This window comes from Panthera tigris, chromosome A3, assembly GCF_018350195.1.
Source record: "Panthera tigris isolate Pti1 chromosome A3, P.tigris_Pti1_mat1.1, whole genome shotgun sequence".
Classification (NCBI taxonomy): Eukaryota; Metazoa; Chordata; class Mammalia; order Carnivora; family Felidae; genus Panthera; species Panthera tigris.
In genome coordinates, this window is record NC_056662.1 from 138,755,541 (window position 1) to 138,827,033 (window position 71,493).

General features: G+C 50.5%; 3 long non-coding RNA genes across 3 annotated transcripts; 2 read left to right on the forward strand and 1 right to left on the reverse strand.

The window, feature by feature from the left end:
- Nucleotides 1-7,785: 7,785 nt before the first annotated feature.
- Nucleotides 7,786-11,118, forward strand: LOC122237101. The gene is made up of 3 exons (XR_006215316.1): nucleotides 7,786-8,437; nucleotides 9,104-9,234; nucleotides 10,525-11,118. It is a non-coding gene; the product is annotated as an uncharacterized LOC122237101 (long non-coding RNA).
- A 10,452-nt stretch (nucleotides 11,119-21,570) lies between these two features.
- Nucleotides 21,571-32,204, reverse strand: LOC122237460. Its single transcript, XR_006216073.1, has 4 exons — nucleotides 31,758-32,204; nucleotides 30,544-30,754; nucleotides 26,986-27,169; nucleotides 21,571-22,981 (listed from the first exon to the last, which is right to left on the reverse strand). It is a non-coding gene; the product is annotated as an uncharacterized LOC122237460 (long non-coding RNA).
- A 194-nt stretch (nucleotides 32,205-32,398) lies between these two features.
- On the forward strand, nucleotides 32,399-42,385 carry LOC122237461. Its single transcript, XR_006216074.1, has 3 exons — nucleotides 32,399-32,750; nucleotides 33,758-33,819; nucleotides 42,126-42,385. It is a non-coding gene; the product is annotated as an uncharacterized LOC122237461 (long non-coding RNA).
- The last annotated feature ends 29,108 nt before the right edge of the window (nucleotides 42,386-71,493 follow it).

Sequence of the window (71,493 nt, forward strand, 5' to 3'; positions counted from 1 at the left end):
CACTGACCCCCCCCCCAACAAGTGTCCACTTCTCCCCTGTTCTGCTTGACCAATGAGATCCACCACTACCAGCCCCTTATAGCCCATTCTTACCCTCGCCCCGTTCAGCCCTGCCCTGTCTTACCTGCCTGGAGAAACCACAACCCATTATGCCCAGCTGTCCCTGCATTCCTTACCTGTCCCCACACACCTGAGCCTGCAGGAAACCACAAAGACGTTCACAATGCTCTCCACCCTCCCCAGGCCCTGGATCCCCAGCCTTCCCTCCCCCTCCCCTGCCCTCCCTGCCCTGTTCTCTCCCTACCTTTCCCTCCCCCTCCCTGCCCCCCACCAGTCCCTCCCCTCACTGCTCCCTTCCTCCCTATCCCTCTCCTTCCCCTCTCCTGCCTCCCCTCTCTGCTCTCTCTTTACCTTTCCCTACCCCTCCCTTGCCCGTCCTCTCCCTTGCTCCTTCTCTCCCCTTCCCCCTCCCCTGCACTCCCCTCCCCATTCTCTCCCTACCTTCCCCTCTGCTCCCATTCCCTCTGCTGCTGCCATCTTGCTTCCTGACCCCACAGAGAGAAACCAGAAAAGAGCTGGAGCCCCCCCCCCCCACTCGCCCATCACCCTGCAATCACATTTACCCCCTTTCTGCTTTTCTGCAGACTCTCTGCTTCCACTTTCTCCGGAGGACTTCCTGATGTCCACTCAGAGGGGAGAGAAGCCCCGGTTGCACTATAGAAGCTGTCACTTTGCCTTTTCTTGCAATTATGTATTCTGTCTCCTTCTCTTGGTGCTCTGCTAGAATATTCTCACCCATTTGGAACGTGTCCTGCACTGAGAGGAGTAAACTGTTCCCTCTCCTGGCCCTTGGAGACTGGTACCCCTCGCTCGGCCCTCCTGCCCTCTGGCTTCTGCAGGGGCGACCACAGCCTTCCCTCCACCTCACTCCCAGTGCTCTGCCAGGGCCTTGCCCCGCCCACCCTCAGCCCTGTCCAGGCTCCGGTGATGACACCCCTATTCCCACACAGTCAGGTCACCGTGTATCAGGTGCACCTTCAGTGATTATCAACGTGAGTACTTGATTTATGAAAGAGGAGGAGGTCTTTTGTAATTACCTGGAGGCCCCGTTGCAAGTGGAGACTTGGAAAATTAAAACGTTGATCACCTTCCCTGGAAGATGTAAGAAACCACCCAATGGCCATTCAGGAGTAATCTAGGCAAAGCTAAAAATATATTTTCAGTTCTTTGGACCCTAAGCCATATCTGAACGGGATCTCCTTGTTCCTCTTTGAAGAGAAAAGCAGGGTCCTTGAGTCTTTGGAAAGCAGAGTCAAGAAAGGGAGACGTACAGAAGACAGTTTTGGAAGGCAGTGGTTCCCCACGTGAGGCGCTGGAGAGGTTAATCTGTAAGCTTTTTGACTCAGCCATGCTGTACCTAAGAATTTATCACAGTTCGTGATTAAAACACTCGTGGGCACACATCTATTAAGCTTCATTAATAAAAGAAGTTACCACCTTTGTGCATAAAGAGAGGTGAAATAAATGCAGCCCGTGCATACCGCTTATGCAGCTGTTACTCTGAGGTCGGTCTCCACTCATGTGCATTAGACAGGTCTGCAGTATGTTAAGAGAAGAAAATAAAGTCATAAGATGTGAACAGTGCATAATGCACTTTATGAAAAGCAGAAATTAAGACGATTTATGTAAAAATGTATGTGTCTAGGGGCGCCTGGGTGGCTCAGTCAGTTGAGCGTCCGACTTCAGCTCAGGTCATGATCTCACAGTCCGTGAGTTCGAGCCCCGCGTCGGGCTCTGTGCTGACAGCTTGGAGCCTGGATCCTGCTTCCGATTCTGCGTCTGCCTCTCTCTTCCCCTCCCATGCTCATGCTCTGTCTCTCTCTGTCTCTCAAAATGAATAAATGTTAAAAAAAAAGTTTTTAAGAGCAATTTTGGAGGCGCCTGGGTGGCTCAGTTGGTTAAGCGTCCGACTTTGGCTCAGGTCATGATCTCACGGTTCATGGATTCGAACCCCAGGTCAGGTTCTGTGCTGACAGCTCAGAGCCTGGAGCCTGCTTCCGATTCTGTGTCTGCCTCTCTCTTCCCCTCCCATGCTCATGCTCTGTCTCTCTCTGTCTCTCAAAATGAATAAATGTTAAAAAAAAATTTTTAAGAGCGATTTTGGAGGCGCCTGGGTGGCTCAGTTGGTTAAGCGTCCGACTTCGGCTCAGGTCATGATCTCACGGTTCATGGATTCGAACCCCAGGTCAGGCTCTGGGCTGACAGCTCAGAGCCTGGAGCCTGCTTCAGATTCTGTGTGTCTCCCTCTCTCTGCCCCTTCCCAGCTCATGCTGTCTCTCAAAAAACAAATAAAAAACATTAAAATTTTCAAAATAAATTTAAAAAATAAACATTTAAAAATTAAAAGAAAAACGACTTCGTGTTAGTGCAAACCGAAGGCACTCACACGCAGGCACACACCCACAAGCACACAGCTTTGCCTTCCCATCGGGACTTCAAACTTGGGGAACACAAGTGCTCTGTCCTGGGTGGTCCTGGTACTGGGGGGCCCTCACTCCTGAGCACTCCAGGGATGCTGAACTAGTCAGCTGGCACTGAGACCAGCCAGGCCATTGACAATCACTGAGCCATGCGAACCAACTTCTTTTCCAGGGTCTGCCAGGAGCCGGAAGCTCTGTGCTGCACCCTGAGACAGACTGGCCCTCCTACTGGCCCAAAGGACAGGTCCTCCCAAAGGACTGTTGGCCAAAGGACCCATCTTCCCGAAGGTCTATTAGGCCAGGGACAGTCCTCTGGAGGCTCTATCCAGCTGAGACTGGGTGGGTAAGCTGCAACTTCCCGGATGAGCCAAGAGTCAGTGGCAGCAAATGTCTCTGGAGGACCTGGTCTCGCTCCTGGTGAAGTTATAACACTGATCACCGATCACCGATCACGTTGGCATCCATTGGGGTTGTCTACATTACAGCCACTTTCTTCTTTGTAAATAATATATTGTGGGAAGATACTTTTAGGTGTGTAAAATTGTTATTTATCCAATTTAAACTCCATAATTTTAAGTTTCATGAAGACTGATGATAACATTGAAATGAATAATTTTGTGTAAATCTCTGCCTTAATTTTGAATTATTACATCAATATTTCTGAAAATGAATCTGGGTAAGAGCACTTTCAAGACTCTATGTGAAAATGAGGGGCGCCTCAGTCGGTTGAGCATCCAACTTCGGCTCAGGTCATGATCTCACGGTTCGTGGGTTCGAGCCCCACGTCGGGCTCTGTGCTGACAGCTCGAAGCCTGGAGCCTGCTTCGGATTCTGCGTCTCCCTCTCTCTCTGCCCCTCCCCCACTCACACTCTGTCTCTCTCAAAAATAAACATTAAAAAAAAATTTATGACTCTATGTGAAAATTAAATCACATTTCAGAAAGGTTTTCCTGGTGTTTTCAAGTTGTCTGAGTTGTCGTCAAGAGAACCAAGAGACACGCTGTCCCTTCGTGTGCATTTGCTGCAACTGTGTTTGCCCATATCACGGCCTCTCTGCGCCCCACTGCGTGCCCCCAGCTCCCCACTCCCGTCCAACACATGCTCCCTGATTCTGGGTAAGCTCCACTTGTGTGCTTGCCGGCTCAGCCCTAAGTACCGCCGATTTGGGGGCTTAAACAATAGAATATCCTCTCCCCATTCTGGGGCCGGAAGTCTGAGATCCAGGAGCCGGCCGGGCCGGGCCCTTAGATGTGAGGGAGACTGTCCCCCACCTCTGGCAGGTGGCGGGCAGTCCTTGCTGCCTCGGCCTGGAGAAGCACCCCCAGACTTCTGCCTAATTCCAGATGGCGCTATCCTGCTCGGTCTGCCGAGGATTGTACTGGATTAGGGCCCGTCCTAATGGCCTCAGGTTAACTTAACTAATTACATTTGCAACAACCCTCTGTCCAGATAAGGTCACATCTTGAGGGTTTGGGGCTAGAAGGTCACCATTTGGATTGTGAGGGACACAGCTGCACCTGTGACGTGTGACCGGCTCTTGCCAGCTGGACGGCACGATCGTGGAGGGAGCGAGTTTGGGAGGGGACGGCCCACATCTGGAGGTAGTTACACAGCAGGAGAAAAGGACACACTTTCTTCAGAGCCCTTTCTGCTCTGACTTCTGCCCGTTTAGTGACACCTCCAGGGAAAGTGTTGAAATGAACATAAACGTAGGAGGAGAGCATTTTCTTGGGAAATTCATGGCAGCTTGCTTCACCCTCAGCTGGGCTCTGTGTCCCCTGGGGTCAAGGCCCCAAACATGGAAAAAGCACTGTGGCTGCAGGTGTTGGGGAAGTGAGGGGGTGGAGGGGGACCTGGTGCCCCTGGGGCTCTGCAGGGAGGCTGGCAGGCCTTAGGGCAGCAGGTCGAAAGAAAGACTCACTCAGGGTCAGGGGCCTCTGAAGAAATGAAAGGCCCATGCTTGGTTGGTTTCATGAGGAAAGGCCGTGGGGTGGCCTTGCACAGTAGTGGGTTCAGGCTGGAGCCCCAGACGTGGCACGGTCTCAGGGATGCGAACTCGGCTGTCTCTCCCTGCTTCCTGTGCACGTCCCCAGTGGGGGGCCAGCCCCCATCGCTGGCGTGCACCTCAATACCCTCCTGGCCTACAGACCAGATCAATGTGATAAGGACAAGGGTTATGTCTTCCCTGCACCATCCAGATAGGACAGGAGAAAACTGCCCTGAACTTCCTTTATTTTTATTTCTTTTAATTGATTTATTTATTTTGAGAGAGACAGAGACAGAGCACGAGCTGGGGAGGGGCAGAGAGAGAGAGAGAGAGAGAGAGAGACACAGAATCTGAAGCAGGCTCCAGGCTCTGAGCTGTCAGCAGTCAGCACAGAGACTGGGCTCATGAAATCATGACCCGAGATTGGTTGCTTAACCAGCTGAGCCCTCAAGCGCCCCACTCCTTTTTTTTCATATGTGAATAGGGAAAACATAGTGGGAATGGCTTTCTTCCGTAGCAGCTTCGTGGAAGGAGCTAATTCTCCGTGATATAATTCACAGTCCCTCCACTGAGCCACTGCTGGCAAGGTCATGTCCCTGCGTGACAAGAGGGGCCTGGGCAGGGGTGTCCTTCCTTGAGCAGAGGTCACAAATGTAAGAAATGAAGAAGTGACCCCTGGAGACACGGTCTACACTAAAAATAAAAACTAGAAGCTGTCTATTAGAAATTTTCCTTGAGAATGAGCCCAGCATCAAATCTCTTTCAAGGTGTTTGCAGCTTAACTTTTTGTTTTCTTTAATGCTTATTTATTTTTTTTTTCTTTTTTTTTTTTTTTTTTTTTTTTTTTTTTTTAATTTTTTTTTCAACGTTTTTTATTTATTTTTGGGACAGAAAGAGACAGAGCATGAACGGGGGAGGGTCAGAGAGAGAGGGAGACACAGAATCGGAAACAGGCTCCAGGCTCCGAGCAATCAGCCCAGAGCCTGACGCGGGGCTCGAACTCACGGACCGCGAGATCGTGACCTGGCTGAAGTCGGACGCTTAACCGACTGCGCCACCCAGGCGCCCCAATGCTTATTTATTTTTGAGACAATGCAAGAGACAGAGTGCAAGCAGGGGAGGGGCAGAGAGAGGGAGACACAGAATCCGAAGCGGGCTCCAGGCTCTGAGCTGTCAGCACAGAGCCTGACATGGGGCTCAAACTCACGAACAGTGAGATCGCGACCTGAGCTGAGGTCAGATGCTTAACTGACTGAGCCGCACAGGCACCCCTGTAGTTTACCTTTTAAAGAAAGCAGAAAACATCCGAACTCTGGGAAGTCAAGGGTTGATTAAAAGGTACCTGATGTTACGGGTTACTTTCAGGGGTATCTGTTAATTTCCTGCCTCAGGCCGTCAGAACCCTGAGTGGCTTAAAACAACGAACCTTTATTGCCTCACAGCTCAGACCAGAAGGGTCTGACCAGAAACTCGCAGTGTTGGGGGGGCTCCCCCAGGGCCACGGGGGTACAGCCTTGTGGCTCGTGAGCTGACCAGCTGTGGTCTCCTGGGCTGTGGACACATCACCCCTCCCGGCCTCCGTATGAGGACCCAGGAGTGTTGGATTCGGGCTCTTATTACCCTGGGATGACCTCATCTCTACGTGTTTTATTTTCATCGACCCGATTTCCAAATAAGGTCACCTGCGTAGGCGCTAGGGGTCAGGACTTCCACGCGTCTTTTATGTTGAACACAACCCGTCACATGCCTCATGGTGGTGATTTCCGCAGCCCAAGTTAACACTGTATTAAGCATATTTGTGGTGAGGAATCCGTCTCGGAGAACCTCGTCCTGCGGCTTGTAGACACCGGCACACGTTGGCAGACACTGGTCCCACGCTGGTCCCCGCTTTTAACCTGTTCTTCCGTGACTCGTTGATCAGCAGTGAGCAGAGTCCTGGCCACCACCCATGTGGCAGAATACTCTGGAAGCCGCGGACAGCTGTACATACAGAAATGGCAAGATCAGCAAATGATGGTAACGAGCATGGACAAGTCTCATAAATTTGAGTATTTTTTAAAGGAGCACATGCCATAGACTTCGACTGATGCCTTCACGAGGTAACAAGCAGGAAGATGAGGGTGGTTCATCGTGAGTTAGAACAAGGTACTTACGTCGGCTCACGTAAAGAATGCTGGCTTAGCGTTGCAAACACAACCTCCAACAGAGTGATGTCGCACAGACAGGAGGGGCTGTGACCTCCGAGGACTCCTGTGCCTGCAGAGGTGACTGACCGCTCACTGGACAAATACACTTCCTTTGCTATGGGACAGGGGTCTCCGCACCCTCATTTTTCTGTAAGTTAATGTGTGTTAATATGTGGAAAGTCAGGGAACGGGCCCATCCCTGAAATACCAACCAGGTGACCCTGGGAGTCTGCCCGGCGACACCCAGCGTGACACTGGAGACAGACAGTAACCCTCTGACCTCCTGGTCGGCCTCGAGTGTTCCTCTTGCCACGCTGGGTACCCTCCCTAGACTGTGCGCGACCCCAGGGACCCTGGTTTCCTTGTGTCTGGGTGTGGTTTGTTTACACTGGTCCGCAAGAAACGTGAACGAGCTAGGATAAGCCCGAGAGCTCGTTCATCACCACCAGTAAGTCGCTACCCAGTGTTTGCGCCAGAGGCTAAACTTCTTTTGTTTGTGAGGGATGTAGGATTGTGTTTTCAACACCCTCCAGGATTTCAGAGACTGTTTTGCTGTTTTTCTTTGTCTATTATTCTAAGGGTAGGAAACCAAATTCAAGAAAACCATCTCTCTCAGTTTTGCCTGCTTCCTAGAAATTTAGGTGCGTCTCTCCCCGAGGTTGTTCAACCTGACAGAGTTCCTGATTTGCCTGGGAGACACATTCCTTACGCTCTTAGAGCCAGGACCCCAAACCACGGGATCACACAAGGTCAGCTCCTAGAAAGGCTTTGTAGGCACTGGTTCCACTGACAAAGGACATCCTTGCTTCTTAATGATGGACTTTCCAAACTTGGTCAAATGAGATTTAGTCTCCAAAACAATACTCCATTATGACGTGATTTGCACAACTGATTGGGGCAAAAAAAAAAAAAAAAGTGCATCATTTATTTTTGAACCCATGAAAGTGATTACTTTGCCATTGAAAGTAAAACTATTCCGTAAAAATATTTGCTTTTGAATATTTTATTTCCATGGTAAGCGCTTGGTTACTAAGTTAGACAGTAACCCTCTGTTCTGGGGAGGAACAAAGGAACAGAGAGAGAGCTTCAGGGACATCTATACAAACCTGTCTGGAAATAGAGAGGAAAGCTACACAGACCTTGTTCTACGACAAAACACATGGCCGTAATCAGTGAGACATAATTAATTCTCACTGTGCTGGCTCTCGGGTCACCTGTTTCATGGAGCCGTTTGTTACCAAACCAAAGGCAGTTCTGGGAACAGGGTACTACCCGGCAGTTGTCTGATCGGCCCTCCAGCCCGTCCTTGAGGGTCCGTGGTGGGTCAGAGCTCAGCATCACGCTCTCCCTTGGAGGACACAAGGCTGCCTTCTTAACAGAAACCTAATTTCTAGCTTTTGGGGAGAGCAGAGCAAACGCAAACCCAGCTGTTGATGATGATGGGACACGTAGTTAATATATTGCGATGACTCCCACACTGGGACAGAAGAAAGTCACACCCTCTTTTCCCATTAAACACACAGTCGTTTTATTAGATCTGGACGCTCGGTTCTCCCCTGAGGTGAGGACACCCTGCACGCGGCAAGGACACTGGAAATGGCCAGCGTCTTCCCCAACAGCTCATCTCTGAGACCTGCCTGCATCCACTTACCGGACAGAAGTCACCTGGTGGTCAGGCTTCTCCGGACAGATGCCTCTCCCCACAGGCTCACACCTGTGGTCCGCGAGCAGCGTGTGCGGTATCCCAGGGAAACAGGGCGGCCTTGCCGTCATCTCTTTGTAAGGTGAGGCTCATCTCAGAGGCACTTCCTTGGCCATGGGGGACATCGCAGAGGAAGTCTGAGCATAAAAGTCACCCTGAACATTTCTTCTGGTGTGTGTGTGTGTGGGGGGGTGAGATTGGGTTTGTAATGTTGAAAATCAAAAAAATAGTAAGAAATATGATGAAGATACAATCCTCGGTGTCTCTGGACAGTGAATGGCCTGTTAATCAGTGACGATACAGACTCAAACAGAACACAGAAGCCATGACATTTTGAAAACCATTTGCTCCCTCACAAGTGAGAAACCATTTCCAAATTTTTTAATAATGAAAGAAATGAGAGAGTGAACATACGGAACAGAACGTTATTGTGGCAAGAAACAGAATATCTGCCATCGGTGGATTGCACGGAAGGCAAGCCGCCACCTGTTACTACTTGCTATTAAAACAGGCTGAAAATTCTAAGGCTAGATTGTCATTCTTACAGAGGTAAAGTCAGTTTTGCATTAAGGTAGCAGTTGGCTGTAATGGATTCCCAAGATCCTTTTTAAAACTCTGATGAATAAATCCATCAAAACGGAGCCAAACTTGCCAAGATATTAACACATTGTGCTAATTCATTATTTGCAGACATAGAACCCAAAGCAAATAAAATGTCCATTCACAAGCTCTCTTCATTCACATACAGGATTAACCAGCAGCCTTCAGGAAAATGAGTCTCTTTTTTCCCTTCATTAAATGGACATTTCATCCGTATACCCATCACCATTGCTGCTGGGATGGTCTCAACCACCCATAACCATGGAAACTTCTAACCAGGTAAGTTAATTCCTACTTCACAGAGGAAAGCAAGAGATAGGAACTGAGAACCTCACCTTCCAGAAGCATTTTGCAGATGAGCAAAGCTACGTAATCTGACTCTTTTTGGGGAAGCACATTTTAAAATTCCTACATAATGTATAAAAGCGGATGCATTCATTAACATGACCCAAAGATATAGCCACTTTAAAAACAGGAGAAAGCTAAGTTCTATTCTTCCAAGGTCTTAGTTTAAAGATCTTAGCAACTATTTGTAAGGTTGCACACGATATGTAACTACTGTCACGGTGAAGAGGTTCCTCGGTCAGAACCACAACTACATTTAGTTGAAGGCATAATTATACATACTTTATAATCTTAAAGATGATATAAACACGTCGTTAGTTTATCCAAACAGTAAGTAGTAGAGGAAATTTAGGAAGTTGAAATTAACTAGACTTGTCATGACAAAACAGAGACCTTATAAAACTTAAATGAAAAACTGTATCAGACATTGAGTTTGTAAATCAGAATTATCCAACTAGATTGTTTTGTCAAAGGATTATCTGTGGTTTCTTTGAATTTGCTTTCTTTTTTTTTTTATTTTTAATTTTTTTTTTAACGTTTATTTATTTTTGAGACAGAGAGAGACAGAGCATGAACGGGGGAGGGGCAGAGAGAGAGGGAGACACAGAATCGGAAGCAGGCTTGCTTCTGAGCCATCAGCCCAGAGCCCGACGCGGGGCTCGAACTCGCAGACCGTGAGATCGTGATCTGAGCTGAAGTCGGACACTTAACCGACTGAGCCACCCAGGCGCCCCTGAATTTGCTTTCTTATGGGGAACAAAAATGTTTTTGTGCTAGCAGTTTCTCTAGAAAAGTTGTTCTTTCTTTATTTTTTTTCATAAAATTCTAGTGTACTTCCAATGTTAGGTGGTAGTTCTCTTCAGTTTTCTTGGAATTCAAGGAATATTAGTTTTATATAAACACCTATTAGACTACAAACCAGCCAGAGAAGAGTTCCTTGGTTACGAGGGCCCCATAATCTAATTTATTAGTACACTCCGGGGCAGGAAGATATTTACTGTGCCACAGTGACAGGTAAGGCGTTTTTCCAACTACTGTGCGCACAGACTCACAGAGAACTTGTAGCTTTAGTTGCTCAAGTGCAGACCAAAGCCACACAGAACCATGGCAAACAGGTCCTCATGCCAGAGGGCTGCTCCTTCCGAGCGGAGATGACACAGTCACGTGCAGTCAGACACAGGAAAAGATGAACTGACCCAGTTCTCTGTCCTCTCTGCTGGACAGGTGCCGTCGTGAGTCAAGTCCCCACTCTCTGCCGAGGACTTGGCCACACAGGACAGCAGCACTCCTGGCTGAAAGCCGGGAACGGGGCTGTGATGGTCAGCTTCAGGGTCCACTCGGCTGTCCAGGCGCACCCGGAGTGTCACCGTGCAGGTCTCTTGTAGGTGTGGTCGGCAGCCTCGGAGTACAGCGGCGTTCCCTCCACGGTGTGGGGGCCTCGCCCGATTAGCGGAGGACTCCAGAGCAAAACCAGGTTTCTCAAAGAAGAAATTCTGCCTGATGAGTGAGGTGCTGGCCTGCCCTGCAGATTCCAGCCTTGCAGCCCTAGGTCCGTCTCCCTCTGTCTCAGCGTGTGGAGGGACGATTGGGGATGCTATCACATTGTGCGTGGACACATACCCCATTGACTCGAGGTCTCCGGGGAACCTGGGCTAACACGGACCCCCTCGGGCCCGTGCAGAAGCTGTGATGTCTGTGCTCTCGACGGCTGTAATAGCTTCAGCTTTGTGTTTCCCTCATCTGTATAGTTACAAAGGTTACACTAAATTACAAGACGTGAACGTAAGGTGAGCAGATATTAATACACAAAAAACTCGGTGATATGGAGAAATCCCTGAACGATGCGTCTTTCTAAGCGGGGTAGGTGTGGAGCATGGATGTTCCAGAACTGCTAAGCCTGCCGAATCTTGGAAGTGAATGCTTCCCGCGAAGAGCATTCTAAACCCAAAGAAGTTTACCACTGAATCTTGCAAAAATTCAACCAGAAAATAGAAAAGGAGGGAACACTCCCCCACCCATTTTTTATCGGAAGACGGACCCCAGCCAGAAGCCGGAGGCAGTGGCAGCAGATTCTGGCAGGGTGGTGCAGAGCTCCGGTTTCCCGAGACGGACCAGGACGCTCGCGTCAGATTGGCTCTTATGCAGGAGCACCTCTGGCGAGGACTGGAGGACAGAGACATCCTAGCTGTGCCTGCTGCCAGCTCTGCACAGCCCTGCCTTTGGGAAGAGGCCGGTGTCCCTTCCAGTCGGTCAGCCTTCTGGGGCGGAAGGGCTCTCCGGGGAGGTCTCTGCGGCTGGAGGAAATCCGGAGGTGACATTTTATTCAGCTCTGTGTTGCCAAAGGCCGGTATGGAGTGGATGACCATGGCTTGGGCCGCGGGGCACCCGCACCCGTGCTGTGGACGAGGGCAGGTCGGGCCCTCCAGCCTCTTTCGTGCAGGAGAGCTGCTTCGGGCCCCCACGCAGACCTGTGCACAGGTCCACAGCCACACGTCCACGGGAGACCAAAGGTGGGAACAGCCGGCGTGTCCATACAATCACCTGTACGACGAAATATTGTCAGACACAAAAGGAGTGAGGCCCTCATACTTGCTACAATGTGGATGGACCTTGAAACCAGCCAGAAAAGGACAAAAATGGTGGGATTTCACTTATTTGAGGTGTCTAGAACAGGCAAACCCACCAGGGGCTCGTGTGTGAAGATACTAGCATCCTTGCAGGGGACGGAATCGTTGTAGGGTCACACTGTGGTCATTGTTCCGTAGCTGTGAATGTTCCAGAAACCCCACTCAACCATACACTGTAAATGGGCGAGTCTTACGGTAAGTGAATTATCTCGGCAAAGCCGGTAAACATATCAGCAACCATAATCAGTGATACATATCAAATACGGAGTATTATAGCCAAGCAAAGTTTATTTCAGGAACAAAGAGTTGGTTTAACATTAAAAAACTAGTCAATTAAATTTGCCACATTAACACATTAAAAGAAATAATCAAATGATCACCATATTCGATTAAAAAAAGCCTTGGATATAGTGAATGTCCATTCACGATAAAAATTCTCAGCAAACCAAGAATAGAAAGGTTCTACCTTAACTATAGGAAGGGATCCACCCAAACCTGCCTTACTGCAAACATTGACTTAATAGCAAAGGCGGGACGTGTTCTCTTTGAGTGTGGGGTGTGGCGTGAACGTGGCTGTGAGCCACGGCGCGGGCAAGGAATGGTGTGACGCCCCGAGAGTCGCAGGTCAGCCACATGTGCCCCATCCACGTGGCCGAGCTGTCCCCGGGCACGTCCATCGTCCACCCTCGAGGCCTGCGTGCCCAGAGCCTGCGACCTCCTGCTCTGCGCTGCCGGAAGCAAACCCCCAGGTATTAGGCCTGCCCGCCCCCCACCCCCCACCGCAGGCACAAGGCAGAAGAGCCACCTGCCAAGTCCCCGAGAAGGCCCTTCACCTCACGCGCAGCCGAACGGTCCTGCGACTCCACTGGAGAGAGATCCGGACGCAGCTGGTGGTGGAGCTGAGCCTCCCACCTCTTGATGACCACACCCCCTCAGGGCCCCTGCTTCATGCTCTGAGAACAGGTGGCAGCCTTCCCAGGGGTTCGTGAGGGGTGTTCTGTCCTTGTGCGTGTGTGCATGTGCGTGCACGCAGGAACGTGTGTGCACACATGTGCATGCATGTGCGAGGGCGTGTGCATCATGTGCACACGTGTGCACATGTGAGGGTGTGTGCACACGTGTGCATGCATGTGCGTGACATGCGTGCACACATGGGCACGTGTGCATTGCGTGCACAGGTGAGGGTGTGTGTGCACTTATGTGTACATATGAGCACGTGAGCATTGTGTGCACATGTGAGGGGTGTGTGCGCATGTGTGTAGGTATGCGTACACCCATACACGTGTGTGCAGGTATGTGCACGTGTGCGTGCACGTATGCACGTGTTCCAGATGCTTCACATTTAGTCCATCTCACCACAGATGAAGAAACGCGGGTGGAGAGTCAGGAGAGGGGTTCCAGGTGCTGGGACCCTCTGAACCAGATGCTCCCCACCCCCCTGTGCCCTGCAGCCACGTGCTGCCACAGCTGCTCCCTGGACTTCCAGAGGGCCATGACCGTGGGTCCCGCTGGGATGCGCAGGTGCCCGCCCCCACCCCTGCCTCTGAAGGACCCGCAGTCTTCAGGGAGGCAGCCGTGTAGGCGCTAGATCAGGGCTCAGCAGGGACCTGCGTGTGGCCTGAAGGATGTCGCCTGCCACGTGGGTCCTGCTTCCCCACAAGTAACATGAGGGCGGTTTTCTTTGCCTCCTAACGCCATTTTGACAATCAGTGAGATAACGTGAAAACTGCTTCATTCTCCCTGGGCTCAGAGCGAGTGCCCCATAAACATCAGCTGGGGTGTTGAATAGAGTCGTAGTCAGGTGCCGTGTATGGGGAGATGGGCGCGTACTCAGTTCAGTACCTCGAGGGAGCACGAGGAAGAGAAGTATTAAATTTGGTGGATGTAGTTCCCAAATACTAAATTTATGATCTTGTATCTTAAAGGGTGTCCAAAAATGTTAAACAGGACAACTTAATTGTCTTAAATTGTACAATCTATCAGGGAGAGAGATTAAAAATAATTTAGACACTAACGATGAAAATACAGTTTATTAATCTTTCCGCCTTTTATTTATTTAAAAAAATTTTTTTAACATTTATTTTTGAGAGAGAGAGAGAGAGAGAGAGATAGACCATGGGCAGGGGAGGGGCAGACAGAGAGGGAGACACAGAATCTGAAGCAGGCTCCAGGCTTCAAGCTGTCAGCACAGAACCCGACGCGGGGCTCGAACCCACAAACCGCGAGATCATGACCCGAGCTGAAGTCGGACTCTCGACCGATTGAGCCCCCCACGCGCCCCTTTCTTTCCCTCTTTTACTTTAAAATTATTTCATCCCCAGAAAATACTTTTATGTGGTCATGGAATTTCAACATCCTCAGTTTTGGGGGTTAAGGACTAGTTGGATGTGCGTTCACTATCAAAAATATTTTATTCCTATTTTGTAAACATTTATGAAAAAAGAATTTTGTAAGAAATTCCATTTCAAACCTAACGTGTTCTCAATAATCGATTGGCGGACACCGTGGCTTTCGGCCACAGTCCTGCCCCTAAGCCCTCTCATCCCGGCCCACCAGTGCATCGTGAAGACGCTGGGCTCACGCTCACTCCCTGGCTCACCAGCCCGCGTGACACATCCCACCCCCCAGGCGTGGGCTGCAGGTGCGTCCGGAGCAGGAGCCGCCATCTTTCCTCGGGAAAAGGTACGACGATAAATCTGTAGATCATAACCTGGAAGTCTGAAGGCAACATGTGCACAGGGCGGGCAGCGTGTGCAGACGGGGCGGAGGGCAGGGGCGCGCCCTCCGTGCACACGTGCCTGTAAATTCCGGGGTCTGCCCCCCACAGACCGACGTCTCCCTCTCTCCTGCTCCAGAACGCTCTGTCGTCGCTTGGCTACTCTCCAAGAATCGTCATAGTCCGCAGTAGTATTCCTGTGAACCCAGAATCCTCACTTTTGATCCTCAAACCTGGTTTCGTGATACTCATACCCTTTTACATGCACACTAGGTACACGTTTATTAAAATTCATATCTCTTGAAAAAACTTTGATAAGGTAAATGTCCAGTGTCACATTCTTAAGCCTCACTCTAGAGAATCTGATGGATTTGTTACTTTTTATTCCCCCAATTTTTGTGCCTCTTCTCGCCATGCATTTTTCGATGAAATTCTGATTTATTCACACAGAAATTCTTTGTCAATGAGATGGCCGGACACTGGTGCTCTCTTGCTGGGCAAGGGTCCTGGGAAGGAGGTCTAATTTCTTTTTGCCTGTTTTATCATTGGGTAGAAAAATCTTAACCATTTCTTGGTAGAGTTTGGTCTGGTTTCCGTCCGTGTGGCTCCCAGTCTCAGAGGCAGGGGCAGGGAGACAAGCCCCACTGACCCGGGAACGGGGCTCGATGCTTTGGACAGAGGAAGCCGGAGTTTAGGAGCAAACAAAAGAGCTCCTCTGACTTTGCAAGCGTCACCCTGTTTTGAGGATTGTCCTGACTTACTTCATCTCATGAAGCCCCTGCTGGTTAGAGGTGGACCCCAGGAAGTCCCTGGAGCACCCGCAGCCTGCTGGTGACGACGAGTCAGCCTCTCTCCGGCTGTGGACACCGTGTCGTCCTACCACATCCTCAAGAGGAGCATGGGGGACCGTCATGAACAAACATCCAGGTGACGCCTGGTGTTAGGGCTCCATGCCCAATTAGCTATCCCCTCACGGTGCCACAGACACCCATCTGCCGGTCACCAGAGCAGAAGCTAACCTTGGGAATAGGGGACCCGCAGGGCACAAGTGGGGGCGCTAGACCTGGTCTACTCTGCAGTGTCAACGACCTTCTTGATTAGAACACAGGTGGGCAGAATTTTCCATCGCTGGGACAGGTTTTCCAGTCTGATGGTTGGTTACAGTTTTCCAGATGATTGACTTTGGAGTCGAATATCCAGAACCGCCACAATATTCAGACTTTTTGGTAACAGTTGACCTTCCCAATTTGGGAATCGATTTCATTTATTTATCATTTATTTATTTATTTAGGAAAGGATTATTGAATGTTGATTTAGTTTATTTCATTTAGTAGCAATAGAAAAAGCTGAAATCCTATGCTTGTTTAACTGTTGTTCCTCAGATTAGCATTTTGGATGTGAGAAATAGGTTTTTTTGTCATTTGTAGGAAGTTTACATTATGTGTCCTTTGCTGACCATGGGCCAAGTTAAGGAAATGTCTCCATTTTACACGTAATATCTTCAAGTGTACTTCAGTGAGGCTAATTAATTCTACAGAGTAGGAAGTTTTCTTAACGCTTTGTTCATTTGCCTTATGTTCTAATGTTATTTTTTTTACTGATGTGAACATCAGCATTTTGACCTTTCTCGTTTAACAAGAATGGTCTTCATGTTTTAATTGTAATATTTCAACATCAGATATTTCATTTCTGCAGAATATTTTCTGAGTGGTATCAGTTGTTACAATGAGTTTCTTAAACTTCCCTTTTTATGGAAATAAGTAAACTGTTTCAAAGAGATTGGTTTGTTAGTATTTTGCTGTTATAGAACATAGAGTCAATTACGACATTACCAAGCGGAAAAGAGCCTTGCAAATTTTAGCCAACTGATGTGGAATTTACCTGGCTGTATTGAAATGTCAACCTAACTTCATGGACACAGAAGTTATGACTCTACTACAAATGCTTTATATGACTTTATTTGAAAATTATCAACACTTACACAGAGGGCTCAGTGTGAATTTTTCACTTTAAGGCAAATGTCAAAAAAATACAAACATCAAATCTGTACTTTGGGAAAACATCAAACTTATGAATACACACACACAAAACCATTTTGTATATATTATCTCATTACATATTTCCAGTAGCTTTCAGACATAGGTAGAAAGGCAAACAGAAAACAGAGAAAGTATGGTAACAACACGAGGCCTCAGGGGTGGGAGATCAGAGCAATTCACCAGCAAACACTGAGTTATAAATCTCTCATGTTTATTGAGGTGTCAGGTTTAACTCAGATAGGGCCTCCGATTCCCTATCTTCCTCTCCAGTGTTTTCCTGGGAGCAGGTGGCGGGGAAGGTGCCGGAGGGACAGGGCACCTGGATGTGGTGGCTGAGGGTTAATCCGCTGTTGTCCTGGGCAGTGGGGTAGGACCGTCACATGTGACAGGTGCGTGTCAGGTGGGAGAGATCAAGATGTCATCAGACATCCTCTCGGGCAGAGCCACACCTGTTATAACTCATCACAGAACTCTCCCTCAGGTCCCCGGGGCATGTGCAGAAAGCCAAGGATGCAGTTTCGGAGATCCGAGTGACAGCTTTTGGCTGTGCCGCGATAGCTCATTTATGCGTTGCTTTCCGCAGGAAACGACGCCTTTGGGATCTTGTGCCCCATAAATTCAACTCTCTGGACTTCTTAATTAGCACAGAAAAAAATCACGGTATTTGTTAAATAAGTAAACAGATGGGGTTTCTTTCTCTGTAGTACTATTATAAGGGAAGTTGTTACATCTTATTTATTTGTGAGAATTGAAATGAACGTCATACAATGTTTTTAAAAGTGCGGAACTAACAAAGACTTGTACTATTCCATCACCTACTCTCAAGTGATCACTGTGTGCTGGGAACTGTTTTAGGTGGTGTGGCTCCAGTGGAAGCAGGATTGATTTCACTTGCAGGATGTAGCCACGGTGCTGTTTTATTAGGGTGATTTATCTTTACCAGATGGAGTTGAGGGCAGCGTCACAGAAGTGAGCAATGGATTATTTGCAGTGTTTTGGTGCCTTGAAGAAAATTCTCTGCCCTTGCAAACTCACATTAGGGTATCTTTTCAAAACATTTGGATGCTCAGTAGGTGTTTGGAATGCGCTTCCTCCGACATAAGCCCTTAATACAGGAAGGCTTACTAGGGCTGCATATGGAGCTAAACACAGGAGAAGTGATGATGAAGGCAGTTTGGTAGAAAGGTTCCTCGGGACACAGTTAATCTCCTGTTGTCCCGGCTCTTTGCTCTTTCCAGCTTTGCTTAGAGGTCACCAGCAAGTTAGCACTCCTGGAAACGTCACCTGCCCTCTGTTGTCACCAACCCTGGGTGCCACGTGGATCGCTCTGAAAGCTGCCGGCCCCTGCCTCCACTAAGCAGAATTGATCACGGTTCAGGAGGGTCTTAATCAGTCACTTTCAGAAGACTGCTTTGAATTCACTTCTAACTTATTCTAGTCATTATAAAAAATCTTTCCATTATGGGCAATGATAAACTCACCCCTTACTTTCAGTTTATAAATAAGTCAAGGTATTGGAAAAAAAGAAAAAGAAAATCCAGATATTCAGAACTATAGAAAAATGTTAACCAAAATTCCATTACGGTGCTCTAACCATTGGTGCAAATCTTCTCACGTATTACCCCTCCTGCATGTGTGAAGATACCTTACCTTAAATGTAATATGTATTTTATCTTGCCAGTGTGCTATTGGGCATTGAAGCATGCTGTCTGTCACGCTTTCCCAGCTCAAATATATTTAAACATTGGTCTGTGTAATTATAAGGTTAAATCCCTTGCTACACAACATTTCCATTTTGGGATGTGTCATGAGATTTTACCTCGTTTTATGGTGTTGAACACTGTGATGGCTAATTTTATGTATTGACTTGATGGGGACCCCCATCACAATGCACACCGTGATGAGGTGCCCAGATATTTGGTCAAGCATTATCCTGGATATTTTTGAGCATGTTTTTGGATGAGATTAACATTTACAGCAGTTAACTGAGTGAAGCAGACCGTCCTCCCCAGTGTGGGTGGGCCTCATCCAACCACTTGAAGGTCTGAGTAGAACAAAAAGGCTGAAGCTCCCCCAGGTAAGAGGGAACTCGTTGTGCCTGAGTCATGCTGAGATGTGGGATTTTTCCTTCCTTCACGCCCAAAACGTTGGTTCTTCCTGGGGCTCCAGCCTGCAGAATTTGGGGTTTGTCAGTCTCTCAATCCCATGGTCACATTCCTTAGAGTAGAGCTTATGGATTGTATTTCTCATATCATGTCAATGTTATTGTGTTATAATGCTATGTTATATCATGTCCTATCATATTTTATTATAATATTATCCAGATATCTAAATCAGTATGTTTCTCTGGAGAACCCTAATACAGCTACTTTTGATGTTCCTGCCCCCTTAGCGATTTTAAAGAGTATTATACAAAGACCCCCCACTCCCGAGACACCCCTTTGAACATTTGCTTCTTCCTAGAAAATAGTTGTAGGTGAAATTCAGTTCATACTTCCAATTCCTTGTTTGGGGCATTGTATCCAGAAAGAGATTTTTTATCTGCCTTCTTTTTAGTGGATCCCACCTCCTCTGAATCTATTTATGCTTTTGTACCTGGTTTGATTGTTACTCATACACACACGACCTATTCTACACAGAACCTGAAGGAAAAACGTCTGTGTTTTCATTATCAGTAGCGTGAATACTCACGAAGAGCGCACAGTAGGTGCCCTGCGAGTATCTGCTGGGTGGATGCCTGAAGCAAACTCCGACGTTCTGGGAAGGTGACTTTGCTTACTCAAGTCCGGAGAAATCAGAAAGTGACTTATTTTTGGAGAGCTGTCTCTAGAGGTCTGACTACATTTTCAAGTGGATTTGCTTAAGTCACTTTGAACAAGTCCGCCCTCGACAGAACTGCAGTTTCTTTGCCACCACATCTTACGAAACTTGCGAGCCAAAAATACAGCTCCCAAGGGGTTTACACACCAACTATCAAATGTAGGCGCCAGGAGGAACTTTCAATAAGTCTTTTCTGGTGTGACTTCTCCATTGTGTGTAATAGAGCTAAAATCAGTTTTATTTATTGTGAAGAATTTCTTTCGTTTCCGTCTTGTTATGTTGTTTCCCCCCCAGAAAACAGCTGCTCTGACACTCGGAGTGCATCGGTTCCTCAGACCTGTGCCGTCTGTATCAGCACCTCCCCGTGGAGGCTGCCTTCCTCCCTGGGGCTCCCAGACTGAAGCCCCCGGGGGCTGCACAGCCCAGGGATTTTCAAAACAACCAGCCTGGCAGCCGGAACTGTGTGGACACCGCCAGGACGGAACACGCCGTGCTAGAGACCCTCGTGACAATTTCCTTCCCATGTGGCTCCAGGGAGATTCTCCCGAAGGGTCCTGAGGTCTTGGAGAAAAGTCATCTAACATGGGACATTTTGCTGCTGTTTCTTCTTGTTCCCATGTGTTACCTTCATGAGGTCACTTCTGAGTTTTAGTTTTCTTGGCCCCCAGTACTTTGCTGGCTTCAAGAAAGTTTCGACCGATAATCCCTTTGCTTATCGACCTCAGGGTTTACGCCTAAGTCTTGCTGCAGACCCAAGAGCCACAAAGTTGTTGTGGGAAGGTAACGAGGTTGTCACGGGCAGACGGGCAGAGGAAACAGGACATCTTTGGAGGTGGGAGGGTAGGGAAACGTTCTCCCAGAGTTTCTGAGTTCTCTGGGCAGATGCGGTGCAGGCACAGGACGTGGTCAACAATTCCGGTTTCCCCGCGAAGGGCTCGGGACAGGGCTGGGGACGCAGGGGAAGATCAGGGCGAGGTTGGAGACAAAACAGATGATGACGTGTTGGGGCACCGTTGTCCAGTCACATTGCATGCGGTTGGCTCTGTGTACTTGCACGCACACCACATGCGCATGCTCTCACACGTGCCTGCACACATGTGCACATACACACGTGCACACACACATACAGGACCACACACGCAAGTCTCACACATACCTGCACAGACACAGTCACACCCCTCCCTGTACATTCACACATACATACACACACGCATGCACACTCACATGTGCACATCACACACTCACATGGAGGACCACACTCACGGTCTCACACATATGTGAGTCACAGATGTGCAAACACACACAATTCACACAAATGCCTACACACTCACATATGCACACTCACATGAACACACCCACTCAGTCTCACACACGCTTGCACACACCATCACATGTGCACACACTCATATACACCCATTCACACATAGCCTCACACTTAACCTGCGTACACACCTTCACACACATGCCTACACATATGCACACTCACACATACACACACTCACATGCATGCACACATACACATGCACATGCACACACACACGTGACTACTTAGTCTCACACACGCCTGCACACACCATCACATGTGCAACACTCTCACACACTTACACATGTGCACATGCATGCACACATATTCACATTCTCTGATGTGAGTTGTAGACACAGCAATAAACAATAAAGGCACAATTCTTGCTCATGGTCGGTGTATTCAGCACAGAAAGGGACAGGGAAAAGTAAGGACACGTTTCACAACCATTAGAGGCTGTGGGAAGAACTTGTCACTCGGGCTTTGGGGACTGGGGGGGAAGTTTCCAGAAGGAAAATCTCAACGACTTGAAATTCAATCTTGAGTTGGCTGTCGAGGGCAAAGGCGTGCAGTGAACCAGCAACAGAAGTTCGGCAGGGGGCGCCTGAATGGCTCAGTTGGTTGGGCATCCGACTTCGGCTCAGGTCATGATCTCACGGTTCGCGGGTTCGAGCCCCGCATCGGACTCTGTTCTGACAGCTCAGAGCCTGCAGCCTGTTTCAGATTCTGTGTCTCCCTCTCTCTGCCCCTCCCCTGTTCACGCTCTGTCTCTCTGTCCCCAAAATAAATAAACATTAAAAAAAAAAAAAGTTCAGCAGGTGGAGAGCCTATGGGTCGGGACAAGGGAAGGTTGGCAGGGGGAGAGCCTCAGGTGACAAAGGAAAGGGAAAGTGAATGTCATCACAAAGTACCGGGATCATATGTCTTTTTTCCTTCAGCTTTGGCTTCACACACAGCTGTTGTGTATGTTAACACAGTCTGATGATATGGACAACACAACACAAAGAACAAAGCTTCTGACTTCCTGTCTTCTCTTCCTCTTCCTCATAACTGACATGGGGACACCAGGGCACGTTCACTACACTGCGTTTGCACACCCAGCATAGCCCATGAAGTCTGGGGTGTGCAAATAGTTTCTGTAAAATGCCCAATACTAATATTGTGGGCTTTATGGGCCACATATGAAGTATCTGTCACATTATCCTTTTCGATTGAATTAAAAATGTTTACCACCTTTGAAAGAGTAAGGAGGTGCATCCAGGAAACTATAAAGTGCCTGTGATGGTCCTGCCTCCCGTGTTGATGTCCTTGGAGGAACCCCATGGCCCATCGTGGGTGGGACTTGTGGCTTGCTTCCAACCTGGAGGATACGGCAGAGGTGACAAGCCATCGATCGCTCCAGTGAGCACTCCATGTTACAGGACACCTCCGCAGGGTCTCTCCCTCTTGCCTTGGCCATGAAGAAATACCCACGACATGACCTGCCTGTGGAGGTCTCGGCGTGTTCGGGACGCAGACAGCCAGAGACCGAGGGCCCGTGGTTCCCAGCAGCAAGACTGGATTCCACCTACACCTGCGTCACTTGGAGATGGTCCCCCCGGTGAGCCCGCGGATGAGGACGCAGCCCGGCCGGCCCCCTGGGAGAAGCCTGCGAGATCCCGAGCGCCTAATCCCGGACTCCAGCAGAAACTGTGGCCATAAATGTGGGTGTCTGTGTGTGGGGTCAGTGGTGAGGCGTCAGAAGGCGATGAGGATGAATCGTTCTCAACTTGAAGGCCGTGCAGACACGGCCACGGCTGGAACTGGCCGGGAGCTGTTGTTTGCAGACAACACGGTGCCGAGTCAGGACCTGACGCCAAGCATCCTAAATGTCATACAAGGTACATTCGCTCGTGTACATAAAGCACAGTGTGAACGGTTACTATAAAATCATACAAGCGTCTCAAGTAAGCTTACGGTAAACAACAAGAGACAGAGATATAAAGGGAACTAAAAAACATGGAAAGTTTGGAAGAAAACCTTTAGAACACCTCATGAAGACGGAGATGGAGAAGGCCTCCGCCGGAGAGGAGTTTCCGAGCCAGGTACAAAACGCGTCCCGCTTTAGGAAGCCGGCGCCCGAAGTTGCTGTTTCCTTAACGTGACCACGTGCACGTCCTCTGCCATGGTCCTCTGTCTAAACCGACAAAAGACAAATATGGTAGCAAGTCCTTTAAAGTAGATACATTATTTAATTAATCTGAAAAGGAGAAAATCTGTTTGAAAATCTCAGCGACAAGCGTTGCAAGTTTTGCAACGGCTCTGATTCCCACACCGAAACACTGGCGGTGTGTTACCCTCATTGGTGGCTTTCGTGCCACACACATCCTGAGACCCCATGTAGACAGTGCACATCGGTCAGGTTTCAGTGCTTGCCGAAGAGTCTTCTCTGCTGGCTATTAAAGTCAGTTGTGTAAGAGAAACCGGACGAAAGGCGTACGTTGTGGGGCGTTGCTAGGGCTCCCGCAGGGCACCGTGCCTGTGCATGGAGAAGGTGCCGGGGCTGTGTGGCCCCAGGGAACATCCCATGGAAGCCACAGAACTTTGCATGGAAGCTTTGGGGACCCGGAGCACGGGAGGGCAGTGCCGGAGGGACTGAGGCAGGGCTACAGAATCCAAAGGACAGCGGGATGTCAGGATCTGCAGGAGATGTGCAAAGTGGGGACCATGGCTGTGTCTCCATGTTGTGAATGGCGGGGGACCAGGCACCGTCCTGCCTCATCAGAGGGATCATGGACCTCTCGGTCCCTGAGAAGTCCCGACATGGGTCACTCGGTGGAGCCCTTGGGGGGAGGTAAGACTGGGTCACTGGGCGGCTGACACTGTGTCTGTAGGGGTGCATCTGACTCACATGTGGCTGTAGGTATTCTGGTCCTGGCTTCTCAGGGGACCTCTGAACACACGAGCGACTTTCATTTCCGTTTCTTCCTTTCTCTTAAGGAAAGCAGCACTTCACCGCGTAGACCTTGTCTGTCTTATCCTCGGTCGGCACTGCCTGCTCTCTGTCCCCAAGGGCCTGTGGGCCGTGAGGCAGGGCACAGGGGTGTCATCGTCCAGTGAGCGCTGGCTGGCACATGCCAGGTCATAACGATGGGTCTCTGATGCTGCAGGAGAGTGTAGGCGGGTACAAGAAATCTTTGTCTGGGTGATGGTGTTGAAGACACAGCCTTACCAAGTGGCAAACTTGAGGATGAAGGGAAGTCTGGGCGCTCCTGGGCCTTTGGGGGACAGGTGACATAAGCGGTGAGTCCGCACGTGGTCAGCCCACACAGATCTCCACCTGCAGGCACGTTTTCATCTACTGAGATGCAAACCAAGGTGCTTTTGGTCAGTCTCTCTGCCAGTAGCTTAATGAAGACATGGCGTCATCCTTGAAAACGACCTAAAGAACATTAACGTGTGTAGGATAGGAAACTAGTTTTCTCCTGCTTCTTTATAATGCAGTAGGAATGGAAACACATTCTCGGGTCTGCAAGCAGAATTGGAGGGAATGAGGCAGCCAGTCCGTGATTGAGCCAGTCCTCATTCATGGCTTCTTGATGTTTCCAACGGTTTCTGGTGACCGAGACTCGGGATCACAGTCTGAGAAGATAATCACAGGAGGTCTGGAGACAGCCCCCAAGCCAGCAGCAGCGTCAGAGGGGCGGTCCTAGCTCCGGCCCCCCAGCGTCCCAGGCGACGCTTATGGTCTTCCCCGGGGCGACCAGTCCCCTGGGAGCCAGGACGTACCCCACAGTCTGCTGCCGAACTTTCAGACTTCGGTTGTTAAAGCACCTGCTAGCGGCCACGGTTACTCCAGTGTTTCAAGAGTAACCCCTTCTAAGGATCAGAAATCCAAAACAGGTTTTCTGAGTGCACAGACTCCGTTCGTGGCACTGAAAGATTCTGACACGTTATGAAAGCCACCTTTCCTCCTAAAGTATAAAAATCATGGTGTGTTTCCTGCAGCCCTTCACACCAAGACGCTACGTGGGGGAAATTACCGGAGTTAAGTCAGGCTCTCTGGACCACGGACCTCCTCCTCCCACAGGTTAGATTAATACGCACGGGTGTGCAGACGTACATCCACTCCGAACTTGTAGGTGACGGCCAGATACTAGCTTTGTGGGTCCATTCGTTTTACTGAACGAGATTTGAGGATCTTGATTAAGATTCACTTAAATCAACTGACTAGAAGCAGAAGACACCGGTATGCTTACGACTTAAGAGCTTATCAGGCAAATCTTTTAACGGAAGCAATCTACTAAGCAGAACCCACACACAGATGGATGCTTACACACTCGAGAACACCGGACATTTTCACGTGGTAGGCACTGACCATCCTCCAAGAAGAGGCTCTAAAGAAACATTTAGAACATCAGAGACAAAGGGATGATGCAGTTGTGTTTGCTTTCTCAAAGAAAATAGCGCTGGACTCGCCCTGGCCGTAGAAGCTACAGAAGAAATACATCTTCAGACATAACACAACTGAAACACATCAAGACTTACTAAACATGATCTAAAAAGATTATTTGAGCCAAATATTTACAAACTTGCCACTTCCAAGCATTTATACCTCTGGGTCCTGATGAAACTTATTGAGGACCGTTGCCTGGCTCCTGGTCTGTTTTATCTCCGTTTTTACAGGCAGCTAGCTCTCAAAGCTCTGAATGTTGTCCCAAAGTACAAAGTTACTAAAATACATACAAGGTTATTGAATCAAATAATCACTGACTCTCTTTTACAAGAAGCCCTAAAAGTTGTAGGATTTCTTCCCTAACTTCTCTTCCAGCTGTCGGTTCAGCCAGGAATGTGAGCCTCCAGGTGTGTGGGACCCAACAGCCTCCTGCTCCTGGCGGGGACGGTTTTCCTTGCCCCATGACACCACTTGTAACTGCCATCTGTAAGCCCATCCCGCCTTGGGGAGCGGCCAGTCATCGACAAAAACCTAGTTCATCTGATCGCTTCACATTATTTCGAGACACACAGCATTTCCACCTCCCATGATAAAGTATTCATAACAAGGATGTGAAATATCAAAAATGCTATAATTTCTAGCTGATGCCTGAGATGGTTGCCCAATGCTCTGTGCTGAGTGCTCTTCAGAGTGTTTTTATCTGTGTCTCTATTTAGCTATTTTGCTGAAAGCTTCACTGATCAGTGTTGGGTGCCAGGATCTCCCGACTTTTCCATTTCCACATGTGAGTCGATGGAGGGGACCTGGTACTACCCATTTCTGGCTACGGTGTCACTTATTGTATTGATCCCAATTAAAATCCCATAAATCCTTTAGCTGAAATATGATCTAACCCACTCTTCCTCACTCTGTACGTGTGTGTTTCCAATGCAAATGTAGGTTTGACATTTCTGTTATTTCATTTCATCCGTTTTGCCCCCTTGATCTCATCTCTGCAGTGGTCATGAGCCAGGACTATCACTTGACATAGACTAGGCTTCTTGGCTTTGTGTTTCCCGAAAACTGGATAAACGTACTGTTCATGTCCTAACATAAAACTGTTCACAAAAGTGAGTGAACAGGATTAGCAAGACTCTCCAAGGAAAACCCTAATTCTGCACCGGGGCTTCCGGGGACAGCTGTCCGGGCTGCACCGGGGTCTCTGGGGACAGTCGTCCAAGCTGCATGGGGATCTCCGGGGACAGCTGTCCAAGCACATGAAAATCAGCCAAACTACATTACCATTTGGCCCAGGTGGAAAAAAAGTAGACCTGTCAGGAGGGAGTTGTATCAAAAAGGTACATCAACTCTTGGAGGTCTGTGATTTGGAGCGCTTTAACTACACCCATCTCTGGCTGTGAAAAACCAGGCGGGTTATACAGGGAAACACATGGCCCAGCAACACACAAGTGCATGTGTCACAACAGTAAACCCGGTGAGGTTTATGCTAACTCGGTCCAAGTCAAGAGTCTTCAAATAATATGAAAATGTCACGTGGAAGCACAGGAATTGAGACCAGCTGCATGTGTAACATCTGGAAGAACTACCTGGGGACCAGCTGAATGTCACACAGAGTGACCAACGACCCTGGAGGCAAACAGGAGGACTGGGGGTGTCCCTAGGAAAATGTGCCAGGCACAGGTGCACTGAAAAAAACTGTTCTTGTATCTTATATGCAGAAAGCTTGTAGGGTTCCCTATTTTTACCTTCATTTAGTTGAATGCTTCATTCCACAAATAAACTGAGTCCCGAGGCACTTCATTTCCAGAACCAAGGATCCACAGGAGAACCACATCGTTCTCTGAGGCTCCTTCACTGAGTCCAAAGGTTGGAGTCCCTACTGCCAGCGCCCGGGACCAGTTACCAGGGGAAGTGATGTCCACAGGTGATCTGTTGGAAAAGTGAGACACGGTAACTCTTGAATGCGGGGTTTATGTTAGGATGAGACTTCCCTCAACAACTATAATAACTATATAACCCAATGACTATATAATAATTATAATTATAATAACTACAAATACTCATTTACCAGAGTGTGATAAATATTGTAAACGTTACAGAAAATAAAAGAAAATAAAGGATGCGTTAAAGCTTGGGGTTTGAGCCTGGGGTTGGGAGAGGTCTCGAAGTGAAGCCAGGACCAGACCCACAGAGAGGAGGGGGAGGGCCGGTGGCACCCGGGAGCCTGAGCCAGTGCCCTGCTCCTCTGGGGCCGAGGGACCGAGGAACCGAGGGACCGAGGGGAAAGCGTGTGCAGTCAGACAACTTAGAATCTAGACGTCATTTTTCTTGACAGAAGGGAGGAACAGCTAAAGATTTGGGCTTTGTGCCTTGGATAGGAAGAGGACTGGAATCCCCTGGGTGGGGGATGGTGAGGCCACAGTGAGGACACCTCGTTTGTGGCCACGCCACACCCACACAGATGTTAAAGATCACAGATATACCTGAACGTGACCAATAACCTAACCTACAGGAGTATTTCTGAGAGACCCATACGTTTTCCACTTCTGAAAGTAGGGGGAAGTGCCGAGTTCATCCTCATCAAAATCCAGCCATCCTGGATTCGCAGAGGCACGTGTTCTAGGTGGCATGTGCGGGTGGCTCGGGCGAGTCTCCCTGCAGGAAGTGGCCCTTCTGCCCCGGCAGACCCAGGCCGGCCATCCGCTCCGAGCTGGGAGGCTGCGCCCGGGGAAACGTGCAGCGAGGGCAGCGTCTGGAGCCAGGCTCCGGTGGGCCCTGCCCTCGGCTCCGGGAGGCCTCTCTGTCCTGGCCGGGCCGGCCCTGGCCCCAGGCGTGCGGAGCTGGACCCGGTCCCTCCGGGGGGCGGTTGCCGGCTCGTCTCCGCAATGACGGCGGGTCCCTGCTCCTCCGCCTGCCTCCGGGGGGGCCCCCGGCATCCTCCCCAGAGGCCGGGCGGCCTCACGCCACCACCCCCCTTACGTCCTCCTAGGCCCCGACCCGGACGCAGCTTCCGTGAGGCCAGGCCTCTCCCGGCCCCTCTGCTGCGGGCGTGTGACGGGCACGCACTGACCGTTCTTGGGGACGTTCCGTGAAACTACCTCCTGCTCTTTCTGAAAGCCCACATGGGTCCCATCCAAGGCCTCCTTCCGTCAAATCTCAACACACGGCCGGCCCTTGTGACGTGCCGAGCGTCTCCCGGACTCTTGCGTGGAAGTCCTAACACCTGTTCCCCAGGCGTCGGGTCTGCAAGAGCTAATTAAGATCGTGGCGTCAGGAGGTGGGCCCTGCGTGACCTCCCATTTGCTCCATTCCGGGTAATTTGCAAAAGGAGCGCTTCTCTGCCACGTGACTGTGGGGTCAGGACCGCTCTCACTGCGGCCTGTTGCGGGTGTGCTCAGCCGGGACCAACGGAGGAGGAGGAGGAGGAGGGGGGGGGGGGGAAGAGGAGGGGGGGGAGGAAGGGGAGGGGGAGGGGGAGGAGGAGGCGGTCGAGGAAGGCTGTGTTCAGCGGAAGCAGCTCCTGGAGGCCCCGCCCTGCCACGTGCCCGCCCAGGTCTGGCTCCAGCCTCTTCGAAAGCACAAGCGGGAGTCCTGTTCCCAGTTTGCTGGCCCCGCGAACCCCAAGCAGCCTCAGTCCCCGTGCGAGAAGTGTCGCTGAGAGGTAGCGAAGAAGCGGGTTCCATGCCTGGTGTCGGGCCCTCGTGGACGTTTCGTCCGGGGGGTGCCCAAAGGCGACATGAATCTTGTGCTGGAAAAACAGCCAACGCCTCTCCGAGTGTGGACCGGCCTGGTTGCAGAGGCGCAGGGCCGACGGCTTCGTTTGCACTCGGCTGACCGTCTAGGGGGGATCAATGCCCCAGCACAGGCCCTGCTCGCGGTGTTGCGGGAGCACGTTATCCTTCTGAGTCCTCGTGGGGCTTTCTTCAAGGGCACTTATACAGGGAGCTCCTTAACTTCAGCCAGCACAGGAGGAGGGCGCGCTGATCCCATACACCGACTTCTGGCCCCAAACACCACACACTTGTCTGTGGGTCACCTGTGAAACCGAGGCTGCGTGTCTGAGCTGGACTCTGTAGCCGTCCAGGGCTGCGGAGGTGAAGTCGTAGGGGGTGAAAATGAGGCTTCGAGGCAGAGGAACAGATGTGCCTCTGCTGCTCCCTGTCCCCGGCGCCACCCACAGGGCAGACACGCCACCTGGACCGGATGTGGCACGGCCCAGAAGGGGGCCTGGGGTCTGATGCTGGAGTCCGGACTTGGAAAACAGAGAGCCCAGGGCCGACCGCGTTGGGCGTGCAAGGATGTGGTTGTGTCCTCAGATTCCTTTGCATGGATCTCCTGGCGAAGTGACGTCAGCTTTGAAAATCAGGGGTGCAGGGGGAGGAGGCAGGAGGGAGGGAAAAGGAAGAGGGGAAGGAGGAGGTGTAGGAGAAGCAAAGTTAGGAGGGAGGGAGCCCGAATCTGAGGGGACATGGGGGCTTCGAGGGTGTGGGGAGGAGGGGGGCGGGAGGGAGGAAGACCCTGCCGCTCCCCTAGTCCCAGAGCTTGCCCAGCAGGAGTAAGACTGGCAATGCGATTCCAAGTTGGGAGGCCTGGGCTTAAATCCCAGTCACTGTGCCCGTCAGTTGTGAGGCGACAAAAGACACAGAACTGGTTGAACTTCCCGCCAGGTGCCTGTACTAGTGTCTCAGTGTCCACGTCTGTCTGCATCCATCCAGCCATCTAATCATCCCTCGGTCATCTGTTATCTATCATCTATCTGTCATCTCTCACCTGTCAATCATCTGTCATCTGTCATCTCTCATCTATCTATCCTCTATCGATCATCTGTCATCTCTCAATCATCTGTCAGGGACTTCGGGTTGTACCTGTAGGAGGTACAATTTCTCCATGGTCAGTAAAAATGTCAGGGAAACATACATGACTCCACTTTGCAGGGCTGAGCAGAACCACTGCCTTTATTATATATCTTGTCCTGTAATACTTTGCGTGTGAACATTTTGTTTCCCCATAAGGACTGTGACTCTTGAGGTACGAATCGGGCTTTCTTTGCCTCATTTCTCTGACAGGCACCAGCGTGCATATGTGGCTTTTGGTTGAAGGGTCTTTTAAAATATATCTGAAGTTCGTTTGCAGGAAAAGGATCTGCAAGCACCAAGCCCCAGAAGATCCCTCACCCCCACAAAGACTAGTTTTGAATGTCAGAAGATATTTTCCTTCACAGATAACAAAACCATTGCCATGTATTTTCACTTTGCCTAAGTAACCTAAACACCCACATCCCCAATGCCAAGAAGGACACTTACCAGTCGTTGTTTCGATGAAAGCGGAACAAGTAGGTAACTACATATATGACGAGGACCTCGTGCTGCACTGCGCGACAAGAATGCAGGTTCCGGCTCCTGTCACGGTCCGTGATGACTCAGCTCTCTCCACAGTTCCAGTTAATGACCCGCTAATAAAATGGCTGCAGTCTTGCCTGAGAAATATGTTGCCAGCTGATTCATGTTTTTATACCTACAAAGATAAATGTCACACTGTACTAATGGAAAGAGAGATTACTCATATTTATGAGATTTTTTTTTCCAGGAAAAAAGAACTTTTCAAAATGCTTTCAAGAACCATATTGAATTCACTATATTTTTTCATAAGTAGAAATCATGGCCCAAAGTAGACATCCACTGATTGCATCGCATATTTTCCATGAAATACTGCTAGTTTCACAGGACAAAAGAAGGTCCAGAGCCTGTTTTGAAATATGCATCCTCCATAGTTAGAGATAAATTGAAAGGTTAATCATACTGGTTTTTCATGAAGAATTGTTACAATAACGTTCTGGGTGGTTTCAGGGAAAATAATTCCACGATTGTTGAAATCTATGCACTTCAGCATTGTGTGAGTATTTCTTAGAACAAGTTAAAACAAACTCTAAGCTCTAAGAGAAAAACTGAGGAATTTTATGCCCAAACTCCTGAAATCCATACTCATAGGGCACACTTCAGTGACAGTGAGGACTTCTGTTTTGTGAAAATACTAACAGAATAAATGTTCACCGTATTTTCATTGTAAGTTGTAAAAGACATTTTTACCAAATCATTATATTCCTTACAAAATTAAAAAAACCCCTCTCATCATTAGGTTTAAAAGAAAGCCACTTGGCAGTGTCTACTGAGTAATCCTTTATTTCTTTCACATTTTCCCTTGTGCAAAGATGCCGTGGAATCCTGTTACGGGACAACTTAGAAGGTATTTTCAGATGACCGAATATTTCATGTTTCTCCAGAGGAGGTAGAACAGTGTTATTACCCCCCGTCCAGACAACACTTTGGAAAGGCTTACTACCCCGCAAACAAGGACGACAGAAGAGGACGTCACCCAGCAGGGGTTTTCAGGAACACGGGACAGGCCATCGACACAGAGCAAGCCAGCGAGCTAATGGAGAAGGGGTGCAAGCAGATTAGAATTTCATCAAGAAATACGATCCTTGAGCTCCCTGCACGGCAGCTCGTGTGTTAGGTACCTGAGTGTGAATATACCCAAACCGTGCTGCACGCACGAGGGGTGAGGGGGCGGCAGAAGGCTTGTGGTCAGCCGGGTGGGTGGTGCTACAGCGTCGGGAAGATGACGTCAGCGGTCAGCGGGTGGGTGGCGCCGTGGCCTCAGGAAGGTGACGTCAGCGGTCAGCGGGTGGGTGGCGCCGTGGCCTCAGGAAGGTGACGTCAGCGGTCAGCGGGTGGGTGGCGCCGTGGCCTCAGGAAGGTGATGTCAGCGGTCAGCGGGTGGGTGGTGCCGTGGCCTCAGGATGGTGACCTCAGCGGTCAGCGGGTAGGCAGCGCTACAGGGTCGGGAAGGTGACTTCAGCTGTCAGCGGGTGGGCCTCGGGAAGGTAACGTCATTGGTCAGCGGTGGGTGGCGCCCTGGCCCCGGGAAGGTGACGTCGGCGGTCAGCGGGCAGGCGGTGCTACAGCGTCGGGAAGGTGACGTCAGCGGTCAGCCGGATGTGGGTGGGCGGTGCTACAGCATCCGGGAGGGGACGTCAGTGGTCAGCGAGTAGACGGCACTGCAGCGTCGGGAAGGTGACGTCTGCGGTCAGCGGGTGGGCGGTGCCACGGCATCAGGAAGTGACGTCAGCTGCTGTAAGGGCAAGCCCGCCCCGCGCGGTGGCCTCCGGCCGCGGAAGCCGCGTCGCCCTCTGTGCGCCGCATGGCTGGCCTGCTCGGTGGCCTGGCCACTCCGTGCACGGGGAGAGGTGACACGGATTTGCTGACTCGGTGGCCTCACCGCCGCCCACCAGAAGCGCACCGGTGTCCTTTTCTCCCTCCCCCACAAAGGGAAACCTGGTCTGCTCTTGTCTAAGGCAGACGCCCTCAGCCCAGCTGCGGCACCCCGCCCATCCCGGGGTCGTGCGCCACCACGTGCCACCCGGTCAGCGGCCCGGGATGAGGCCCCCTGCTCGCCGGCCTCTGACTCCAAAAGCAAGTTTCCGCCCCTTGGCAGGCAGAGGAAGGGCTGGGTAAGTGATAAAAACTCCCAGAACACAGAACAGGCACAGAGGTCCTTTGGGGCGGGGGCGGGGAGGCGCTGCCGGCACCGCGGACACGCACGTTCACACTGGGCCCCGACTGGGCCACGGAGACCTAAGCAGCGAGGAAGGACCCCCAACGCTTACCCTGCCCAGAGCCTCAGCGGATGACCATCAGACGCCGTCCGACGTCCTGGCAAGAAAGCATTTTTGGGGGGGCTGGGGAGGGGCGAGCCAGGCCAGTTCCACACTAAGTCTCGACAGCAGACCCAGAGCTCCTCTTCTGTTTTCACGTGAAATTCACCGGGAAGAAGAGTTCTGCCTCCGGTTGGCCACACTGGGTGCGAGAGGGCAGAGCTGCAGTGATTTCTGCGGTGAAACCCCCTCCCTTCTGCAGCCTCGCGGCCCCCGGGCTCCCGTCCTCGTGCAGGGTAGACACGGGTCAGCCACACACTGACTACACCGTCCGCGTCCATGAATGACAAGACTTCATTCTTGAGCCCGTGGTAGCGTCTGAGGGGGACGTCACCTTACCAAAACTCAACTTTGATGATTACTGTCTTCCTTTTTCCTAAAGTTTTCTTAATCCGACATTCTACCCCGAGGATTTGCTCCCACAGCCACCGCAGGGGCCCAGAGTGACATCATTCCTTCTCTCTGTCTGGGGCCAGCCCTCTGCTGCCTGACTTCTGGCACCCGAGGACACCGATTTCAAATATTCTGTCCCATTTTCTGGATGTTTATGTCCCAAGATGAAGCTTGGCTCGGTCACTCCATGTAGCTGGTAGCAGAGGTCTGTGTCTGCTACTTTTCAAATGAGAAAAAAAGCCCTGATGTTTTAGTTTCTTTTCATAAAGACGTTTTTAGACAAATCTTTTAAATAGAATGAATAAACCAACGAACAATCTGGTCTTTCCATTTATAAAAATACATACATTATAGATCCTAAGATTTTCATTTGTCACCTATTTTACTCTAAACACAGATGGTTCTTGCAGATAAAGCCACATGCCTGCCCGAATGGAATGCCCCATCCTGGCGTGTTCATCAGGGACGAAAGGTAGTAAGTTTTTCTCTATTTTTTTTGAGCAAGGGGAGGGAGAAACAATAATGCAGGTGATTTCTTATCTAAGTTTTAAGGAAACCTACAGCACAGCCTTGGCCTCAATAAAATCTGTGTGCACACGTGTGCATGTATGTACACACGTGTGTGCACAGGTGTGAGTGTACATACGTGTGCTTTGTGGGCACGTGTGTGCATGCGCATGCACGTGTATGTGTGCTGAATGCACGTATATACCTGCACGTGTGTGCACGTGTGTGTGCGTGTGTGTGCATGGGGTGTTGGGTGGGTTTTCATTTGTTTGCTGCGTTTTTCTCCACTATCAAAGTTTGTCGTTGAAACGTGTTACGGTCTGAATGTTCGCATTCCCCAAATCCGTGTGTTGAAATCCTAGTGCCCTGGGTGCTGGTGGTTGGAGGTGGGGCCATGGGATCAGGTCAGGAGGCTCCACCCTCCCGGGAGCCCTCTCACCGCCCCTCCCATGCAGACATGGTGAGGACTCTGGGGAAGGATCCTCACCCAGCAGGGGTGTTCCAACCCGGGCCCCCCAGCCTCCAGCACTGAGACGTGAATGCCTAGTCTGTATCTGACCGGGGGTGTGGTAGTTTGTCTTGCACCTGAGTAGGCTAAGACAAAACACAGTGTGTGGTTGCAGCCTTAAAACTCCAGATATTTCTACTAGGAGGATTGAAGTTTCTAAAAATGGCACATGTATAACAGGGGGCAGCTCCCTGTTGTGTTTTTCTCTCATCACATAAATTTCTCAGGCTGCCTTCCAGAACTCCCTGCAGCCAGTGGGTAACTCGTGTCACACAGCGTTGGGTGTGTACAGGTTGTCAGGGTTCCTCCGAGCCTTCAGTGTATATTGTCCTCACTGGATTCAGTGCAGCAACAGACTGCCCATCTGCTGTTTGTAATGACTTCTTTCACTGGCTCATGACCTTAAAGGTCAAGAAAAGAGGACGACACAGTTATTGATGTGTGTGTAATATATAGTTTATGCTCTAAATGAAGTGTGTAGGCTACATATGTGAATAGAGGTGTGGGAAAATAAATGTTCTATTTTGACTTGGATTTTCTTAAAAAAGAAAATTCAGTATTAAAAATATTTTTACAATGGATCCTAGAAATATTTGTTGCATAAGTAACAAATTTGTATCTAAATATGGTTTCATTGGAAAAACAATGTGAAATATTTTTGGCTTACATTTTCGCTCAAGGTTTTGATAAGAACACGTACTATCATTATCACTTCAAAAGTTTTATGTGAAGATTCTGAAGATGACAGGTGGATTTCAGAGGAAGGTATTTTTAGACAAGTGAACAAAGTTCAGCTGAAAATGTAATGCAGAAACAGAATTATTAGAGTCATTCTGCAGTTAATCCAAGTGTGTTTTAGAAGCACTTTGTCACATTAAACACAGCCTTTAGAGTCGTGTTTGAGTCTTTTGGAAGTTGTTCCTTCAGGTGTTCCAAGCGCCCATGTCACGGGCACCTTGAACGATGCGCTCTGTGCACTGGAGTCATTCCTACTGCTCTGTCACCAAAGCCAGCACTGCACACCTGCTTTAAGAAGCACACCGTTGCTTTCCCTGTTTCGCGTCTCACTGGAATTCTTGGGTCACCTCGCCCCAAACCTCCAGCCTCGGCTGACGAGTAGATGTTTTCCTGCTCATCCTGTCCAGCGTGTGGGACCCCGGGTTCCCAGTCCCGCGGTGGGCACTGAGGTTACGGGGTTAAGACATTATGGCCCGTGATCTCCAGGTGTGTGCTCACGTGCCACGATGGGACAGGTGTGTGAGGAGCTGAGTCCCGAGCACATCGGCCCGGGAGGGGGTGTGGTGAACACTCATGGGGGTGCTTCTTGGGCTCACTCATGGCTGGTCCTTCTCTCCTTGTGGGTGCGGGAAGGACAGCACCTCAGTCTGTCCGGGGAGTGACAGACTAGAATTTCTGAATATTTACCTTGGCCAGACGGTAAGTTTTACGTGGGTGGGAAAGTGCTTATTGTTCCCAACCGCTGTGTACCTGGCACCAGTCCCCGCGCCCACAGTGGGCACTGAAGGTGTTGTGGTGTTGGCTCTACCGATGGGCATTTGTGTGGACTCCAGTGTTTCTCCATCACAAACAGTATGGCGTCCTGCCTCAGTAGTGTCTGCGTGTGACGATCTCTGCGGGGATCACACACGTGGGTTCGTGGAGTCAGCGCCTCTGCAGGGTTCTTCCCGCACGTTGACCAAACCACGTTGACCGATTTGTGCATCTGCCTCGGCGTGCAAAAGTGCCCGTTTGTGCACATCTTTACACCTGTTCATGTGGGCAAATCCTAGGCCCGTGAAATAACATCACATGGTTCTTTTGAGTTCTGTTTTATGCAGAACGTTAGCGAGGCTGACCACCTTTCCAGAGGATTAACTGTGCGTTTCCTTATTACAAACTACCGTGTTCTGTGCGTTGTCCATGGTTCAATGAGTCGACTCTTTCTTGTTGCTATTATTATGAGCTGAACTTTGTCCCCGTGAAAATCACATGTAGAAGTGGGCCCCCCAGTACCTCAGAATGGAGACAGGGTCTTCAAAGAGGCAAGTGAGTTAAATCAGGCTGTTTGGGGGCCCAATCAACATGACTGGGGTCACTATAAGGAAAGGAGACCGGGGCACAGACAGACACGTCTCCATGTGAATGAAGACAGTCGTCCACAAGCCAAAGAAGGAGGCCTCAGAAGGAACCAGTCCTACCTGGATCTTGGAGTTTCAGCCTCCAAACTGTGAGAAAATAAATTCTGTTTTTTTATGCCCCTGGTCTGCTGCCCGGCCAACGAACATGCTGTGCAAGTGGGGTTTCAGCACAAGCTGGTGATACTTTGATGTATGTTGTAAGTATTCTCACTTAATGTCTACTTTGGTGGTATCTTCTTTTTTATGGAATTTATTTTTAAATAGCTCATTTTTTAAGGTATTTATTTTGAGAGAGGGGGAGGGACAGAGAGAGAGAGAGAGAGAGAGAGAGAGAGAGAGAGAGAATCCCAAGCAGGCTCTGTGCTGTCAGCACAGAGCCCAACATGTGGCTTGAACCCACGACTGTGAGATCATGACCTGAGCCGAAATCAAGAGTCCGACGCTTAACTGACTGAGCCGCCAGGCCCCCCCTAAATAGCTCATTTTATCCCCTTGTTCTGTGTGACAACTCTGTCATACGTCCATACACTATTGTTACATCTGTCTGGGTCATCTGTGTCCTTTTGCTGGCCACCTGTTCCTTTTCTTATCCATGACATATTGTGTAAGTTGATAGGCCACTTACAATTCCTGCTGTTTGTTGGGAATCTTCCGCTGACTCTTGGTCTCCCGAAGCTTTGGCCTCCAGCCACCATACCTCCATACAGATATTAAATTCAGTTGAAGCATTCTTTCAGCATCTTGTTGGAATTTTGATGGAAAACGCATCTTATCATTAGATTAATTTAGGGACCATTGATATATGGACTGTGTTATGTCTTCTCATCTATACCCATTGTGTACATCCCCATATATTCAGGGTTTTTGTCTTTGAGAACTTTAAACTCTTTTCTCTCTAAAGTTTTTGTACATCTTATATTAATATCATCATTTGATAACTGAGTATTTTATTCTAGTATAAGTGGAATCTTTTTTCCATGAATATTCTTTTTTTATTATTATTATTTTTTTAATGTTTGTTTATTTCTGAGACAGAGACAGAGTGTGAGTGGAGGAGGGGCAGAGAGAGGGAGACACAGAATCCAAAGCAGGCTCCAGGCTCCGAGCTGTCAGCACAGAGCCCGATGCGGGGCTTGAACTCATGGACTGCGAGATCATGACCTGAGCCGAAGTCGGACGCTCAACCGACTGAGCCACCCAGGCGCCCCTCCATGAATATTCTAATTGTTACCGTTGAAAATAAATACAATAGCTTTTTTTAAAGTTTATCTAGTTTGAAAGAGACCGAGACCGCATAAGTGGGGGAGGGGCACAGGGAGAGGAAGGGAGAGAAAATCCCAAGCAGGCTCCTCCCTCTCAGCACAGAGCCCTACACGGGGCTCAAACTCATGCCCATGAGATTATCACTTGAGCTGAAATCAAGAGTCTGATGCTTCCACTACTGAGCCACCCAGGTACCCCCTTCCTAACGAATGGGTAAGTATCCAGTACGTACTCTCTAACGAATGTTTATGTATACAGTAAGTACTCACTAATGACTGCTTAGGTATCCAGTGGGTAGTCACTGCAGGCACACCATCGCACAGCACACCTCTAGAACTTACGAATCTTGCAGAACTGAAGGTTCACGCCCTCTGAACCACATCTCCCCCGCCCTCCCCACTTCCTGGCGCCCACCATTCCGCTCCCTGCTTCTGCAGGTCTGAGGACTCCAGGGACCCGTGTAAGTGTAATCACGCAAGATGTGTCCTTCTCGGCCCATTTCACCAGCGTGACGCCCTCCAGCTTCATCCGTGCTGTTGCCCATGGCAGGGTTGCCTTCACTGTACAGGAGAAGTTACACCCGTGTGCACACACACCACGTGCTCTTTATCCATCCCCCCTTGGTGGACATTATGTGGCTTCCGTGGTTTCAGTTCTTGTGGACAGGCATTGTCCAGGCGTGGCCTTTTTAGGCTAAAGTAGCCTTGTATTGTCTTATGAATAGCTGCTCATATGCTATTTGTTATAAACCTCCTTTCATTTTAAAATCTGTCTTTAAAAACTGGTTATAATGATGATAAAAGTGATATCATTTGAAGGGTTTTAGTCTAACGGTACTTTCAGTCTTCAATATTGATTTTGCTTTCGGCTGTATGCCTCCTGCTCATCACTTGTTTTTACCCATTTTACTTCTGCAATTCCACTGTTGTCTCTTCAAGCCAGCCTTCTCCGTTGCTGTCTAATCCATGGTATTTGTCATTTTGTATTTTATCTGTCCTCCGAAATATCGCCTTGTATTTAATGTTGTTGAGAATGCAGAAAGCACTGTTGGCTGGAATTCATTACTATCTCTACAGTACAAATCCGGGGATTTGTAAAATGATAAGTTGTAGCTCCCTGAAAGTCAAGCCATGTGAGTTTTTCCAAATTTAAATCCTGATAATGGTGTTTCATTCTGTGTGGTTGGGAGTTGGATAAATGCTATATGAATTTACTCGCAGCCACAAACAGTTCTTCCCTGACCTTCCTTCCTGTGTCACATTCTTCTTTTTTTTAATATGAAATTTATTGTCAAATTGGTTTCCATACAACACCCAGTGCTCATCCCAACAGGTGCCCTCTTCAGTACCCACTGCTAAATTACTTTTGTTTTCCTTTATTCCCTGTAATTGTGGCTAACATTTTTGAGTGATCGCTTTGTGCTAGACAAGACTCTGAGCGTTTTGTAGCTTGATGAGGAGATGTGAGAGCAAACCCAGAAAGACCAGGTGCTTTGCCCAAACCAACTCAGAAACTTCAAGAGGTGGGATTGAACCCAGGCATTTAGAGCAAAGCCCACAAGTTAGCCAACACATCTTAAGATTCCTTTGCTTATAAGATGTGGCTAGAATATTAAAAATAAAGAGAACGCGAGGATAACTAATCATGGCAAAAATGGAAATAAAAACCAGTGATAATAACATTATCACTCAGAAGTATTTTTGGAAGTGCTGCTTTGATTTGGTAGAGAAGTGGAATCTCGATATTCAATGTGTAATGAGAACTCACTATTCAACCCACACGGATGTACAACCGTCTCATTAATCTGCAGGCCTGTATGGCGTTAGAATTCTTTCAAATGAAAATGAAGTATTAACTGAGAATGAAAAGAAATCAGTGTCTTTCTCTGAAAGCAGGGACTGCTCAAACCTTTAAAAAATACGGTTTTGTACGTTTTCTGATACAAACTGCCATTTTCAGGAACTCGGTGCCGATGCGACATTTGACCAAACAATCTCACAAATGACTATTCAGAGCTCACCGTGCGCTAAGCCTTTTATGTGGACTTTACATCTGTTTTCAATGAAAAAGTCAAGGCTCAGAAAGTTCAAATCTAAATGCCAAGGTCACGCAGCCAGTGGATGATGATTCTCAAACCCAGCCTGAATCTCATGCTCACATCCTTGCACACCACACAGCTTTTCACGGATTGTAAGTTCCAGAATTCGCTCCTGCTCTACTTTCTAGAGCTGTCTGTGATGTGGCTGCTTTGGTGACCTGAGATGATTCCTATGGGTTCCTGAGGCTGACCACAGACCCTGAATCGGGGCTCCTGGGCCCATCCAGCGTCTCCTGAAGGGATGGTGATGCTCATGTGCTACCAGCATTGAGGGGGTGGAGGTGCTCACACGCCCTGGGCATCGGTGGACACAGCACTTCCCGAGAGCGAGGCAGGAAGGACCAAGTGTCAGCCACTCTTCACTGTGGTGGGAAGCACACTGGCCGCAGAGTCGGAGAAGGGCCGGATCCAAAGCAGCCGCTGCCAGCAAAGCGGGCTCAGTGTGAGAGCCCCCGTCGTACGTGTACCCAGAGCACGGTTGCACCCACTGTGCTGAGCGTGCCGTGTGGGGACCCACCTGGGCTGAGCCTCCGGGTCATGGGAACAGGAGTTTCTGTTTCTGTGTGTAACGGCTAGGGGTCAGCTGGGGCTGCAAGCTAGCCTCAAGGGAGATGTCATATGTTTTCAGTAAAAGGTGTGTGTGTGGGGGGGTGGGTGGGTGGGTGTGGGGGTGTGTGTGTAATAAACTCTTGGAAGCTGAGAACCACATTATGCTCTCGTATTCAGTACTTTGCCTTGTTGTTTTGTTGATTGTTTCCTTCTCTGTGCGGAAGATTTTTCTTTGGATGACATCCCAATAGTTTAATTTTGCTTTTGTTTCCCTTGCCTCAGGGGCCAGATCCAAAACACCCTATGATGTCACTCATAGGTGGAATTTAAGAAACAAAAGCAAATGAACAACAAAAAGAGAAACCAAAAAATAGATTCTTCACTATAGAGAACAAAGTGATGGTTACCAGTGGGGAGGGGTTTGGGAGGTGGGGGGAATAAGGATGATGAGCCCCGAGTCACGTGTAGAACTGTTGGGTCAGCGTATTGTGCGTCCAAAACCAATTCGACACTGCACGTTAGCTATGCTGGGATTAAAATTTTTTTAAAATGGTTATTCATGTTTTGAGAGAGAGAGAGAGAGAGACAAAGCATGAGCAGGGGAGGGGCAGAGAGAGAGGGAGACACAGAATCCAATGCAGGCTCCAGGGTCTGAGCTGTCAGCACAGAGCCCGACACGAGGCTTGAACTCATGAACTGTGAGATCATGATCTGAACCGAAGTCAGATGCTTAACCAACTGAACCCCCAGGTGACTATACTGGAATTTTTAAAAACTTGAAGGAAAAAGAGTCACATCACGAAAGCAGAACAGTTCTCATCTGAAAAATTCAGCATGAAGGCAGCTTCTAAAATCAAAGGAAAACTGCAGCTGTGGGGTTCCCGTAGGACCAGGCAGCGTGGTCCCATATCTTCCACTTTCTAATTAGCTGCAGAACACCCAAGTTCATCCATAGAAATAGTCTCCTAAAGTAGAGATATTTTTCTAATAAGTTGAGACACAAGATGTTAAAGCCACATTAAAATCTATAATTAATAAAGGTACCGTGAGCTGAATTTCAATAAAGGCGTTGACTCCACTTCTGAGTTATAAATTAGGAGGTCAAAAGTTTTTCATGAATTAAACTCCAAGAGGGGAAAGTGACATTGGGAGTACATATTTCAGAATCGTTTATGTCGCCTAAACATTGCCCATTTCTATTTGCTACAGAAAAATTAGTGTGTCAGGTATGATTACTGAGGAAGCAGAAGCCAATGTCATTTCCTCCCGGCCAGCGGGGGCCGAGCGTCCCGCAAGCCGGGGGCCTGTTTCAGTCACGAAGTCTCTAATATACATCTCCTCAAACATTGCTTGTCCTTTAAACAGCGGGCTTGTTCTTTGAACTGAAATAATTAGCATATAAAGGGCAAGTCTTCTGTTTAAAGGAACTTAACGCATTTCGGATGACGTCCCCTAGAAATGACCTTGGTTCCACGATGCCTTCAAATCAGGGTGTCTCTGCCAGGATGCGCTTTGCTCTTGAGATAAAGGCAAGGTGTTGCTCAGATGTGGAGGAAACCTTCGCGGTGATCCCGGCCTAAAGACTCACGAGTGTGTTTTTAATCAAGATCACAAGGAACGCTGTTACTGTTTTATTGTACTGATCTGCAGAACTCTAATAATCACCTAAATTAATTTTGCTAAACTTTTGATTCTCAGTTTTCCATTCATTTCAGTGTTTCAGAATGCTCTTTTGCCTTTCTGCACAAGGGGAGAGCACAGCCTTGACGGCCGTCGGGGCCTGTGGCTCTCCTCATCAGCATCAGTCCGTGTCGGCCCAGGCCCCGCGCACCTGCCTGTGACCTTGGGCACCTGGCTTCCTGCCCCCAGCCTTCAGCATCAAGCAGATGTAAAATTCATGTCCACAAAGACGATGATGTTTTTGAGGTTTAAATGAGTGAATGATTGCTACAAATAAAGAGAACTAATAAAAATAATAACAGGCAGATTCTAATCCTTTCCTGTGCCTTTGTCATCAGGTCTTGGAGCCTAGGATATCAGGCAAGCTGTGTTCATCTTCCGTGAACTCCACAGATTGGCCCCTGCACACAAGCTTGGCTTTCCAGATGCGGGTCGTGGGCCCGTGATGCTGGGGGGACCGGGCGCCGGGATGTAGTGGTGTTTGTTCTCTGCACTTCCCGTGTCTCGTCGGGTGGTTTGGTGTCTTACTTCAGAGACTCATTTTGCCCCATTCTCTCCTCCTGCTCCAACCGCACGCGTGTCCCTGGGTGTCTGGGCCTCTGTCCTCTTCATTCTTCTGCATCTGGAAAGTTCCTATTGACCTCCCATCGGGCTCCCCGATTCTTTCCTGGGATGTGTCAAGTCAGCTCCTGAGGGCACCGAAGGTACTTCTTTTGTGTCACCGTGTTTTGAGCCCTGGTGTCCCTCCCTCTCCCCCCCGCCCCCGTGTGTATACACATGGCACTCATCTGCCTGATGACGACCCCCTTGGCATCGCAGTCTGTCCCTTTTTCCCACTAGAGACCCTCACGCGTGCGTCACGCTTGCACCCCGTGCCTCGTACGGTCACTCCGACTGTGTCCTCTGGCTCTGGTTCTCATGATCGCTGTGTGTCTTCGGAGTGTGGCTTCTCCTGCCCTTCGGCTCACCTGATTCGTTCTTGTTGGACGTCACACGCGTGGAGCAGGGCCGTGGGCTCAGGGCGTTGTGCTGTGTGGCTGGAGCTCTGTCATCTCAGCCCCGGGGCCTGTGCTTTGCTCCCCACACTCTGCGTCCTGCCACCTCCGATTGACCCTCTGTCCCCACGCTGAGGGGCTGGTCTGTAACCTTCTGACTGACCCTGCCTTCCCGCGGGCTGCGTGTTGGGGGGTGTTTCTGTGCCCCTCCAGGAGACCCCAGCCCCCATTCCTCCACCAGCCACAGCGTCCCCCTTCTATTGCCGTCCCCCATGGACATTTTACCCCCTTTGCCTCTCCCCAGGGAGGAAGAGGTTTCTGTGTCTCCTCGGGTAAGCTCTGTCCCCTGGGATGCTGTAGACACGGTCTGGGGGGCCGCTCCGTGTCCTGTCCCCCTGTCCCAACCCTTTTGGAGCCACAAGGCCACGAGAGCTTGGCCCAGTGCGGTGGCCCATCCGCATCACTGGTACTGTTCCTACCCCTCGTGGTTTCTGCGGCCGGTGAGTAGCCCTCAGCTGCTGTCCCCCTCTGATCTCGGGGTGTGCTTGCCCCGTGGCCCTGGTTCTCTGACGGTTGACACTTGTCCCCCAGAACCGGGATGTGGGGGCTGCACTGATGGACTAGATGTGCAGAGTCCCCATTTTCACGGAGCCTGACAGCGGAGAGCTAAGAGGGAAGAAAAGTCAGCGAGTGGCTCACGATGAGTTAAGGCTGTGATAGGACGTGCTACCCGTGGGAAACGGTGGAAATTGCAGATCCCCAGGCAGCGTCTGCTGTAGGCAGTTTCTGGGGGAGGCTAAGCTGAGCCGTGAGGGACAGACAGACCTGGTGCAGTGAGGGGGCTGCAGGGGGAGAGAGGGAGCTGTTCTGCTGCACAGCCGCTGGCGGCTGGAGGCGGATTCTCGTGTAAAGTCCTCGCGCAGGGACTCGTCTGATGACCCTGTTATGGGCCGAATGGTGTCCTCTAACTTCGGTTTCTGAAGTCCCCAGCACCTCAGAATATGGCTGCGTTTGGAGATGGGGCCTTTAAAGAGGTGACTGAGGTTAAGCGAGGTCATCAGGCTGGACCCTGGTCCCATCTGACTGGTGTCCTCAGGGGAGACGTCTGGACACAGGCAAGGGGTCGGTCGCCAGGCAAGGGTGAGGGCGGTTGCCCACAAGCCAAGTGGAGAGGCTTCAGGGGAGACCAGACCCGCGGCCTCCAGAACCGGGAGAGCTGCTGGATGAGCCACTGGACGTGGGCACGGTGGACGTGGCGCTTGGGAAGTCCCGTCGTCCGGCCAGGACTCCCGAGCCGGCTGGAGTGTGGCCTCTGGCATTGCCTGAGCCTCTGGTGCTGACCCTGGCTGGTTCAGGAGCCCGACGGGGGCACGGTCAACTGTGCAGAGACCCTTGCGCCCAGGTGTGTGGGGTGTGGACGGCAGGGAGTGGGGGAGGCAGAGGCCCGAGCCCAGGAAGCCTCCCCCCCGGCCGCTGAGATTGGTCGGGAGGTGTGGATGGTCCTGCCCGCGCTCCTGCTGGCCCCTGAGTGTCGGGTTTGTGGGTCTTCATTTTACTGTGAAATGTGACTGTGTTTGGTAAAATGTACACTTTATGCTGCTCTCAGAGTTATTTACTTCCAGGAAGAGGCAGCAAGGTCCTGCAGCAGGACTGTATTGAAGGGGTCTGATAGGAGGCCTGGGAAGGTCACGTCCTTCCGTCAGCCCGGTGGGCTTCCCTGGGGCCAGGTGAGCCCTAGGTGGGAGGGGTGCGGCGGGGGCACTCCGGGGGGCGTCGGCGCGAAATCTTTTCAGACCGGCGGGTGTGACAACCACTCCTCAGTAGGAGAGTCCTATGTCCCCTCACCCTGGGTGAGGAGTGCGCCGGTCTCAGGGGAATCCAAAATTCAGCAGAGATGAGTCCTTCCGACAGAAACCAGGCGTGAGGGCACTGCGCTCACAGGGGTGAGGAGTGACATGAGCTGCACTCGCAGGGGTGAGGGGTGATGGGCACTGCACTCAGAGGGGTGAAGGGCACCACACTCACAGGGGAGGAGTGGCGGACACTGCACTCACAGGGGTGAGGCGTGACATGCGCTGCGCTTGCAGGGGTGAGGGATGAAGGGCGCTGCACTCGCAGGGGTGAGGCCTGACAGGCTCTCTGCTCACAGGGGTGAGGAGTGACGGGCGCCGCACTCGCAGGGGTGAGGGGTGAAGGGCCCTGCTCCCAGGGGTGAGGGTGAAGGGTGCTGCACTTGTAGGGGTGAGGAATGACAGGCTCTGTGCTTGCAGGGGTGAGGGGCAAAGCGCTCCCCACTTGCAGGGGTGAGGGGTGAGGGGCTCTGTGCTTGCAGGGGTGAGGGGAGAAGGGGTCCCCACTTGCAGGGTGAGGAGTGACAGGCACCACACTCACAGGGGTGAGGAGTGAAGGGTTGGGGTGACGGGTGCCCTGGAGTCCCTCCGGCTCCTGCCGTGGGACCCAGAACGCTGCCTCTTGGAGGCGCCGGGCCACGCAGGGCTCCTTAGGACCGGGGCTCCCGCCTGCAGGCACCGTGGGGGGTGCTGAGTGCTCGGTTCCTCTGTCCCTCCCAAAAGTGTACGAACTGTAACAGCTGGCACAGAATGTGGCTCGTGAACCCAAAACCATCACTGGGCTGGACGTGAAAACGTGTGAAGTTCCCACAGTGCCCCGGGCACCCCTGCAAGCCTCCCCCTGCGCCCTCTTGCTGCGTGGTCTCCAGAAGGCGGAGGGCGTACAGGTCTGGGTCGCCGTGAGGGAACACCGCGTGCTTCCTGTGGGATGACCGTGGGGTTACACAAGGCAGCGTGTGCGCCCTCCGGACTCCGCGTGCCTGCTGACGTTTCCTTCTCCACGCGTTTCAATCTCGCCCAAGCGTCTACACTCTGCTGCACGCGGTCTGTCCTGGCACCTGCTCCCGCAGATTTTCCTCTGCCTTGGAAGGCTGATCCCAGCCTCACCTGCCTTACGAGGAGGAGTCGCAGTGTTTGCTGTCCCGCCCGGTGCGACTCAGCGCCTGAGCTACAGGACAGCGTTACCGCTGGGGACTCAGCTAGTGAAATCTCCCATTTTGCAGATGAGGAGCCTGAGGCCGGGGAAGGACAGGGACACCCAAGGTCACAGGGCTATAACACCTTGTGTGCACACGTGGGCTCGGCGGCCCTCTGTGCCTCGCCCCTGCACCAGGGCTGAGCCCAGGGGGACACTGCTCGCCGGGTCAGCCTGAAATCTGCACAGCACGGGTTCCCCGGAGGTGTCGGGCTGGAGTCCCTGGGGAGACACATACCCCCACCTACGTCTGGGAGCTCGTGTCCTCAAGGGGCAATTCGCAGGGTGGAGTCTGATCCACACACAGAGGAAATTCAAGTCAGTAAACACGGCCCGAAACCTTCTCACTGGATGGAGCTCCTCCAGAGGCATCTCAGAGACTAGCCGGTGACACCCGCCTTGGGACAGTCAGGCAGCCGTCACAGAGAGGCCGGTGACACCCGCCGTGGGGTGACACCTGCCTGGGGTGGTCTCTGGGTGGGGCTGGGGTGGGGCCCTGGGGGGTCCCTGGGGTGGTCCCTGGGTGGGGGACCTGGGGTGGGGGGCCAGCTTCACGGCCCTTCAGCTGTGCTGGGAGGGAGATGCCAGCATCCCAGCCTGAGTCAGCCGCCACTTTCCAAGGGCTGACCTGAAGGTGGCCGTATGTCAGTCGTTGGCATGTTTCTGTCTCCGTGAGAAGCGGCCCGCCCCTCTGCCCAGGGTTGGGGGCAGGGGTGGGGCGTCTTTGCCAGTTTCAGGGCACAGTGTGTGCATCGGCCCCAGGTCAGGGAGGAGGGCGGGACTGGGCCAGGCTGGGCCATGACCACTAGATGCTCGGTGGAAGTTGAAAAAAGCCACTCACTGTTGCTTGAGCTCCTACTGTATCCCAGGCCACGTATACAGTGGCCAGCAGCACAGATGCCTGTCTTGGGGGAGCTGCGTGGTGAATGAAGGGCGGTTAAATAAAACCAGCTGTTAATAAAGAGACTAGACCAGGAAGGGTCTCCCAGGTGTGGCCTCTGCCATCGGAGGCCATGGGTCGGCTGTTCAGGGACGAGGAGAGGGGACCCGGGCCAATGCGTGGGTCCTGAGTGCCCCCTGATGGCAGCAAACTCAGTTTGCAACCAAGGAGTGACCCCAGGACCCAGCACAACCCAGCGGTCAGGCAGGCTCTCCTGATGGACACGCTCCGGGTACGAACCTGTGCCCAGGTTTAGAAGTTCATGTGCACAGAATGGAGACTCCCCAGTATCTCTGTCGTCATCAGGGGAAGTAACACTTAGAAGGCTCATGACAATGAAAATTTGTACCTGTTGGTGTTGAAATCATCATGAGGTACAAGCTGAAACATTAATGGAAAATCAACACCAAAATTAAGTCCTTCAAACCCCAATGCATAGGGGCATCTCATTACACAGAAATCTGTGTCTGAAAAGCATACAGAATCCTGGGGCACGTGAGCTTAGAAATCGGGACCATATTTGTAGATGAGAAATAGAAACCATGATTTCTTTAAAAATTACTAAAATTTAAAATATCAACATGGAGAGAGATTTTATCTAAGAAATTTTCAGACATTTAAGCTGTTTGTGGTTTTTGTATGAGTAAAGAATTCTTTTGACTAATTCTCAGTGCTCATATTTCCAGTAATATGCTTACACATTTTGCTAATGAAAGTCAAACTGCATTTATGAATATGAATTATTAACATTGATACATAGTAGCTAATTTTCAAGATACTGTGGGAAAACACCATAAAGTTGTATTAAATATTCATATAATCGTTGTGATAATTAATCCATAAAGCAATTATAATTAAAATGGAAGTATCTTGTCTTATAAATAACCAAATAAAATATAACTTTATTTTTTTTAACATTTTTATTTATTTTTGAGAGACAGAAAGAGACAGAGTGTGAGCAGGGGAGAGGCAGAGAGGGAGACACAGAATCCGAAACAGTCAGCACAGAGCCCGACGCGAGGCTTGAACTCACGGACCTCAAGATCGTGACCTGAGCTGAAGTCAGACGCTCAACCGACTGAGCCCCCCAGGTGCCCCTAAGTACAACTTTAAAAGGCAGAAGGCATCACTTGGGTATTCGAGCTACGAAGGCAAAGTCTCAGTCACCCCCACGGGCCAAGATACCAAGAGTAAAAGAACCGTCTCCCGCATGCAGAGTTTCCTGCTCGGGAACGACACAGGGAGTGGCTGTTTCTGCAGGGGGATGACTGTACTGGCAGCCAGTGCTGGACGTGGTCACACCCTGCGCCCTGCTCCGTTTTGGAGCCTGGTCGTACTTGTCACCGTCCGAGTGAGGAAGCCAGGCGGTCAGGGTCGGCTCAGCACAGCACCCACAGGACTCGGCGCGAGCAGAGACGCTCTGAGGGCCGTTGCCGGCTGTTCAGACGGGCCCAGGCTTGAGGAAGCCCCGGGGGGCTCTGCCCTCGGCCTGGCAGGTCCTTCTCTGGAAAGTAGGAGGAGTTGACGGGGAGCGAAGGGCAGAGGGTAAACTGAGGGTGCGCGTGAGTCGGAGATGCCCCCCGCGTCGGTCCAGGCGGCCGCGCAAAGGCACCTGCCCACCTTCCAGAGCTGCATCCGGTGCAGCCTGCAGGGGGCGAGGACAGGGCACAGAAGACCGCGGACTGTGCTCTCTGCCCGCCTGCTCGTCCCCCGGATCCGCCGACACCGAGAGCACGGCCACCGGAGCACAGACAAGCTGGTTGTTTGTTGTGGCCTTTCCCCCTCCTCCTCTTTCCCGTTCAGAATTCCCAGGGATCTGGGATTAAAACGCTGGGATTGGGATTCTGGTGAAGGAGGAAAGCCGTTACGACATTGGCGCAGGGAACCGTGTTTTGCGGCTAAGTGAACATGTTGTCCTACTTCGCGGATGAGCTCAGCCTCACAGAGACCGATGGCCACGCGGGTGGTGTGGCCGCCTTAGTGCTTCCTGTCACCCAGCAGAACGGTGGGAGTGTGTCAGTGACAGGCAGAGTGTGGAAACAGAAGCAGCCGGTATCCGCGGGCAACAGAAGCCACTCCGGTCACTTTAAACGGAAGGGCCGTGCTTCCAAGGATGAGGTGGTTTCCCCGATGGCCGCGTCGGAGGCGGCGGCTGGAGCGGATGAGCCTCGCGCCCCCGGCTCAGCCCCAGGATGCTCGGGGTGGTCCGGAGCTCGCGGCTGCCCACACGTCCCCCCGCAGCACCCGGAGGCACGTGCACAGTGCCGGCTCGGTAAGTGGGAGCGGGGCCGACGGGGCCAAGGGGCAGCTCGTGATGGTGAGTGAGGCCTGGCTTGCGCCCGGCATCGCTCAGTCCTCGTGGTTTTCAGAAGACGGTCGTGTGTTATGATCAATACAGACTCGGAAAACTTCAGACATGGTCCTCGGCAGAATCCGACCGGCTGGGCATTAACTAGCTCGTTTGGGCCATTTTCAGAACAAACTGATTTCTAGACATTCCACATTTGAACTTGGGTTTTTCATGTACCCTTTTCTCTTTTCCCCAGCGAATTAGTTCTCACCGTGGCCGCCCCCCAGGCTCCCAGCCGAGCTCTGTCCCTGAGCGCCTGTGAGCAAGGAGCTGTCGGTTCATCCGGGAAAGCAGATTGCCACGAACAGATAAAGCACTTAGCGGGGGGTGCTGACCCCAGGATGTTGAGCTGGCTTCCTTCTAACACGGAGAACCGAAAGAAGGTTCTAGCTAATTAGCACCAGTGACCACCGAGGCTCCTTCTGGAACTATGGGGGCTTCTCCACAATTAAGCAGCTGGAAACGGTCCCCGTCCGGCAGCCTGGACTTGTGTTTCTGTCGACCTCTACACGTGTGTGACTGTGAATCCGAGGTGAAGCAGAGACTGTGAAGAAATACCTGAAACGTTTAATCTGGTGAGTAAATAGATCATAGGAGACATGTGCTCAGGTTAAATTATATGTACCTTCTCTTTGATTGTGAGGGTACCGGGGCCCTTAGTCAGGATTAGCTTGGGAGCCACTTTACACAAGAATACTTTGTGCTTGAAAAAAAAAATTCTACCTCTTAGAATGCAATTGGGAAAAATCAGTTTACGTGCCCACATAAAGAAGGACGTTTGTGAGCCATTTACCTGGTCATGGAGTGGTTTTCTTAAAAGCTGGTTTACAGCCATATTTGTAACTATTTTTTCTTTGATGAAATGTTTTTCTGTAATGTCATTTGGGAGTGTCCGTGAAGGCTGGCCGTATTGATGAAAGACCCCGCACACAAACAAGGAAATCCGTGTGCTTGTAACTCTGGCACAGATGGAAAGAAATACCCTTCCTTCCTCCACTGCTGGAACTGAAATGCCTTTGTGAGAAGTCTCCAAGGTCCAAGGGTGACGTAGTTAACCTTTAACGGAGGCAGCATCTGGAACGGATGCTCTCGGTGTTCAGGTATGTTCCTGCAGACGAAGAGCGTCCCAGGTGGGACTTGACTGAGTTGAAGGAGGGCGTTTTAAGGATGAGGGAGGTTCTGTATGGGTGCATCGGGGGACGGATGAGGAAGCTGCTAAGGGCTTGAGGCCCAGGGATAAGGGCCAGCGATCCCACCCCACTGCCCCTCCCCTGGCCGCTTCCCGCCTGGGTCTGGCAGGCCTGGAATGATCCCCACATCAGTAACCACGGTATCAGGGCCCCTCTCCGTGCCTCCAGCCTGGCCCCATCCTTCTTCTCATTCTGCAGTTAGTACTGCCCCCTCCGGACACCTTCCCGACTTCCCGACTCCTTCTCCCCCGTCCCTGTGCCACCTGTAAGACGGGGCACCTGGCTGCCACAGTACTCACCAGCTCAGGCCGTGAGGATCTTCCGGGGTCAGGCACGTAGGTCCTGGGCACCTGAGGGTGAGAACCTGAGATTGCGTCGAGATCGGAGACACTCAGCCAAATGGTTAGTGGGTAACAGGCCTGTAACGCATGTGAGCAAAGTCAGGGATGTTTCTGGAAGGACAGAGAACAGTGCAGATGTGGGTCATCTACTCCAAATCGCCACAGTAAAGTCTCCTTGCCTCTAACAGTGTGTTTTTCAAGTTCTTTCACCAGAATCACTCGTACATTTTATTGACATGTCTGTTTGCTGAGCATTGAAACATGAAATAAAAAACGTTGGGGGCGCCTGGGTGGCTCAGTCGGTTAAGCGGCCGACTTCGGCTCGGGTCATGATCTCGCGGTCTGTGAGTTCGAGCCCCGCATCGGGCTCTGTGCTGACAGCTCAGAGCCTGGAGCCTGTTTCCAATTCTGTGTCTCCCTCTCTCTCTGACCCTCCCCTGTTCATGCTCTGTCTCCCCCTGTCTCAAAAATAAATAAACGTTAAAAAAAAACTTAAAAAAAAAAAAAACGTTGTAGGTGATTGGATAGAAACACAGGCTATTGACGTCCTTGTACGTTCGGGGTCGGCAGGGTCCCCAGACCCTGTCATGGGCAACTTCTCACAGCAAGTTTGGTGTCATAACACATCCTGCGGGCATCTGGCAAGGTCAGGTGTCTGGGTGGTCATCCAGCAAAGTCAGGTGTCTGGTGGGTGATACACCGAGTTGTTAGTATGGAAACAGGTCTAACTGGTGATGAGATTCATATGCATTTGTGGGGCCTGTTTTCACCTCAGCACCATAACTGCTCTGAGTTTTGTCAATCTCGTTTATTGGCACTTCTTCCATAGTGTCTTTTTCCTGTTTTGATGAGCAAGAGGTTGGTTGCTGTTAAAATGGAGTCAAAAGCATCTTTCCTAAGGTTTTCATTAAACTCGCAACATACGGTATGAAGTGTCTACAAGTTAAAATTACACAAAACCAGTTTCCTTCGGTGCTGATTTTACTTTGAGAAGAGGGCTCACCCCCATTTTACTTTCGGGGGGGTGACCCCTCGTGGGGTTGTGAGCGAGGTACCCCAGTAACCAGCTGTGAGGAGCATAGAGCGGTTAGCCCTCCGCCCACGCGGCCTCTCAAATCAAATGCTAGTCACGGTACATAAAATACCTTGGAGCCAAACTCTGCCTCTAAATAAAAACGGAAATTTCACAGGTGTGGCAAAATTTTGGCAACGTATGTTCTTGTAGGTTAGGAACCGATCGATTTTACTTGATTAAAATGGTGACGTCTCCAAAATGTATCTGGGGGCCCTGGGCCAGACCCCGCAGCGGGAGCCTGGACAGAGGCATCGCCGGCAGCACGTACACGCGTGACAGGGGGTCGGGTGTCCCCTTAGCCCTCGCTCCCTGTGGGGAAAACAAAATAGCAACTCAAGTCTCCTGGGCCCCCGGGAGACTTGAGTGTGGTGAGGGCCGTGCCCACCCCGCAGTCAGCGCACATCAGGTGCTCGAGCAGTGAGGGGACGGCTCCCTCGTCCGGGCTCCCCCTCCCATGTTCGGCAGCCACCAGGGGCTCTCTGCCTCTGTGCCTCCGTCTTTATCACTCTGTCTCCATGTCTCTCTCTGTCTCTCCCCGTCTCTGTCTCTCTTCCCTCCTACCATCGTCTCTCCCACAAGAAGGTGCCCAGCAGCCCGTCAGGTAATAAAGTCTCTGTCCCTGGCGTTGAACGTCTGAACCCCCTCCTCTGGATCAGAATCAAAAGTGCTGCCCTCTGGGACAGGCGGACAGAGCAGGCGGTAATACGGGGGGCGCAGCTGACCCCTGGACTCCTGCGTGGGTTGTAGGAACAGGGACAGCCCACACCCCACAAGCGTTCCACGGAAGAGGCCAGATTTTCTCTTTTTTTTTCCAAGATGAGTAAAACGTATATATTTTTACGACAGTTCCATCGGGGAAGGGGAGACCTGGGTGTAGGGGGACCCGGGTGGAGGTGCCGGGAGACCCGGGTGCGGGCAGCCTCCCTGCCGTGGGCCTCCAGCCGGCACCTGGGCTCTGAGGACCTCAGAAACGGAGAGTCAGGTGCGGTTAGAACCAAACACCCACCGTCCTTTGGTTTCCCTGTGTTGTTTTTCCCGGCCGGTTCCAAAGCCCGAGCTCACACCGGGGGCTGCGGTCAGGCTCGTGTCAGGGCCAGAGCTCCCGCGGTCACTGCTGTCCCAGACCCGCCACACGGTCGTTCCTGAGCCTCGCGCCGCCCCGCCCTCCAGCGTGCACCTGCGCTGTCCGCTTGCCCCACTCCAGGCCCTGGCAGGTGGACGGAAGGAGGGGCCCCGCTGTCCCCACGGCCGCCGAGAGACTCCAGTCCCGCCGCCTGGGCCCCACGGAGGACACTTAGAGGGAATCACGTATGTGTCCGTCAGGTGTCCCTTCAGGTGTGCCTCAGCCTGTGGACTTTGTGGCTCCATCGGGCGTTCACCTGAGTTTTCCTGGATGTTCGTCTTTTTCTTGACAAAGCCGGGATTGTGCAGTGATGCCTCTTTCAGCTTTTCTTTACTTCGATTCTTAAATTCCCTGAAATTCCCTGAAGGTCTGTGTTGCTCTGGGGCGGCGGGGGCGGGGGGGGGGGTCACTAACGCTGGCCCTGATTCTCCTCCCACTGGCCCAGCTTCAATCAGAGCTTCTCTGATTTTATCAGTTTTATTCATGAGGCCGCTGAGTAAGAATTCGTTACAAATTAATGAAGCTTTGCTGAAGACAGTTAATCAAAACTTAGAAATCATCAACGAAGGTAAGAGAGCTGCCTGGCAGGGGTGTATGTGACCTGCATCGTCTCTGGGGTTCTGGCAGCGGCTGGGAGAGGAGAGCAGCAGCAGGGGTCTGACCCAAGGACACCTGCCAGAGAAGGTGTGACGCCACCGTGACCGGCCAGGGAAGGAGCAGGTGCCCCTGCAGTTCCCGCCTGTGTGACCCAGAAGCACGAGGCTGTGGGCTGAGGTCCAGCGGAGGAGACCGGGGGCGGGAGAGGGTCTGCAGGGGCTGTGACTTTCTCTCGTGTGTGCACGTTAACGGCCGCTCGTGAAACCTTGCGATACGTCTCTTGGCCGAGCGAACACATCCTGTGCTTGTGTTGATCCCGTGACTGAACAGAGACCCGAGGACGTAAGCCCGGCACACATGGGCACGTGTGTAATGTAAGACGATGATGTGAGGGTCTGGAATTAGTTGGGGGAGGATTTGAGTCTCGAATGCATTTTACATCACCCCATATAACCAGCTACGACTGTTAACCTGAGCTTACGAAAGGGTTTGCAATCACTGAACGTTATCACTCCTGATTAAAGCGATTAAACTGTGTAGCTGATGTGAGTCTTGGAATCACAGGGTCACATCATTGTTCCCCTTCTGTGGGATTTAATTAAAGAGGGGGTCCTCACAACTAGTAAGATTGGTGTATCTCCTGGATGGGAGAAACACGGACGTTCGGCAGTGGAAACCGCTAGCCGTGGGTGTGGCGCTGTGTCCCAGGCGGGCCAGCTCACAAGACCGTCCTGTCCTGGGAGACCTGCGGCGGGTTGGCGGGCAGGGGTGACGCTGTCACAGTGTGTGGGGGGGAGACGCCTGGGGGTCCATCCCCGGGCCGAGCAGAGCCGTCAGGCCGCCTGGAGAATCCGGGACACGTCAGCGCGGCCGGAAGGTACGACGTGAGGCCAGGGGCTCGGTGTCAGGGGGGCCCGGCCGCGGCTCCCCCGTCGTGGGGAAACCACTGACTTCTGTTGTGTTCTCAGCGAGAGTCGGCTTGAGTGCGCTTGCCCCAGCGCGAGACCCGGGACGTGGCTGTGGTCCGGGTTTACTGCAGATGAGCAAGCTCGTGAGGAAGTGTGAGCGGGGCCGACGCGGCCAAGTCCCTCCACCCCTGGGCGGCCGTGCGCTTACGAAGCCGAAGCCACACACACGGAGAAGCTAGAGGCTGACACTCAGGACTGGATGGAGGGGAGAACCAGGCCCCAGGACGAGCGAAGCAGCCGTCAGAGTGCCGTCTGGGCTCCAGCGGTGCGGACGGTGCGGGTCCCCGGCAGGAGCGTCTGTAAGAATGAAGTGCCCCCAGTAAGGACGCTGTGGATTCACAGAGAAGGGCTTTCGTTTGGTTACAGTTTCTCCAAAGAGGACCAGACTTGTGTGCATTTTTCACGAGATGTGAGCATCGCCCCGGGGCGTTGCCAGAAATGAAGGAGTAGGTCTCTTGGAAGGATTCTTGCAGGTTCCAATTTGGGGAGAACTATACTTCGCACGTAAGATACCTGTATTCAGAAGGCTATTGTGATGAGGCACTTTCAGAAAACGTGTTCTTGGCGTTATTTTGAGAGTCAGAGTGTTATGGTCTGAACTGTGTCCCCTCACGATGTACACTCCAAGTCCTGACCCCAGGAAGCATTGGGGGCCTTTACAGAGACGATTCTGTTAGAACGGGGCTGCTGGGGTGGCCTCTTCTCCAGTAGGACCATGTCCTTATGAGGCCACACGCACACAGGGACGTGGTTTGTCACTTGTCAAGGTTGTTGACCAAACTCACCAGAGCAGACTCCTGACACTCCTTCTAAACCGAGGGAGCTGCTGGAGGCAGAAGCTTCTAGAAAGCAGAAGCATCCTGTGCAATGGGCACCTGCAGGTGTAAACACAGGGGCACCCCAGTATGTTCTACTTAGGCTTTCTGGAAAATTCCTTCTCTTTGTTGACCTATTAGCTTGCTCCTATGAGACAGAAATTATTTTAAATCATGAAATCTAATAAATGTTGACCCAGTGATAAAATAAAAGAGCAAGGATCACGGAAAATCGTAACCCCCACCATCTGACGAGTCCACGGCAGGGCTGAGAGATGGGGGTGGAGGGCGCGTCGCGGAGGGAAAGAACGGGCCAGTTCCACAAAGATTTGATGGTTATCTGCTGTGAAGATTGGAAGCTATGGGTCCGTTATAAAATGTATATACTTGACTCAGAAAAAAAGCAACAGCTTTATTGTGTAACACTTAGCTAGTAATTTAAATTGCTTAAATGCATTGCTCGTGCGTTAGTGATAAAGTTAGGCTAAATTACAATCTTCAATTTTTTGCTGATGTTTTCATTGCTTGATGAGATATGGAAAATTACAGATCTACCAAAGTTTTAATTCATCTTTGTTTTTTCTTGTCAGCCTCTGGAGACAGGAAAGAACGGTAAAATGAAATTCAACCAGTACATTAAAAAGACAGACTTTCAGAAAGCTTACCACTAATTCAGTTGCAATTTTGTAGAAAAAAACAAACAATAAAAGATCACAAAGTCCATATTGATTCATAATAGGCTGTATGGTATTTTATATTCATAAAGTCTTTTATCTATGATAAAGTACTTTTGAACATTAAAAAAAATAAAAACGGGGGCGCCTGGGTGGCTCAGTCAGTCGAGCGTCCAACTTCGGCTCAGGTCATGATCTCACGGTTCGTGGGTTCGAGCCCCGTGTCAGGCTCTGTACTAACAGCTCAGAGCCTGAGCCTGCTTCCGATTCTGTGTCTCCCTCCCTCTCTGCTCCTAACCCACTCACATTCTGTCTCTGTCTGTCTCAAAAATAAATAAACATTAAAAAAAATATAAAGTACTTTTGAAGATAAACTTTTTGAAATTTTAGAATAGTTTTACATTTACAGAAAAATTTCAGACAGTCTAGTGAGTTCTGTGTATCCAACACCCAGATCCGACAGCATCTTACATAAATGTTGTGCATGCATGACAATTCATGAACCAGTATTGGTGATTATTATGGGCTAAAATCCATATTTTATTCGGATTTCTTTAGTTGTTACCTGAAGTCCTGTTTGGTTGAGAATAGCGCCTTGCTCCTGCTTGTGCGGTCTCCTGGGATGTTCTGGGTGTGACAGCCTCTCAGACCTCTTCCTTTTCCTCACCTTGACATTTCTTTTTTTTGTTTTTAAACGTTTATTTATTTTTTGAGACAGAGGGCATGAACGGGGGAGGGTCAGAGAGAGAGAGGGAGACACAGAATCCGAAGCAGGCTCCAGGCTCTGAGCCGTCAGCACAGAGCCCGACGCGGGGCTTGAACTCACGAACCGCGAGGTCATGACCTGAGCCGAAGTCGGACGCTTAACCGACTGAGCCACCCAGGCGCCCCTCACCTTGACATTTCTGAGAACTTGCGGGGAATTTGATATCATGTCCCCAGTTAGGACTTTTCTTGTCCGCATGGTTCCTTGAGGATGGCAGGTTTTGTGGGAGCCCCCGGAGGGAGGCGTCCCTTCTGCCATGTCATGGGTCTGTGCTGCCAGCCAGACTTGTGCTGCTGCTGTGACCTCGCTCACCTGGGTGACGTGCACCTGTCGGTCTCCCACTGTGACCAGCACCCCCAACAACCCCCCCCCCCGTCCTGGTCACATGGAGTCACGCCGCACAGTATTATCATTTCATCAAAAAATTACCAGTCTTTCAAAGTCACAGGATCAGATGACTAAGAGAAAAAAAAGAAACTGTACAGATGGAGTTGTCAGATTCAGCAGATGAAACGGGGCATGGGCACTTAGCTCTGGCGCATTTCTTTTTTTTTTTTTTTAATTTTTTTAATGTTTTTATTTATTTTTGAAGGAGAGAGAGAGCATGAGCAAGGGAGGAGCAGAGAAAGAGGGAGACATAGAATGTGAAGCAGACTCCAGGCTCTAAGCTGTCAGCACAGAGCCCGACGCAGGGCTCGAACTCACGAACTGTGAGATCATGACCTGAGCCGAAGTTGGACGCTCAACCTTAAGACTGAGCCACCCAGGTGCCCCTACACTTCTTTCTTAGTAATTGAGAGAACAACTAGAAAAAAGTCCAGTGGGGATATGGAAAATTGAACAATGCTATCAACTAACACAACTCAATTTACTTTTAATTTTTTTAAATGTTTATCTATTTTTGAGAGAGACAGAGACAGAGTGTGAACAGGGGAGGGGCAGAGAGAGGGAGACACAGAAACAGGCTTCAGGCTCTGAGCTATCAGCCCAGAGCCCAACGCAGGGCTCGAACTCACAAGCCATGAGATCATGACCTGAGCCGAAGTCGGACGCTCAACCAACTGAGCCACCCAGGTGCCCCTAGCTCTGGCGCATTTCTAATTGTCTGTGCAAATATACGTTGAGATAACAGTGTATGCTGTTCATCTATAATAAATGATAAGTATATAGATTTTATATCTCTTTCTTTAGTTATAATTGCCCCGATAATTTGGTTTTCCTTCACATTTTCTTACTTGCAGAATCTGCTTGTAAAATTCCTACAGTTACTGTTTGTGTCCATTGCATTGGAACAGCTGCTACAGGGGTCACCGGCAGCATTTTTTGGTGTCTGTCCCCCGAATGTCACTTCTGAGAAGACATGCCGAGCCGGCAGCCGTAACGACTCTGAGAACAGCCTGCCAAGTCCATGTGGGAACGCAAGCCCGTCTTCCAGGGCTCTTTCTGTTTCCAGAATTATGTCCCCGCTGTGACCGGTGACTTATAAAAACGTTGTCCCCTGCAGACGAGGGAGCCGCCATCGAGCTAGGTCCCCTCCTTGTCCAACAGCGCACCTGTCGATTCCACGGAGGCCCGCCCAGGGAGCACCCGCTAACACCGTGTAAAGGAGCCGAAGTCGTCACGGGAGGAGATGCGCTCTGAAAGACCGTGTGGCCAGCGCCGTAGAAAGTACCCGCTTGAAGGCGGACGTGCTTTTCCCGCTCGCCGGTCACGGCACATTTCAGACGTCCTCGATCGCGTGGAGTGCCTTTCCACCGGCTCTTCTCCAACCAGGGGCTTTCGGCGGCGGGGCCTCGCGACACTGCTCTCTGTCCACCTTGCACAGTCCCGTTGCTAAAGCAGTAACAGGAAGTGTGAGCAAAGTGAGTCTGTTTCACTCACAAGGTTATTTAAAAAGCCAGCCAGAATTTCTGGAGCCGAGTCCTCACAATTACAGTTTCGTGGCCTCAAATGAGCCGAGAACGCTCACAGCGCAGGAGAGCTGAAGGACTCCGAGTCCCAGCCGGCTACCACACCACTCAGTGATTTGCCCGTCTCCCCAGCGGACGTGCTGAGAGAACCGGGTCCAGGCCGTTACTGGCGAGTCCACGGCGAGGCCCCCAGGTGCCGACTGAGCCGCGGGGCGGGAACCAGCCTCCGGGCTCTGCTTCCCTTTCGAGAAACTTGTTTGCACCTTCACGACAACACCTGCGACATTTCCGTCAAAAACGATACGTCTCTTCTCGTTAACTCCTAACTCATCAACGAGACTCTTTGGGAAAAATCTATTGTTTCTGAAGGCTCATCTGCCTTCTAAACAAGCCGTTTTCATGAGAAAAACATGGCACAAAGGAAAATGCTCTGCGTATCGTGACTTTGGAGGCAGAATACTGACAGGTGGCAATGGGTTCAGTCGTTTGAGCTGGAAGACGTGTGATGGCAGTTTGGAAGGGCGCTGAAATCCCCTGCAGCTGTTTTACCTCTTTGCTTGAATTCCTCATAATCAATTAGTTATTTGATCGCTTTCTCCGATGCTAGTGGAGGAAACCATGCTTCTCTTACGCTTAGCTGCTGATACGCGTGGTTTGTACGTAACTTTCCCCAATTTCCTTGGTGTTGAACAAACTGCTTACTGTAAAACTCTCCAAGACCTGTTCTTCCTTAACAAACGCCCTTTGTTCATGAAAGTCACTGTGGAATGTATATCTGTGTATTTGCATCTTGGGGGTTCAAATGCACACAGGTAAAAATACATACCACCGCCACCAGGAGGACTGAAGAGCCTCACTGTGACATCACAGGTCAGAAGGGCAGAGTGTCCTGCCAGGAAGGGGAAGCTGGTGGGACCTGGGGGCGTTCAGAGGACCGGTGATGGGTGTGTGGTCCCCGGAGTAGGGTGGACTCAGAAGGGCTACTGCTGATTGGCTGTGTCTGCAGCACGGGCTGTCCCTGATAGACCGGAATTTTATGAACACAGCTGGAATTTTCCTAAAATACGCAAGTCAAACCCACCAGAAAAGATAAATAGGTAAATGAAATGTCTGTTCTAGGGATACACAATTCCAAGGACACGAAGGGCCTTTCACCTCTGAAAAGTCAATCAGACACGATCACTGTATTGACATAATGACATATCATCATCTCAAAATGCAAAGCAGGCTTTGAGCACTCATGATGGAAGCTGTGAATGATGGGGGAATAAAGCAGAAGTTTCTTAATCAGGGAAAGAGGGTTTACACTATTACTTACAGAAAACTCCATATTATGGAGGGGGTGTCCACGCAAATCACCTAGTTGTGTCTTTCGTAGCAAACATTTCGCTGGACACTGCATATAAAAGGGCATTTGAGACAAACACGGTCCAGGTGGGTGCTTACTGCATAGTGGGTCAACTTACAAAGGAATTTTTTTTATGTTTATTTATTTTTGAGAGAGAAAGAGACAGAGATTGTGAGTGGGGAGGGGCAGAGAGGGAGGGAGACACAGAATCGGCAGGCTCCAGGCTCTGAGCTGTCAGCACAGAGCCCGACGTGGGGCTCAAACCCACAACCACCAGATCATGACCTGAGCCGAAGTCGGACGCTCAACCGACTGAGCCACCCAGGTGCCCCTATAGTAACTTGATTTTAATAATGTGTGGTAAATAAAAGCTTGACGATCTGGTTTAGGAGCGAGTGATCTTTCCAGTGAAAAGCTAACTATTCTCCCTTTGTGGTGACGTCAGGAAAGGGATTTGGAGATTATGTTGCCGTAAGACCAGTGTTTTGCAACCTTGGGTGTGTGAGGCACAGGGAAATGGCTACACAGAGCAAAAGACTGTCTATAATCGATTTAACGAGACAAGAGAGATAAAAATGGAAATGAATCAAATAGCCCATCTGTTCACCAAGTAGCTTAGACAGGAAAACCGAGTGATTCCTGATTTTTACTTTTCCCCTAAATCTCAAATCCAGATTCAGCAATGACCTGGTGGCCCCTGCCATCAGGCTGGCTCTCAGCTCTGTGGGCTCAGCTCTGGCTGGGAGGGGGGTTGGGGCACCACACGAGGCCCCGGCCCCTGCTCCAATCGCTTTTCTCCCCTCCAGTTCACTTCCACGTGGCCGAAAATTCAAATTCCCGAGAACCTATGTATGGTCCACAAACCTCCACTCCCTCCCTCCACGTTTTCCGGGTAACAGAGAGTGAGCACCTCTGTGCCCAGCCGCGGGCGAGTGGAGGCCCGTCTGCCCCTGAGCTGTGGTGACACCCCTGGTCTGAAGCCCCCCACCCCCTCCACCTGGACCAGCGCCCACCCCCTCCCACACCCGTGCCCCTGCTTTCCGAGCACCTGGGGCAGACCGGGAATCTCCATGGTTTCTGGAGACCGAAAAGGAATCACACTGAATTTCTAGAAGGGAAAAATAAGTAACTGATATGAAAACCTCACTGGTGGGAAGTAAAGCAGACTGAGCAAGGGAAGGAAGAATTAGGAAAAATCACAGCATGTGAGTTCACATCATTCAAACGGAAAGAAAATGAAAAAAAAAAAAAAGGAGCAAGGCCTAGATCCCTCGTGGAAGGAACAGTGTAAAAAACTCAAACGTATGGGTAAATTTGGAAGGAAACCGTATTTTAAAAAGGACAGAGATCTATTTGAAAAAATATATATATATATTGGATCATTGGCAGAAAATGACCCAAATTTATCTGAAACAGCAATCCACAGAGCCAGAAAGCACAGCAAACTGCAGGATAATCACAAAGAAAGTGCCCCCTCCTCCCATGTGAGTGACAATGCTGACAACCAAAGATTAAAAAAGCAGCCAGAGGAAGAAACGGACCCTTCCGTACAGGGGACAGTGACATCACGGGGTCACAGAGTCCCGAAGAAAATGTCCCTGGAAAAAAAGACTGCCAAATTAAAAATATGTCTAGCAAAATTATCTTTTGAAGATGAAGCGTAAGTTAGGACATGGTATCACGAGTTAAAGCTGAACAAACTCGCCCCTGGCGGGTCCTGCGTCAGAAACGCTGAGGAAGGGCTACGGGCTGAACAGGGTTCTGGCAGAAGGAAACCAGAAGGGTGCACAGAAGTCACAACGAACACGGCAGACAGCAAATGTGGGAATAAGTGAAAACACTGATTTTCCTTTCTTCTCTTAAATTCTTCGAACCTTAATTGACTATTCAAAACAAAAATGACAACAAAATATGGTGTGTTTGTTTCATAACAAACTTGAAATTGAGGCCGGTGGCCAGCGGGGAAGGAGAGGATGTACGTGATGTGCAGCATCGTGAGGCCACCTCACAGAGAAGTGGGGGTCACACCAGGCTCGCCCGGAGACACGCAGGCGGTTGTTGTGATTCTCAGGGGAACTGGCCAGCAGACCAGCAGCCCACAGACATTACGGATGATCAACATTTTCTCACTTAAGTTGAAAGAAAGCAGGAAAAGAAATGGAAGGAACGAGAAGAGAGGACAGGTCGCAAAGGGCCCGGTGTTCAGGGCGAGTGGGCTAAATGTCCTAACTGTGTAGCAGGCGCAGTCAGACTGGGGGCCAGCGGTCACAGCTGCATGGGGACAAGTGCCAGCTGTCCGTCGAGACTCCAGGAATAGGAAACCCGGGGTGGCTGCCTGACGGTCAATCAGAAGCGAAGACCGCGCATCCCAGACGGGAGCCGCGCATGCTGGTCACATAGCGTGTTCACCACGACCGCAACAGCCTCAGGGGCACATGATTTAATTTTTTTTAAATGTTTTTACTTATATTTGAGATGGAGACAGAGCATGAGCAAGGGAGAGGCAGAGAGAGAGAGGGAGACACAGAATCTGAAGCAGGCTCCAGGCTCCGAGCTGTCAGCACAGAGACCGACATGGGGCTCGAACCCACAAACCACGAGATCATGACCTGAGCTGGAGTCGGACGCTTAACCGACTGAGCCACCCAGGCACTCCTTAAAAGATTGTTGTTGTTTTTTTTTTAAATTTTTTAAACATTTATTTATTTTTGAGAGAGACAGAGACAGAATGCGAGTGGGTTAGGGGCAGAGAGAGAGGGAGACACAGAATCCAAAGCAGGCTCCAGGCTCCGAGCTGTCAGCAGAGACCGACATGGGGCTCGAACCCACAAACCGCAAGATCATGACCTGAGCCGAAGTCGGACGCTTAACCGACTGAGCCACCCAGGCGCCCCAGGGGTACATGATTTAAATCACAGAGCTCCACAGTGTACAGAGTCAACGTTGCTGGGCCAAGGGAAGGAAGAGACAGCACTGTGGTAACCCTGGCGATTTTAACACACAGACCAAGCTTAATACAGGTTGAAGTAATCTGAACAGTCAGCTTGTTCTAGTTGACATTGTACAAACTGTGCCCCAAACTTTAGAGACAGATGCTTTCATGTCAAGGGGAACCTTCACTGGGCCAGGTCATTAGCTGAGTTGTTTTTTAAAAGTCTCAGTAAATTTCAGTGTTGAAATCATGCAGAGTGACCAAAACAGAACTAATAGACTAAAGACAAAAAGTCATCTATAAATTTCCAAGTGTTTGGAAATTGACAGGTTCCTAAGCAACCCATTGGTTAAAAGAAATCATAAGAGAAATTAGACAATTACGAGTCGTGATGAAACAGAAAATTACCAGATTCGAGGGGAGACAATTGGAACTGTATTTAGAGGAAACTGTCACTTCGAATGCCAGTTTTAGACAGGAATAGAAGTAGGAAGTCAGTGACCCAGTGATCTAGGAAGAAGATAAATAAAGTCAGTGCACACGTCGGAAAATAATCAAGATAGCAACAGTAGTAAGTGGAATGGGAAACTGAGGCACAGGGATGAGCCATCATGTGTGCTGGAAGGATCAGTAAATCAAGGAGCCTCGAGGTAAATTGATGAAGAAACCCGGATTGCCGAAGCCATCACGCAGGAGCATGCAGAGGTCCCGGAGACACTGAAGTTATAACACGGGGGCATGATAATAGCCATCTAGTGAGATAAGCTCGTTAAAGACCTTGTTTACCCGACTGAAGGACAACAGAGTAAAATCGGTGTAGCCTGAAAATTGAATCTGTAACGAAAGCCTTCCCACAAGGAGAACCCCACGTGTGGGCTGCAATGGAATGTCTGGTGCCGAGGCCTCGTGGGGGCACTTGGCCGGACACCTGCTTGACATCGTCAATCTGGGGAGGAGGTGGTCACCCCTGGTGGGGGCGGGGTTTTCATTATGACCAATTGAATCTTTATCACATGTGTGCTTTTGCCCTTTCGTCTTGATTCCATTGGGATAATTTTATTTTTAACCCTTCAGTTTGTCAAGGCAATGAATTACGTAATAGGTTGTTTGTTTCTTGCATATGTTCTGCATTTGTGGGATAAATGTTACTTATTCAAGATGGATTTATGTCTCTTTGTAGAGACTTGTATGTATGATTTGCCAATATTTTATTTAATATATATGTATATAATTATTCTTTTATTCCACCTTTTAAAAACAAACTTATTATGGTTTTTAACAAAAGCCTAATGAAACTCAGCAACATCTTACTTTGTTGTTAACCTTGTTAACCTCTGTACTCACTTAGGTGGTGGTGTCGGATTTCTTTCAAGTTGAAATGGTCTTTTGGAATTTTTTTTTAGATGTGGGTTTAAAGCTCATAATCCTCCGTTGTCTGTAAACAATATTTTGTTTTATCCTTACATTTTAATGTAACTTATTGTTATGGAAATGATAGATACATATGTGGAGGAGGCTATGTGGGAACGTAATGAACTCTAAGTCTTAGGTCACCTGGCTACCGTGTGTCAGCTCCTGGCACAGATGACCTTCCCCAGCTCCCTGTCTGCACGAATGAATTGTCCATTTCTTACCATCTGAGTATTTTGATTGTTCTTTTCACTGTAACCAATGAGACTGCAATGAAATCTTTGTACTCTTTCCTTATGCAATTGTGCTAACGTTGCTAAGGGGTATTTCTGTACACAGCTCTAAATATTTCCATGTTTCTCTGGAAGACTTGTAAATGTTTTCAGAACATGCCGACAACATGAAACTTGAAATTAATCAACAATAATGTCTCAATACCCCCATTCTTCACAATTCTATCATTGCTCTAACACATTTAAAATACATTTTAAGGCACTTTGTATATTTGAAATAGGATCCAAACAAATTCCACAAGTTATTATTGGCTAATATATCTCTTAAGACTCTACTAGTCTAAATATTCCTCCTTCATTTCTTTTTTTCTTTATAATTTATTTGTTCAAGAAACTGGGTCATTTGTTTTATAGATGTCCTATCAGCTGGCATTGATTGCATTCCTAACGTTTACATTTTAAGTATTTTCATCTGTTCCTGTAAATTGACGGGTTAATAAGATGCTGGACCAAATCCATGCTGCATGTTTTTGGCAAGACCACCGCCAAGAAATACATAGGTACTTGTACGTATCACTTGTACCTCTCTCCCCGTGAACCAGGGTTGATAATCACTACCTAGGTCCAGTAATTCGTTATGGGTAGCAAGTTTGTGATATTTTGATATTACCATTGTTTTCTTACTAATTAGTGAAAACATTTCCATGAAGATAAACCTCCCTTTATCAACTACCTGGTTGCTCTGAAGCACACAATTTATATAAAAGGCAGTATAAGAGACTTACTCTTTCCCTTTCCTTCCATTTCCAAAGTTATGGTTTATTTCTCTAGTATTTCTCAAAAGTGATCACGGATTCCTTTGATTTTACTTGTTCAGAATCATTAATAATTCATGGAACGTTATATAATAGATGTGTTCCAGCCCCTTGATGTTATTATCACTCTTGATGCTAAAACTGTCCCATTCTTTCCCAGGGGAAGCCTATTTATGTTGTATCCTGAGTACTTTTCAAGAAACTTCTAATAAGTGAAAAAAAACTTACAGAAGGGTGTATGTGTTGTAAGTTTCTGTCTTACTGAGATTTTACAAATTGAGGAGGCTCTTGGGTCAGCAATGAGATCCAGGGAGATTCACCTCCCTCCTTCCCTCTCCCGACAAATGCTGAGCCCAGCAGTGGTCGTCCAGCATGGAACAGCAGAGGACAGTGGGCACTACATCTGTGCTGTCCCCATCCATGCGACCTTCACACGTCCACGTGCCGTGTCCTCATCCACACGACCTTCACACGTCCATGTGCCGTGTCCTCATCCATGCGACCGTTGCACGTCTATGCGCCATTTCTGTTCTTCCGCTGGACCCATCCTGATCCATCGTGAGAATAAATGGCCATTTATCCATTTTACTCTTAAGGGGATGTTGTGTAGTTTCCTATTTCTGGTCATAACAGACAGTGCTGCTAGGAATCTTCTGGAACACATGCTCAGTACTTTTGAAATACAAGTGCTACTCCTTGTGGGCTTTCTTCTGGTGAAACAAGATTCCCCAGGGTCCATCCTCCCCTTTCCTTCCCAGAAAGTGAATCAGCATTTCCTCGAGGAACAGAGACTCTTCCCGCAGGAAATCCTATCTAGAGACCACAACACTTTTGATTTTCATTTTTATTTTTTGACTAAAATTTAAAAACAATTCCACCCATCCAAATAATTTATAAGAATCAATAAATAGCAAAATAAATTGGTTTCCCTTTAGGCGTGCTTCCCTTGACTTCATGCTTTGAGTATGTGAATAACAAAAAATTATCAACAGGAGGGAGAGGAAGAGGGGCTGTGGTCCCGAGTGGGTCCCAGCTGGATTTCAAACTGCAGGGACGGCATCAGATGATAAAAACTCTATAAACTGTAGTAAAACACGAGGTTGTACTTCTAGTAAAAAAATATAGTCACCATCTCACAATTTACACCATGATAAATTCTTTTTAGATCAAAGATTTAAGTGTAAAAACGAAGCCCACATAAGCACCAGAAAAAAGCCTGGGAATATTGTCCTGTGATATTAGAATGGGAAATGGCTCTAGATGTGACTGAAAAGGGGAGAATTAAAAATTCATGATTTGATTAGTGTCCTAAGTGTCCCATGCCTCAAGGAAAATGGGCAAACCAGGAAATACACAATTCGATAATGAAAAGACTGATAATCCAGATGAAAAATGGCCAAAAAACATGATCAATTCTCTGAAAATTGAAACGCACATGCCCCGAAGAATGCTTGACTTCGTTATAAACATGAAAACAAGGCCTGAAATTATGAACTGGAATCTCTCCTCGTAGTTGGTGAATTACTGGTTAAACAGAATGCGGGGAACATGTTCTGTCCCCTCTCATCTTGGTGGAATCGTTAACTGGCTTAGCTTCAGGAAAGGGAACTGAGGAACCTACACTAACTGTGAAACGCTCATCGTCTCTGGGCCTGAAGAGTCAGCCGCGAGCCGCCCTGGCCAAGAGAGAGGAAACCAGCGGCTAGCTGCGGAGCCCCGCCCCCTCAGACACACTCTCAAGTTCAGACATGATCCTGTTTCAGTCAACTTCCCCACGGTTCCAGAAACATAAACGAGTGTTGACTCACCATTAAATTAAGTATTTACATAGCAGACCCACGATTTTCATGGATATTTTGTTTTCAGTCTGAGTCCATTAAATAGTCAATCAAACGGATTCACTTCAAAGGCGAATGATTGGGTAACTTGTACCCCACGAAGCCCAGGTGCTGACGTCCACGTCGGAGGGTCTCTGGGTGGCAGTATTTACAGAGCCCGGGCTCACCTGCAGGGAAGGCACATCTGCCTCTCGGGGCTGGACGGTGATCCCACCAGCTGGCCCGGAGTCCACGGGGCTTCAGCCGACTGAGTGTCCCGGGCGAGAGTCACGCTTGCTGGTGAGTCAGACCCGGGCTTGTCGCCTGCACTCAGGAACGATGCCGAACGGGGGCAGGTGTTCTGTGCGGAGAACCCTCCCGGGGACCGACACTGTGTATTCAGTGCTCATCACTCGCCCGTCATTTACACAAACAGGCGTGTTTGGGTGTCTCTGGTGTACAACACGGAGAAACGGCCCTTCACGAATCCGGGAGGAGAGACAAGCGGGAGAGACGAAGGGGAGGGTCGAGGAGGAGGCTCGAGCACTTGGAAGGGAAGTTGTGCCCATGTCCTGGTGGTGCCTTGGGGGAAGCCTCGCCAGCTCTGTGGGGCCGGTCGTGTGGGTCGAGGGGCTGGCAGGGCCGGCGAGGGGCTGAGACAGGTGCGGCCGGAGGGGCAGCTACGGGCGGCTCTGGGCCAGAAGCGGCCGGCCACACCAGAGGACTTCGCTCTGAGCAAATGACAGCAGAAGGCTTTAGGTTTGAGGGGGAGACGTGCTCAGACCCACTAAACGGACCCGATCTCAAGTTATAAGTTTGCAGGCGAGGCTTTTCTTTGAACACAGAAATATTCTCCAGAGATAACTGCGAAGGCCGTTGGGTTCCCAGGCCCCACCTCGGAGAGGATTGTCCAGATCGCAGCGGCCAATCCTGCATCTCTGTTTCCCTCCCTCCGCACACACTCACCCATGATGCATGTGTCTCAGGTACTAGTGGAAAATACCAGATAAAAACACATCCTTCAGCTCAGAATGTAGGGAAAGCAACAAAACCCAATAAAACTAACAGGTTATACGGAAAGTATGTGTGTTACGTACGTAGGGTAATCTGTGTCAGTCCAGAGCTATGGACGATAATTACAAAAGGAAGGATGTGTTACCAGAGCAGACCTCCGGGGCCCCCACCTCACCTGGCAGCTCGTGGCTTGGATTTCCCCACCAGACACGCAAGGCCTCACATCTCCAGGCCACCGTCCCCTCACCTATCAGTCACCGGCCACCACGCATCTACCCGACAGACACACGCTTCCTTCCAGAATGTGGGCTCCAGAAGGCAGGGTGCTTTTTTCCTTTTGTTTTTCTGGGCACGAGGGATGCCAGAAAGGCTCCTGGTAGAGTCTCAGGAAATAACTGTGCGAAGATGGCATAGATAATCATCGTGTCTGCCCGGGTTTGAACAGATAACGCGCCACAGAGAGAGGCGAAGTGCCCTTGATACACCAAGAGATTGCTGGGTCTTTCCACGGAAAGTCCGTTTCTCTCCGCTCATCCTCACCCGCTGGGAGAGAAGGGATTTCCACCCGGGGCGACAGGATGACTGACCACAGGTCCCTGACCCTGGACGTGTCGGGTCCACTGGACAGGTCGTGTTTACTCTCAGCCCGGCAGGTGCCACAGGGCCCCGGGTGGTGGGGAGCAGAGCAGGGCTGGGGGAGGCGGGCTGTGTGGCAACAGGGGGCTGGGGGCTCTGGTCGTGCAGGAGGACGTGGTTGGCTGGTCTGAATAATTCAGGGGCTGGCAGGGAGCTGAGGCTGGGACTTGGGGAAGCAGGCACTGTGCCTGGACCTGTGACGGGGAGGCTGCTGTCCAGGGACCCTTCTTAGTGGGGGATGAGTGGGACACCTCCTCCTGATCTCCCCACGCACCAGGCTCATGTGGCAGCAGCACTTAATTTCAGGTCACGCCCCCGAAGCAGGAGTAGCGTATTCCTGCCGCAGGTTGTGACTCCGTAGCCTTTCTCCTGAGGCTTGCTCCCGGACACGCCCACCTGGTGTTTTCGGAGCCCTTCCGTCCCGGCTGGAGCACCAGAGCTTTGTGGGCAGGAGGCTGCCATCGCAGATGGACAAGGCTGCTCAGAGAAGGTCTCCTGGAGGCCACGACCTCTTGCTGTCTGGTGGGGACATGAAGGGACGTCTGCCTGTAGGCCGGGGAAGAGGGCTAGCAGGTGCAAAGGCCCCGAGGTGGAAATGCGCCCCAGTGCTTGGGGGATAGAAGGAGGCAGCCAGGGCGACGCGGGAGTGAGGAGTAGAGGCTGTCGGCCATGGAAGGGGAGGAGGGGAGGAAAGGCAGGCTGAACACCTGTTTTCCTTACTTTACTCACCCTGAAAACACTTTCCCCCTATTTCTTTGCCTTTGAAAAGTCCTTTTTTCTTCAAAGCCAAGCCAAAACATCCAATCACTGAAAAAAAACCCTTGCAATCAGAGGCGAACATTCATATAACAAAAATAAAATGTTCACAGCATCTAAATGCTCATGTCCCCTGTCTCCTGGCTGTGTCATCCACCCGGGGGGTGGGGGGCTAAGGGCACAGCTTCCTTCCCCAATGATCCGGAGGCCTCTGCCTGCTGGATGACTTCGGTGATGCCATCGGCGTGATGACGAAGCAGGAGTCCTGACGGCCGTCTCTGCCCCACATGCAAGGCCCCTGTCCCTGGTCCCGTGGGGGGGGGCCCTCCCCCCTGGTCCCTTGTGGGGGGGGTGGGGCCTGCCACCTGGTCCCAGGCGGGGTGGGGAAGTGGGGCCTTCCGCCTGGTCCCGGGGGTGGGGGTGGGGGTGGGGGGAGGTGGGGTGGGGCCTCCTGCCCGGTCCCGGTGGGGGGCCTCCCGCCTGGTCCTGGGGTGGGCGGTGGGGCCTCCTGCCTGGTCGGGGGGGCTGGGGTGGGGGCCTCCCGCCTGGTCCCGTGGGGGGGGCCTCCGGCCTGGTTCCGTGTGGGGGGGTGCAGGATGCTCATGGTCTCAGCCTCTGCACCCAAATGCCCGTGGCCCCACAACACGTCTGTGGGAGGCTGAGGACCTGGGGTGGGGACCCATTCAAATATTGGCTTCTGCGATGAGGCAGGTTAGAAGCTGACTGATTGTCAGAGTGCTGTAATAATCAAAAAGCAATTATGAAGAAGCCAATACAGTTTGTATCCTTGGATGAACGTTCAAAATATTCCGATAGAAATGTGTCACTCAGACCCTGAGGTCCTGAAATCAGGCCCCGCGGGGTTACTCAGCCCTGATCGTCACAGGGACTCAGCCCAGTGACTGTAAATTTTAATTACTGCTTCGTAGCAACCTGAATAATCAGCCACAGTATAATTGGAGATTTTACTTCATGGACTCACAGTTACTAACCTCCGGTAGGACTTTGGAGTTGACTCTAATTTAGAAAAAAATGTACTGAACATTGAGAAGCAGAGTGCTCTTTGATCCTGGACACGTGGCTGTGGGCAGGGCCGGGGGGGCTGTAAGGTCTGCGGCTGACACACCTCCCTCCCACAGGCGCCTGCGACCGGCCAGCCTCACCCGCTGGCCGACGTGTCCTTGCTGGGGCGATGGCCACCAGCACCCCCACCGTGGGCCTCACTCTACCCACCAAGGCCACCAAGGCCACGAAGGTCACGTGTTTGGTGTCCTGTGACCCCTGCTGGAGCACTGATGTCTCCTCTCTGGCATCGTGTGTGTGTGTGTGTGTGGCGGGGGAGGTGGCTGGAGCCACGCCTGGGGCCCTGCCACAGGCCGCACCCCCACTACCATGCTCTTGCCAGGGACCCGCTGTCCGTGGGCCTTTTCCCCGCCTCCACTGGCTCTGCGAGCCGCAATGAGCCATGTTGTACTTGGTAATTAAAGTAATTACTTTATGTAATTACAGCTGCAAGCTGACAGGTGCGGGCGCAACATCGTTCGGCCGGCCTCTGGGAGCCCCCGCCACCCCGGGCCACACGTGGCACATCCCCAGCTCTGGTCCAGCGACACTCGAGTGAGGGCAGGGCCGTCCGGTCCCCGCTGCAGCACA